The sequence below is a fragment of the Callithrix jacchus genome, chromosome 4, assembly GCF_049354715.1.
Source record: "Callithrix jacchus isolate 240 chromosome 4, calJac240_pri, whole genome shotgun sequence".
Classification (NCBI taxonomy): Eukaryota; Metazoa; Chordata; class Mammalia; order Primates; family Cebidae; genus Callithrix; species Callithrix jacchus.
This window is the reverse complement of record NC_133505.1, coordinates 45415178-45486714: the sequence shown is the minus strand read 5'-3', so window position 1 is coordinate 45486714 and position 71537 is coordinate 45415178. Positions and strand designations below refer to the sequence as shown.

Here is a 71537-nt window from a genome sequence, read left to right as displayed (position 1 = left end):
ACGATCGGCTAATTTTTGTATTTTTAAGTAGAGACGGGGTTTCACCATGTTGGTCAGGCGGGTCTTGAACCCCTGACCTCGTGATCCACCCGCCTCAGCCTCCCAAAGTGCTGGGATTACAGGCATGAGCCACCACACCCGGCTAATATATATAAATATTTATTTAGCCAGACATGGTTATATGCAACCTGTACTCCCCGCTACTCAGGAGGCTGAGGTGGGAGGATTGCTTGAGCCGAGGAGTTCAAGGCTGTAGTGAGTCATGATTGCACCACCTCACTCCAGCCTGGGCTAGAGTTAAGACCCTGACTCAAAAAACAACAACAACAAAGGGAAAAAAAAGAAAATACAGGGAGGAGAAGACAGCCATCTGCAGTCAAATGCTCTACCACTGAGCTATACCCCCGAGAAGACAACCGTCTACAAACCCAGGAGAGGGGCTTCAAAAGAAACTGACCCTACAGACATCAGGACCTTGGACTTCTAATCTCCACAATTGTATGAAAAGTTAATTTCTGTTGCTTAAGGCACCCAGATTCTGTAGTCCTTTGTTATGACAGCTGTAGCAAACTAATACACTTTATGAAAAATTTTAAGGCTGGGCACGGTGGCTCACGCCTATAATCCCAGCACTTTGGGAGGCCGAGGCGGGTGGATCATGAGGTCAAGAGATCGAGACCATCCTGGTCAACAAGGTGAAACCCCGTCTCTACTAAAAATACAAAATTAGCTGGGCATGGTGGTGTGCACCTGTAGTCCCAGCTACTCGGGAGGCTGAGGCAAGAGAATTGCTTGAACCCAGAAGGCGGAAGTTGCGGTGAGCCGGGATCGTGCCATTGCACTCCAGTCTGGGTGACAACAGTGAAACTCCATCTCAAAAAAAAGAAAGAAAGAAAGAAAAATTTTACACCAGGCCCAGTGGCTCACACCTGTAATCCCAGCACTTTGGGAGGCCAAGACAGGTGGATGACTTGAGCCCAGGAGTTCAAGACTCAAATAGGCCAGGCACAGTGGCTCACAGGCCGAGGCTGGAGGATCACGAGGTCAGGAGTTTGAGACCAGCCTGGGCAACATGGTGAAACCCCATCTCTACTAAAAATACAAAAATTAGCCAGGTGTGGTGACAGGTGCCTGTAACCTCAGCTACTCAGGAGGCAGAGGCAGGAGAACTGCTTGAACTTGGGAGGCAGAAGTTGCAGTGAGCTGAGATCATGCCATTGCACTCCAGCTTGGGCAACAAGAGCAAAAGCACGTCTCAAAAAGAAAGAAAGAGAGAGAAAGGAAGGGAAGAAAGAAAGAAAAAAAAGAGAGAGATCTTGGAGCAGAATGCTGGAAAAATGAAAAAAACAGAAAAAGAAAAAGAGAGAGAGTAAGAAAGGAAGGGGAAAAAAAGAAGGAAGAAAGAAAGGGAAAATAGAAGATTTTGGCTGGGCCTGGTGGCTCACGCCTGTAATCCTAGCGCTTTGGGAGGCTGAGGTGGGTGGATCACCTGAGGTCAGGAGTTTGAGACCAGCCTGACCAATATGGTGAAACCCCATCTTTAAAAAAAAAAGAAAGATTTTACAAAAATACTGAGTTTGACATCCAAGAACTCCCATCCAAGCCCAACCTACGACAAGACAATCTTATTTTGGGGTGAGTCTTAATAGTCTTTAGATATTAGCCATTGAGGTATTCAAGAAATTACCTTTTTTTTTTTTTTTTTTTGAGACAGAGTTTCATTCTTGTTGCCAGGCTGGAGTGCAATGGCATGATCTCAGTTCATTACAACCTCCACCTCCCAAGTTTAGGCGATTCTCCTGCCTCAGCCTCCCAAGGAGCTGGGATTACAGGCACCAGCCACCATGCCCAGCTAATTTTGTGTATTTTTGGTAGAGATGGGGGTTTCACTATGGTTGGCCAGGCTGGTCTCGAACTCCTGACTTTAGGCAATCCACCCACTTCAGCCTCCCAAAATTCTGGGATTATGGGCATGAACCATTGTGTGCGGCCAGAAATTACTCTTTCATGCTCAACATGAGTACAGATTTTGGAGTCAGACAGAGGTGGGTTTCAATCCTGACTTGGGAGTTGTGCAATTTTAAATTCTAGACTCAGTTTCCTCATTTGTAATTTGAGGCTAACAATAGCTCTCTCTTAGATATAGCTCAATAATTGGCAACTATATCATAGGCACTCAGTACAGGGTTTCTTGAAAATGATAATTAACTAAATTATTCATATTGGTCCTCTCTGGGAGATGGGATTACTGCAAAATTTTACTGTAATGTTTGAATCAATTCCACACACATATAGTACTATGATGACTTTTTTAAAAAACTATACACAATGGCAATGATGTTTTTCAGGGGAAAAAAATTGAAGATTCAAGGAGAATATAAATCAGAATAAGATTGTCAGGGGCGGGCCGGGTACAGTGGCTCACGCCTGTAATCCCTGTACTTTAGGAGGCCTAGGTGGGTGGATCACCTGAGATCAGGAGTTTGAGACCAACCTGTCCAACATGATGAAACCCCATCTCTACTAAAATATAAAAAATCAGCTGGGCATGGTGGCATGCGCCTGTAATCCCAGCTACTCCAGAGGCTGAGGCAAGAGAATTGCTCAAACCTGGGAGGCGGAGGTTGCAGTGAGCCGAGATTGCACCATTCTACTCCAGTCTGGGAAACAAGAGCAAAACTTGTCTCAAAAAAAAGAAAAAGAAAAAGAAAAAGAGAATGTCAGGGGCCAAGCACAGTGGCTCACGCCTGTAATCCCACCACTTTGGGAGGTCAAGACAGGTAGATCACCTGAGGCCGGGAGTTCGAGACCAGCTTGGCCAACATAGCGAAATCCTGTTGCTACAAAAAAATACAAAAAATTAGCCTGACATGGTGGCACATACCTATAGTCCCAGCTACTTGTGAGGCTGAGGTGGGAGGACTGCTTGAGCTTTGAAGGTTGAGGCTGCAGTGAGCCAAGACTGTACCACCGCACTCCAGCCTGGGTGACAGAGCAAGACCCTATCTCAAAACAAAAAAAGAATGTTGGAAATGTAATAGAAAGATAAAACACTGCCAGGCGCAGTGGCTCACATCTGTAATCCCAGCATTTGGGAAGCCGAAGTGAGCGGATCACCTAAGGTCAGGAGTTTGAGACCAGCCTGACCAGCATGGAGAAACCCAGTCTCTATTTTAAAAAATACAAAATTAGAGGGTGTGGTGGCACATGCCTGTGATTCCAGCCACTTGGGAGGCTGAAGCAGGAGACTTGCTTGAACCCAGAAGGCAGAGGTAGTGGTGAGCTGAGATCACATCATTACACTCCAGGATGAGCAACAAGAGTGAAACTCCATCTCAAAAAAAAAAGATACAACACTGGCTGGAAACTGAGGCTCACTCTTCAGTCCTAGGTGGACGGATCACTTGAGGTCAGGAGTTCGAGACCAGCCTGACTAAAATGGCGAAAGCCTGTCTACTAGAACAAAACAAAACAAAAAAACAAACAAAAAACAAAAATAAGCTGGGTGTGGTGGCATGTGCCTATAATTCCAGCTTCTTGGGAGACTGAGGCGGAGGGAATCTTTTGAACCCGGGAGGTGGAGATTGCAGTGAGCTGAGGTGTCAGAGTGAGACTCTTTCTGAAAGAAAGAGAGAGAGAGAGAGGGAGGCAGGGAGGGAAGGAAGGAAGGAAGGAAGGAAGGAAGGAAGGAAGGAAGGAAGGAAGGAGGGAGGGAGGGAGGGAGGGAGGGAGGGAGGGAGGGAGGGAGGGAGGGAGGGAGGGAAGGACACCCAAGAAAATTGAATGATCTCAAACTGAAGAGTAATTAAACTAGAAGTAGGAATTACTCGCTGGTAGCCACGGCTCAGGCTTGTGATCCCAGCACTTTCAGAGGCGGAGGCATGTGAATTGCTTGAGCCCAGGTGAAACCCCATCTCTACAAAAAATATAAAAATTAGCTGGCTGGGCGCGGTGGCTCACGCCTATAATCCCAGCACTTTGGGAGGCCGAGGCTGGTGGATCACGAGGTCAAGAGATCGAGACCATCCTGGTCAACAAGGTGAAACCCCGTCTCTACTAAAAATACAAAAAATTAGCTGGGCATGGGAGTGCGCGCCTGTAGTCCCAGCTACTCGGGAGGCTCAGGCAGGAGAATTGCTTGAACCCAGAAGGCAGAGGTTGTGATGAGCTGAGATCGTGCCATTGCACTCCAGTCTGGGTAACAACAGCGAAACTCCGTCTCAAAAAAAAAAAAAAATTAGCTGGGCATGGTGGTGCACAGCTGTGGTCCCATCTACTTAGGAGGTTGAGGCAGGAGAACGACCTGAGCTGGGGAAGCTGAGGCTGCAGCGAGCTGTGATTGTGCCGCTGCACTTCAGCCTGGGTGACAGAGGAGACTCTATCTCAAAAAAACAAACACAGCTGGGCACGGTGGCTCACACCTGTAATCCCAGCACTTTGGGAGGCCGAGGTGGGTGGATCACGAGGTTAAGAGATCGAGACCATCCTGGTCAACAAGGTGAAACCCCATCTCTACTAAAAATACAAAAATTAGCTGGGCATGGTGGTGCGCGCCTGTAGTCCCAGCTACTCGGGAGGCTGAGGCAAGAGAATTGCTTGAACCCAGGAGGCAGAGGTTGCAGTGAGTCGAGATTGTGCCGTTGCACTCCAGCCTGGGTAACAAGAGCGAAACTCCATCTCAAAAAAAATAATTAAAAATAAAAAAATAAAAATACAAAAATAAAAAATACAAAAAATTAGCAGGGCGTGGTGGCACGCACTTGTAGTCGCCGAAGCATGAGAATAGCTTGAACTCTGGAGGTGGAGGTTGGAGTGAGCTGAGATCACACCACTGCACTCCAGCCTGGCACCTGGCAACAGAGCATAAACTGTCTCAAAAAAAAAAAAACCCACAAAAAAGTAGGAATTACTGATTTTGTCTTTGTATCCCCAGATCCTAATATGGCATCTGGCATTTACTGTAAGTTCAACAGCTTTTGGTTGAAAGAATGAATGGCTGGCAGAGCGCAGTGGCTCACGCCTATAATCCCAGCACTTTGGGAGGTCGAGGTGGGTGAATCATGAGGTCAAGAGATCGAGACCATCCTGGTCAACATGGTGAAACCCCGTCTCTACTAAAAAATACAAAAAATTAGCTGGGCATGGTGGCGCATACCTGTAATCCCAGCTACTCAGGAGGCTGAGGCAGGAGAATTGCCTGAACCCAAGAGGCAGAGGTTGTGGTGAGCCAAGATCGCGCCATTGCACTACAGCCTGAGTAACAAGAGCGAAACTCTGTCTCAAAAAAAGAAAAAAAAAAAAAAAAGAATGAATGGCCTTCTACAAAGATGATTATCCTAATCAAACAAAGACATTTCAACCCAACTATACTTACCCACAATCAGTGGCTCTGTAGCATTTTGACATTGTGCAACCAAACCTTTAGCTTTAACCTGGAAATTCCACTTTGGGGAAATAACCTAAGAACCCCAAAGGGGCCGGGTGCAGTAGCTCAGGCCTGTAATCCCAGCACTTTGGGAGAATGAGGCGGGCGGATCACGAGGTCACGAGATCAAGACTATGGCCAACATGGTAAAACCCCATCTCTACTAAAAATACAAAAAATTAGCTGGGCATGGTGGTGTGCACCTGAAGTCACAGCTACTTGGGAGGCTGAGGCAGGAGGATCACTTGAGAAGGAGGTCGCAGTGAGCCGAGATTGTGCCACTGCACTGCAGCCTGGTGACAGAAAGAGACTCTGTCTCAAAAAACAAACAAACAAAAAAAGAAAAGAACCCCAAATGAAAAAGAATGTTGTCTTTTTGTTTGTTTGCTCATTTGTTTTTAAAGAGTATTTATTGTGGTAATATTCAAAATAGAGAAATTCTGGGATTGTCTTGAGAGCCTCCTCAGCCCTCATTCTACATCTCATCTCTCGAGTTTTGAGCACGCCTTCCCAGCTGGCCTCAAACTCTTCTGACCATCCTCGACACCCTTCACCTGAGTGGCCCCGTACCCCGTACTTCTGACCCTCTGGGATCAGAGTTCTTATTAAAACTTATTTGTCTTGTGCCTGCATGTCTTTGGGACTCTACTCAGTCAACTAATCTGATAAATTAATTTAACCTGAGGTGCTAATGAGTGATAATGGCTGAAAGTGAGTCTACTCATGGATAACAATTGCATTTCAGCAGCACCTTACTCTGAGGCATAAGTCATACATTTCAGGCATGTGTCAGGGCCATTGGGAAAGATATTTTAAGAAGGGGGATTTCCTCAAACCCCTCAAATTACACCATGTAGACAGCTGTCTATCCTGCATGATCTGGCCAACTTCTTGGCATCCAGTTATCAGCTCTCAGGGGACACCAGAGGAAACAGTTCTGTTCCTCTTCTTAATAGGGCTTGGAAGCAGTGGCTCCACTATTTATATCACTTAAAGGAAAAAGGCATTTACTCTGGAATCTTCCCAGAGAGCCCACATTACTTGGGCTTAGAGAAGACCCTTCTCTACCTAGAATTGTAAGAACAGGGAACAACTCAAATCAGAAACAACTGGCCGGGCACGGTGGCTCAAGCCTATAATCCCAGCACTTTGGGAGGCCAAGGTGGGTGGATCATGAGGTCAAGAGATTGAGACCATCCTGGTCAACAAGGTGAAACCCCATCTCTACTAAAAATACAAAAATTAGCTGGGCATGGTGGTGTGCGCCTGTAGTCCCAGCTACTCGGGTGGCTGAGGCAGGAGAATCGCTTGAACCCAGGAGGCAGAGGTTGCAGTGAGCCGAGATTGTGCCATTGCACTCCAGTTTGGGTAACAACAGCGAAACTCCGTCTCAAAAAAAAAATCAGAAACAATTAATGCCCCTACGCTTTGCTGCGAAATAAACTCTGAAAACAATACTAAAGTTTTCAGAGACTTAGGACCTTCCCTGGGAACGGCTGAGTGACTAGAACCTAGATCAATCAAAATGAGTGAGCTGGGACTGGCAAACACTAAGGAGAGACTGGTTAAAATAAGCTTCACGGCTGGGTGCGGTGGCTCACTCCTGTAAACCCCGTACTTTGGGAGGCCAAGGCAGGTGGATCACTCCTGTAAACCCCGTACTTTGGGAGACCAAGGCAGGTGGATCATGAGGTCAAGAGTTCAAGACCAGCTTGGCCAACATAGTGAAACCCTGACTCTACTAAAAATACAAAAATTAGCTGGGCCTGGTGGCAGACGCCTGTAATCCCAGCACTTTGGGAGGCTGAGGCAGGAGAATCGCTTGAACCTGGGAGGCAGAGGTTGCAGTGAGCCGAGATCCCACCACTGCACTCTGGCCTGGGAAACAGAGCGAGACTCCATCTCAAAAATATATGTATATCAATAAACCTATGTCTTTTTATATTAGAGACGGAGTCTCACTCTGTCTCCTAGGCTGGAGTGCAGTGGCGGGATCTCAGCTCACTGAAACCTCTGCCTCCCAGGTTCAAGCGATTCACCTGCCTCAGCCTCCCAAAGTGCTGGAATTACAGGAGTGAGCCACCACATCCAGCTAACAGACCCCGTCTCAAAAATAAAATAAAATAAATAAAATAAAATAACGGCTGGGAACGGTGGCTCACACCTGTAATCCCAGCACATTGGGAGGCCGAGGTGGGCGGATCACAAGGTCAAAAGATCGAGACCATTCTGGCCAACATGGTGAAACCCCGTCTCTATAAAAAAAATAATAATAAAAATTTAAAAAAAAGAAATAAAATAAAAGCTCCCTTTTACCAGGTGTTAACTATATTAACTTAGTAATTGTGCTAAGCATTTTGCATATATTAAAAGATCTGGTCTTCTGATACTGAGGAAACTAGGCGCTATTATCTTCATTTCAAATTAGGAAACTGAGGCAAAGATAGGGTAAGCAGCTAGCTCACAGTCCAATGGCAAATCTGAGATCTGAAGCCAAGTCTTTGAACTCCCAAGTTCATGGTTGTAACAGGTGGTCAACAGCCTTTCACATTTTAAAAATCAAGAATCTTGGCTGGTCCGAGGGCAATGGTGTTTACAACTAATTGATCACAACGAGTTACAGATTTCTTTGTTCCTTTTCCACTCCCTTGCTTCACTTGACTAGCCTTAAAAAAATAAACAAATAAAGCTAAGGCTCCTAGAACTTCCTTTTGGTTATGTAGCCCTTGATTACCACTACTAAAAAGTTTACTACCTCACAAAGCAGCCTGTTCCACAGGGCTCTGCTTGGTGGGAACCTTTTTAGTGTTAATTTAAAACGTGTTTCCTTGTAACATTCTTTCATATGATCTTAATTGTGCCCTCCGGAGAATGTAAAACCAGTCCGCAGGCTCCTTACGGTGGCTCACACCTGTAATCCCAGCACTTTGGGAGGCCAAGGCAGGTGGATCACCTGAGGTCGGGAGTTCGAGATCAAGCCTGGCCAACATGGTGAAACCCTGTTTCTACTAAAAAAAAAAAAAAAATTAGCCAGGCTTGGTGGCAGGTGCCTGTAATCCCAGCTATTTGGGAGGCTGATGCAGGAGAATCACTTGAACCTGGGAGGTGGAGGTTGCAGTGAGCCAAGATCGCACCACTGCACTCCAGCCTGGGCAACAAGAGCAAAACTCAGTCTCAAAAAAAAAAAAAAAAAAAGAAGGCCAGGTGCGGTGGCTCACACCTGTAATCCCAGCACTTTGGAGACCAAGGTGGGTGGATCACGAGGTCAAGAGATTGAGACCATCCTGGTCAACATGGTGAAATTCCATCTCTACTAAAAATACAAAAAATTAGCTGGACATGGTGGCGCGCGCCTGTAGTCCCAACTACTCGGGAGGCTGAGGCAGGAGAATTGCTTGAACCTGGGAGGTGGAGGTTGCAGTGAGCCAAGATCACGCTATTGCACTCCAGCCTGGGTAGGTAACAAGCAAAACTCTGTCTCAAAAAAAAAAAAAAAAGTCTGCTTCTCTCCATAACCCCCATTTTAAAAGTTTTATTTTATTTTATTTTTGAGACAGAGTCTCGCTCTGTCTCCCAGGTTGGAGTGCAGTGGTGCCATCTCAGCTCATTGCAACCTCCACCTCCCAGGTTCAAGCGATTTTCCTGCCTCAGCCTCTTGAGTAGCTGGTAGTACAGACATGTAATTTTTGTATTTTTAGTAGAAATGGAATTTCACCATTTGGTCAAGCTGGTCTTGAACTCCTGACCTTGTGATCTGCCCGCCTCGGCCTCACAGAGTGCTCGGATTACAGGAGTGAACCACCATGCCCAGCCCATGTGCCCCTTTATGTATAGCAACAGAGACCATGCATCCTATCCTCCATCATTATGGTGGTCTCAGTCCCAGGAGGTCAGTACTGCTTCTGTTTAACTGTTAGATTCATCAGTAACAGAAAAGCCCCAAAGTACCACTTATGTCTTTCAGAGATCTTGGGTCTATGTTTGGGTAATAGGTTTGATCTCAATTACTTATTAAGGTACCCCTGAAACATCACCTTAATAAACAGAATGACGCTCCCATAAAAGCATGGAATTCATCTAACATAACAAATAATGGTTAACTTTTATTGAGCCCTTCTGTGTGCCAAGAACAGTGCTAAATGCTTTATAACACCCCCATGAGGCCAAGCAGTGGCTCATACCTGTAATCCCAGCTTTGGGAGGATCACTTAAGCTCCAGAGTTTGAGACCAGCCTTGGCAACATTATATTGATACCCCCTCTCTACAAAATTTTTTTTAAAAAATTAGCTGGGCGTAGTGGGGCGTACATGCAGTCTTAGCTACTCAGGGGACTGAGGTTGGAGGATTGCTTGAGCCCAGGAGATAGAGGCTGGAGTGAGCCATGATAGTGTGGCTGCACTCCAGCCTGGGTGACAGAATGAGACCTCGTTTCAAACAGACACACAAAACGCACCCACCACTGCTGTCACTCTGTGAGGCAGGTAGTGTCATTATCCCAGTTTCTCAGATGAGGGAACTAAGGCACAGCTATTCTGAAATCTTCTCATAATTGCATGTCTTTCTTTCCCTATGAGTGTAAAGACAGGGTGAGGGCAGGATAGAACTTGCTGTCCCCACAGGGAGACTTGCATTTCTTTATCTCTCTTTGCTTATACACTGCCTCTCCGGTTGGCACTTTCTTCGCAAACACTTTATAAGCACCTCTTACACAGTCAAACTCTTCCTCTATAGTGATTACAGTTCGAATAAAACATGCAAGGAAAGCAATGAAAGCCTTTAAATCTGATCTCCAGAATCAGGGAAGTCTTCAGAGAGGAGGCTGTCCCAGACGTGGGTCTTGAAACAGGAAAAGAAATAGAAGGATCAACCAGTGGAAGGACAGGATGGGAAAACTCAAATTTCAGCAGTAAGCAAAAGCATGTGCAAGGTTGGGCACGGTGGATCATACCTGTGATCCCAGCACTTTAGCAGGCCAAGGCAGGTGGATCACAAGGTCAGGAGTTTGAGACCAGCCTGGCCAAAATGGTGAAACCCCGTCTCCATTAAAAATACAAAAATTAAGGCCGGGCGAGGTGGCTCAAGCCTGTAATCCCAGCACTTTGGGAGGCCGAGGCGGGTGGATCATGAGGTCAACAGATTGAGACCATCCTGGTCAACATGGTGAAACTCCGTCTCTACTAAAAATACAAAAAATTAGCCAGGCATGGTGGCACGTGCCTGTAGTCCCGGCTACTCGGGAGGCTGAGGCAGGAGAATTGCCTGAACCCAGGAGGTGGAGGTTGCAGTGAGCTGAGATCGCGCCATTGCACTCCAGCCTGGGTAACAGGAGCGAAACTCCGTCTCAAAAAAAATATAAAAATTAGCTAGGCATGGTGGTGGGCACCGGTAGTCCCAGCTACTTGGGAGGTTGAGGCAGGAGAATTGCTTGAACCCAGGAGGTGGAGGTTTCAGTGAGTGGAGATGGTGCCATTGCACTCCAGCCTGGGTGACAGAGCAAGAATCTGTCAAAAAGGAAAGAAAGAAAGAAGAAAGAAAGAAAGAAAGAAAGAAAGAAAGAAAGAAAGAAAGAAAGAAAGAAAGAAAGAAAGAAAGAAAGAAAGAAAGCAAGCCAGGCGTGGTGGCTCACGCCGGTAATCCAAGCACTTTGGAGGCCAAGGCGGGTGGATCACCTGAGGTTAGGAGTTCAAAACCAGCCTGACCAACATGGTGAAATCCCGTCTTTGAAAAGAAAAGAAAAAGCATGTGCAAACATCCAGAGGCATGAATTTGCATGAACAGAAAAAAAAAAGTAATGCTGTAGTAAGCAGGGTCCAAAAGTTTTATTTTTATTTTATTTATTTATTTTTTTGAGACGGAGTTTCGCTCTTGTTACCCAGGCTTGAGTGCAATGGCCGATCTCAGCTCATCGAAACCTCCGCCTCCTGGGTTCAGGCAATTCTCCTGCCTCAGCCTCCTGAGTAGCTGGGATTACAGGCACATGCCACCATGCCCAGGTAATTTTTTGTATTTTTAGTAGAGACGGGTTTTCACCATGTTGACCAGGATGGTCTCGATCTCTTGACCTCGTGATCCACTCGCCTCGGCTTCCCAAGTGCTGGGATTACAGGCGTGAGCCACTGCGCCCATTCCAAAAATTTTATAAGCACAAAATAGAGGAAATAGTTGCATTGTCATTGTGAAGTTAAAGAAAAACGTTTATTTTTCAGTAGGGTCTATGCTATCAGAAAAAGCACACAAGGTAGAGATAGTGAAATTCATTGTGTACACAACCAAGGCTCACTGAAGTGAGAAAGTCCAAATGATCATGAGGCAATCACTTCCCAGCTGCCCCACCTCCAACACTTTAGTCTACCCCCATTTAAGAAGGGGAGTGGGGCCTTGGTAGAGAACTAATTGTCAGTTGTAGTTATATCTAAAATTGACATTATCACAGACCTTTACCTTGCTGCTGAGTATGGGCCCTGGAGTGAAAAGGGAGTTGAGAGATATTTAAGTGAACAGGTAGCCATGGGTGATCCTGAAGAACTGTGTGTGCCTTTCTTTCTTTTTTTTGTTTTTTGAGATGGAATCTCACTCTGTCGCCCAGGCTGGAGTATGGAATGTAGTGGCACAATCTCGGCTCACCGCAACCTCTGCCTCCTAGGTTCAAGTGATTCTCCTGCCTCCGCCTCTCAAGTAGCTGGGACTACAGGTGTGCGCCACCACACCCAGCTAGGTTTTGTATTTTTAGTAGAGATCGGGTTTTGCCATGTTAGCCAGGCTGATCTCAAACTCCTGACCTCAGGTGGTCCGCCTGCCTCAGCTTCCCAAAGTGCTGGGATTATCACCATGCCCAGCCTGTGTGTGCCTTTCTGAGGAGTATGAATTTTATGTGCAAGTGGTAGAAGGCTGTGAAAGGATTTTAAGCAGGCCCACCTGCTGTAAGAGCTTTCTTTCCTGAGCCACCACCATGTGTATAGTTATTTGCACTCATATCCCCTTAGATTCAATACCCTGACTTAAATTTTTAATTATTATCCATATATACAATATTCACTCCTACACTGGGCACAGTGACTCATGTCTGTAATCCCAGCACTTTGGGAGGCTGAGGCAGGAGGATCACTTGAGGCCAGGAGTTTGAGAGCCGCTTGGGCAACATAGAAAAACCTTTTCTTTCTTTTTTCTCTTTTTTACAGCTCACTATAACTTCTGCCTCCTGGTTCAAGCAATTCTCCTGCCTCAGCCTCCTGAGTAGCTGGGATTACAGTTGTGCACTATCATGCCCGGCTAATTTTTTATATATATATTTTTAGTAGAGAGGATTTCACCATGCTAGCCAGGCTGGTCTTGAACTGCTGATCTCATGATCTGCTCGCCTCAGCCTCCCAAAGTGCTGGGATTACAGGCGTGAACCTCTGTGCCCAGCCTTAGAGACCTTTTCTCCACTAAAAAAATCAAAAAAAATTAACTGACCATGGTGGTAACCCATCGTCCCAGTTACTCGGGAGGCTAAAGTAGAAGGATGATCACTTGAGCCCAGGAGGTCCAGGCTGCAGTGAGCTACAATGGTGCCACCGAACTATGTTCGCTATGTGGTGCCACAGATGCAACCCTGTCTCTAAAACAAACAAACAAACAAATATGCACTCCAAATATATTTGTTGTTTGAAGGAAAGAAACAAAGGGAAAGGAATAATTTGAATTCCTCTTATTTCACAATTCAGAGTTGAGTTCACCAGGTGGATGAACTGATGAAGTTTTGTAGAAGCAAAACAAAATTCTTTCTTTTTTTGAGATGGAATTTCGCTCTGTCGCCAGGCTGGAGTGTAGTGGCGCAATCTCAGCTCACTGCAACCTCCAACTCCCAGGTTCAAGCCATTTCTCCTGCCTCAGCCTCCTGAGTAGCTAGGATTACAACCAGGTGCCACCACGCCCGGCTAATTTTTGTATTTTTAGTAGAGATGGGGTTTCACCATGTTGGCCAGGGTGGCCTTCTGATCCGCCTACCTCGGCCTCCCAAAGTGTTGGGATTACAGGCGTGAGCCACCGTGCCCAGCAGCAAAATACAATTCTTAATGTGTTTATAAATGTGAATCTTGACTTATACAATCATATTTATTCAAATGAAACCTTTACTTTCCTATCTGCTTAATACTATTGAACTCAAAAGTGCCTAGGACTGTGGGGGACACAAAGCAAGTGGGAATGCTAAAAGTTTATAAATATAATGTTAATCATCTGGGCGTGGTGGCTCATGCCTGTAATCCTAGCACTTTGGGAGGCCTAGGCGGGCAGATCACTTGAGGTCAGGAGTTCGAAACCAGTTGGGCAACGTGGTGAAACCCTGTCTCAACTAAAAATAAAAAATAAAATAAAGCTGTGTTTGGTGGCAGGTGCCTGTAATCTCAGCTACTCCGGAGGCTGAGGCAGGAGAATTGCTTGAACCCGGAAGGCAGAGGTTACAGTGAGTCAAGATCATAACACTGCAATGCAATCCAGCCTGGGCGATAGAGCAAGACTCAGTCTCAACGACAAAAAAAAAAAAAAAGTTAATCATGGATGGATTGAGTTATCAAGTTAAAGTGTTTCACAAAATAGGGGAAAGTGATAAGATTCATTACTAGGGCTAATTCCTCTGTCAATATCCCAGTCAAAGCCTTTAAACCTCCAAATCTCCATCCATTCTCTGAGGGAAGATGCCCAGATTCTACAGAAATTAGACCAGATTGTGAAAAGACCCCATTCTCTAGACCAGTGCCTCTCAAAATATGACCCTTGCAGCAGCCAAGATGGAAATGCAAATTCGCAGGCCCTACCCCAGCAGGCCAATAGAATCAGCAACTCTGGAGTTGGAGCCCGGCATCCTGAGTGTTAATAAGCCCTCTGATGCTGGATGCTCAAGTTCAAGAACCACTGTTCCCAGTGCCGGTACAGTGGCTCTGCCTATAATCCCAGCACTTTGGAAGGCTGAGGTGGGTTCGAGACCAGCTTGAACAACATGGCGAAACCCCATCTCTATTAAAAATACAAAAATTAGCCAGGCGAGGTGGCCTGTGCCTGTAGTCCCAGCCACTCGGGAGGCTGAGGCAGGAGAATCACTTGAACCCATGAGGCGGAAATTGCAGTGAGCAGAGATGGTGCCACTGCACTCCAGCCTGGTGGGAGACAGAGTGAGACTGTGTTGCAAAAAAAAAGGAAGGTGGGGTGGCACCTGGCTGCAGTGGCTAACTCCTGTAATCCCAGCACTTTAGGAAGCCAAGGCAGGCAGATCACTTGAGGTCAGGAGTTCGAGGCCAGCCTGTCAAACATGGTGAAACCCAGTCTCTACTAAAAATAGAAAAACTAGCCAGGCGTGGTGGCAGGTGCCTGTAATTCCAGCTACTCAGGAGGCTGAGGCAGGAGAATCGCTTGAACCCGGGAAGCAGAGGTTGCAGTAAACCAAGATCATACCAGGGCACTCTAGCCTGGGCAACAGAGCAAGACACTGTCACACACACAGACACACACGAAAAAAAGAACCACTGTCCCAGGTTACTCTTATCTCTTATAGCCTTCTACAAGGAAGAGTAGTGTGGAGATGGGGACTACAGAACCCACTTCCGACTCTTCAGTGATCTATATTGTCTATTGCTTTCCTTTGCCATTACCTTAATATGGATGGAACGTAAGGCCCGTTAGACAAAACATACACCAGACCTGTTCCACGGAACTGTGAAGTCAGTTTTCTTTGGCTTTGTTTTTGGTCATTTAAAAAAAATTATTGCTTCATCAGACACACTGGTCTCTGAACTTTTCCCTTTTCTAGTAAAAGTACAAATTCCAGCTGGAGTTCTTGACCAACAACATCTTTCTACAGAAGTTGCTGTCTTCAATGCTTTGCTGAGTTCCAGAGATAAGATAAATAATTTACCAAATGTAGGTTTCTGATTACTCACTCTATTAGCATTTAGAGCAGAGAGCTCCAGCCCCTGGGGAGTTTGATTCGTTCAGATGCAGCCCATCTGCTTTTGTTTTTTTGTGGGGAGTTTTTTGGGGGTGGGGTTGACTGGAAAAGCCAGGGAGCTCCCAGCATCCCACACATACTTTGGGGATGAACTGCCTAAATCTTATGGGTTTTACTGGAAATTCTGGGGAATGCTATTTTCTTATTATTTAAAAAATACACAGCTGCTAAGGCTCATTTTCCTTTCCTCTCCTTTCTCTTTTTTTCTTTTTCTTTTTTTTTTTTTTTTGAGATGGAGTTTCGCTCTTGTTACCCAGGCTGGAGTGCAATGGCGTGATCTCAGCTCACCGCAACCTCTGCCTCCTGGGTTCGAGCAATTCTCCTGCCTCAGCCTCCTGAGTAGCTGGGATTACAGGCACATGCTACCATGCCCAGCTAATTTTTTGTATTTTTAGTAGAGATGGGGTTTCACCATGTTGACCAGGATGGTCTTGATCTCTTGACCTTGTTATCCACCCGCCTCGGCCTCCCTAAGTGCTGGGATTACAGGCGTGAGCCATCGCGCCCGGCCTCTTTTTTTCTTTTTAAAAGATGAGCGCGGTGGCTCACGCCTGTAATCCCAACACTTTGGGAAGCCGAGGCGGGTGGATCACCTGAGGTCAGTTTAAGACCAGCCTGGCCATCATGTTGAAACCCCATCTTTAAAAAAAATAAAAAATAAAAAGATGAGTAAGTCTGGGCATACAGTGGCACATGTCTGTAATCCCAGCACTTTGGGAGGCCGACACGGGCAGATCACCTGAGGTCAGGGATTCGAGACCAGCCTGGTCAACATGGTGAAACCCCATCTCTACTAAAAAAACAAATTAACTGGATGTGGTGGCATGTGCCTGTAGTCCCAGCTACTCGGGAGGCTGAGGCAGGAGAATTGCTTGAACCTGGGAGGCGGAGTTTGCGGTAAACCGAGATTGCACCATTGTACTCCAGCCTGGGCAACAACAGCGAAACTCTATCTCAAAAAAACAAAAAACAAAAAAAGATGAGTAGGCCGGGCGCGGTGGCTCACGCCTGTAATCCCAGCACTTTGGGAGGCCGAGGCGGGTGGATCATGAGGTCAAGAGATCGAGACCATCTTGGTCAACATGGTGAGACCCCGTCTCTACTAAAGATACAAAAAATTAGCTGGGCATGGTGGCGCGTGCCTGTAATCCCAGCTATTCGGGAGGCTGAGGCAGGAGAATTGCCTGAACCCAGGAGGCGGAGGTTGCGGTGAGCCGAGATCGCGCCGTTGCATCCAGCCTGGGTCACAAGAGCGAAACTCCGTCTCAAAAAAAAAAAAAAAAAAAAAAAAAAAATGAGTAAAAACAAAACCCCACAATTTAATTTTCTAAGAATGTACCAAATAAGATATCTGAAGGGTATTTTCAATCTTGTGCAATTTATTTATTCTAAATTCATCCTGCAGGTTATAAGAGGAGTTCCAGGGAATTTTACAGAAGAGATTAAGTAGGGTTTCTCCCAAATCAAGTGACACTGTTCTGAGGGGAAAGGAACAGTCTATTACATAAATGCGTCACTCTTCACTCCACAATTTCTGAAGTATAGTTGTAATATCAATAGTGATAGTTAGGTGTAACAAAAAGGTTTGTATCTGTTGTTATTCCACAGGCTCTTTATGGCAATATACCTCATTATCATTTTACACCAGTGGTTTTTTTTTTTTTTTTTTTTTTTTTTTTGAGACGGAGTTTTGCTCTTGTTACCCAGGCTGGAATGCAATGGCGCGATCTCGGCTCACCGCAACCTCCGCCTCCTGGGTTCAGGCAATTCTCCTGCCTCAGCTTCCTGAGTAGCTGGGATCACAGGCACATGCCACCATGCCCAGCTAATTTTTTTTTTTTTTTGTATTTTTAGTAGAGACGGGGTTTCACCATGTTGACCAGGATGGTCTCAATCTCTTGACCTCGTGATCCACCTGCCTCGGCCTCCCAAAGTGCTGGGATTACAGGCGTGAGCCACCACACCCGGCCTACACCAGTCTTAAAAGTAAAAGGGGTAACAGAAGAAATCACTGCAAAGAACACCAGATTCTGTGGATGGTCCATTCATCACAAATTCAGAGAGGAAAAAGTTGTAATAAACCCAAGAAGCCATGGCTGTACATGTATTAAACGCTTCTCTAATTCCTTCAGGATAATCTGATCAACAGCTTACTTTATTCCTTTTGAAAAGAAATATTAAACTATGTGCCTGAATGATAGAACATAGTGGTGAGTGGGTCTTATTTTGGTGATCCTTAAGGAATTGCATGTAGCCTCCCATGTGGGATTTTTGTATTTTTGTTTGTTTTTTTTTTGAGATGGAGTTTTGTTGTTGTTACCCAGACTGGAGTGCAATGGCACGATCTCAGCTCACCGCAAACTCCGCCTTCTGGGTTCAAGCAATTCTCCTGCCTCAGACTCCTGAGTAGCTGGGATTACAGGCACGTGCCACCATGCCCAGCTAATTTTTTGTATTTTTAGTAGAGACAGGGTTTCACCATGTTGACCAGGATGGTCTCGATCTCTTGACCTCGTGATCCACCCGCCTCGGCCTCCCAAAGTGCTAGGATTATAGGCATGAGCCACCGCGCCCTGCCTTTTGTATTTTCATGAACTTTCTTAATGCTAAGCCAGGATTGTTCATGCTACTTCCTATGGTGAGCACCCTGTGAACAAGCAAAATAACAACATCTTCCCACAAACCTGACTATTGTTTTTCTGCCAGTGATTTAGCAGAAAGTTGATTGTCTCCCAATACCAAGTCACATGAAAAGTCTCTTGCATGGAAGGTGAAAGTTGTGGGTTGGTTTGGGGCATGTCCCTAGCTGAGTAGTTAGTTCCCATACAAAACAGTTCTGTTAGAACAGAGAATACCACGAAAAGGGCGAGAAAGGTAAAGTAAGGACACAAAAGGAATTCCTTGTGCTTCGCAGCTCTGGGTCTAAAGCAATTAAAGAGTGAAAGGTGTAAAAATTCGACTTGCTACCTATTTTGTGTTTCTCTGGGAGATTAACCTATTTTCTTGGCTCATTTTCTTCTTCCTACATCAGTTGGTATAAAAGCTGTGGTAGCTGGCAGCCTCAGATGACTCCATCAGCATCTGTTACCTTAGTTCTGGGCCTCTCAGGGACACACAGAGTAATTTCCCTCTTATTTCTTTTGCTTCCTCCCCACAGCAGGTAAAAAGTCTGCCCCGAGCTTAGACACATTCTCCCTTGTCACAAGAATCTGCTCAACCAAGGATAGTGAGTTAATAGCCAGTGCGCGCTCTTTAATTCTCTCGTCTTCTGACAGATCCAAGAGGCTGGAGTAGTAAATCTGAGAAAAGCAGCATCTAAGTACACACACACGCACGCGCGCACACACACACGCACACGAGAGCTCAGAACCAGCCACTTGCTCTCTACTTCTGCTTGCCGTATGCTGCATTTTAGAAGGTTTCATATTGCTCTGGCAACATTTTTTTTTTTTTTGGTTAGTTGGATGGCTGAATGAAACACAACCTTCCCTGCAGACATCAAAGCATGTCTCCAGCATAGCAAACTCTCCATCCAGCCTTTCGTCTCTCCGGCTACATTCCAATTTAACCGGGGCTGCCTTGCATGATAATCAGGCCTAATTACCACTTTATCCCTTGATTGTTGTGCTGAGTTTTGGAACTGCAGAGTTCTTTTCTCAGCTTCGGTTCTGCCTTCTCTTAGCCTCCCTCCTATTATTGAGCGTACCCGGGACTGAGATTTAGCCATTCTAATTAGCAAATAGGTGAAAAGGGCTGTACTGTGCCTTTGGAACATCAGGGCTCTGTCCACTTAGTAAACTTGAATTCCTTTCACAACTGTGGGACGACCTTGCCATAGACAGGATATTCTGAATACCATAGGAGCTTTAAGAGATTTATTACTAGGTTAAAGAGTAAAACAAAGGCCCTGAGACAATATCAGTCCCCAGAGGCATTTTCCTACCTTCTCTCTTACCACACACACAGGCACAAGATATTTTACAAAATGCTGAGACTAGGAAGGAAGCGGGTGTAAACTGGGGCTTTTGGAATCTTTTTTCTAATTCTTTCACTTGGTACAATGTGTTTGAATGCCTTCGTTTATCTAACCATAAAAGGAATCCCAGGCAAAGAATTGAAAAATCAGAACACAACTAATCCTATCTACCTGCAGTTTAAACTATACAGGCAGATGGTAATTTCTGTTTTACTTTAAAGTTGTTTTTCTTTTCTTTTTTTTTTTTTGAGATGCAGTTTCGCTGTTGTTACCCAGACTGGAGTGCAATGGCACAGTCTCGGCTCACTGCAACCTCTGCCTCCTGGGTTCAAGCAATTCTCCTGCCTCAGCCTCCCGAGTAGCTGGGACTACAGGCGCACGCCACCATGCCCAGCTAATTTTTGTATTTTTAGTAGAGACGGGGTTTCACCTTGTTGACCAGGATGGTCTCAATCTCTTAACCTCGTGATCCACCCACCTCAGCAAAGTGCTGGGATTATAGGCGTGAGCCACTGTGCCCGGCTAGATATGAGTTTTTCAAAAGTATGATCTGAGGGAAACAAAATTGGCCTTGAGTTGATTGATACTTGCTGAAGCTGGGGATTGAAACATGATTGCTCAATATTACTGTTTGGTCTATTTTTTCTGTGTTTGAAATCTTACCCAACAAAAAAATTAAGGGAAAAAAAAGAAAAACATGTAATCTGGGGCCGTAATCTGTGGAACCATGTGGAAGAGACTGACTGAAACACAGATTCTCTGGCCCCACGACGGTCCTAGTCAGTTTCTTGATGGCATTCAAGAATCTGCATTGTAAATAAGGTCTTCATGTGAGTCCTATGCCTACTAAAATTTGAGTTCTTTGGCAGAGGAGACTAAGTTCCAAGACTGGAGGCAGAAGAAAGAAGGAAAACCATTTATCAGAAACTTCCTTGGAAAGCACTTAATGAGATCAGACAATTTCAGAACTACGTAGAGGACCTTTGGAGAACCTGAGTCTGGGCTAAGGCATCTTAAATTGTCATGTGTGCAGGAATCACCTGGGGAGCTTGTGAAAATGCAGCAGGTTAGGGTGGGGACCCAGAGCCTACATTTCTAGTTATCTCCCAAGCTAGCCACTGATGCATTGCTGCTGGTCTGGGGATTGCACTTTGATTCGCCAGGGTTGGGGTGGCCTTAGTACTTTATAGATAAGAAAACTGAGGTCTAGAGAGATAAATACTTGCTCTGTTGTTGCAGGCATTGATTGTATCATTCTATGCTGCTGTCACCTAAGGATGCTGAGCCTTGGTAGGAGTCTATTACCAGCTGGATGTCTTGAGCAGGCAGCACTTAACATAAAGATTGCAAATGTGGGGCAGTCTTGCAGCTGAGCTGCAGTACAGATTTCTTCTCAGCATGTTGGGAATGGTCCAAGGAGTTGCAATGCGCCTGTTCTGCCACAGTCTGTTATTTCTTATCACTGTTACTGCATCTTCCAGATCTGGCCTCTTGAATTCTATGAGAGTTCTGGGCAATATCAGACCTGTTGAATGCATGACCCTATGCGCTCACATGTGCCCAGCTTTATCATAAATATATTGAGAGTTTTTGTTGTTAAATGCCATTGCATTGAGCAAGTTTTGCGATTCTCCTGCCTCAGCCTCCTGAGTAGCAATCTATTAAATGTACTTTTTTTTGAAACGGAATCTCCCCCTGTTGCCCAGGCTGGAGTGCAATGGCGCGATCTCGGCTCACTGCGACCTCCGCCTCCCAGGTTCAAGTGTTTCTCCTGCCTCAGCCTTTCGAGTAGCTGGGACTACAGGCGTCTGCCACCATGCCTGTCTAGTTTTTTGTCTCTTTAGTACACAGAAGGGGTTTCCCCATATTGGCCAGGATAATCTCAAACTCCTGACCTCGTGATCCTCCCACCTCAGCCTCCCAAAGTGCTGGGATTACAGGTGTGAACCACTGCACCCAACCTAAATGTACTTTCTAATATTAGGACAGGATCGAATTCTTTGATACAGGATAACCCCATTTCTGTCTTTTTTTTTTTTTTTTTTTTTTTTTTGAGTTGGAGTTTTGCTCTTGTTGCCCAGGCTGGAGTGTAATGGTGGGATCTTGGCTTACTGCAACCTCCACCTCCTAGGTTTAAGCGATTCTCCTGCCTCAGCCTCCTGAGTAACTGGAATTACAGGCACCTGTCATGATGCCCAGCTAATTTTTGTAGTTTTAATAGAGATGGGGTTTCTCCATGTTGGCCAGGCTGGTCTTGAACTCCTGACCTCAGGTGATCCACCCACCTCGGCCTCCCAAAGTGCTGGGATTGCATATGTGAGCCACCCATCCTGGCTGGAAACCCCATTTTACACAAAGCTAGTAAGCTCAGGGAACTGATTTCCCAGAGGGGGTACAGATTCAAAACAGCTTTCTCACCCTCCTTGACAGAGAGATAAGACCATTAGTCATCCTTAATGAATAGGGATGCATGGGGTGGGGGGACACTTCCTAACCTTTGAGGAAGAAGTTGAGGTTGAGTCAAAAAAGCTGTCCCTGTCCTGTTTCCCTGTCAGTGACAGAACTCAAGACAGGAGGACCAAAGAGCTGACCTGGGGGCGTGTTTCGTGATCACTGATTTCCAGGTAGTGAAGACTCAAGACATTTATTTATTTATTCAGAGTCTCGCTCTGTTGCCCAGGCTGGATGGAGTGCAGTGGTGTGATCTCAGCTGACTGCAATCTTCGCCTCCTGGATTCAAGCGATTGTCCTACCTCAGCCTCCCAAGTAGGGATTACAGGCGTCTGCCACCACACCTGGCTCATTTTTAAATATATTTTTAGTAGAGACGGGGTTTCACCAAGTTGGTCAGGCTGGTCTCAAACTCTTGACCTCAGGTGATCCACACCCATCAGCCTCCCAAAGTGCTGGGATTACAGGCGTGAGCCCCCCTCCCCCCCCCACCGGCCCAAGACATTTCTTAACAAAAAACATTACCAGAACCCCCCCCCGCCCCGCCACACACACACACACACACACAAACACACACACACACGCATTCCCCCACACATTCTCTGCCTATCTTAAAGCATCTCTTACTCTGGTCTTGAAACAATTTCTGTTTAAATGTGTCTGAGTTAGAACACTCTGTGATCGCTTCTAAAGACCTGAGCATGTCTCCTTGAAACATCACGTTACATTGATATCTTTTCCCCTTGATCCAATGACTCATTTTCCCTGAGCCCTTTTATCTGAAAATGCTAAAGAGGGGACGCGTGATTGGTAAGCGGAATCTCCTGGCCACTGCAGTCCCAATCGGAGTGAGGTTTGAAAGCTTTTCTTAGGCTCAGAGTCCAGGGAAAAGTTAATTTTTGGTTCTCGGCATGTGGACTTAGGTTTTTGTGCTGGTGAGGAGTAAGGATGTGGAATGAGTAAAATCCCTGGGAGGTGGGGGGTGGGGAGAGGATGGGGCCTCCCTGGAGCCTCGGGCCATTAGTAATCTGCTTTGTGAATGGAGTTAAAGGAGGAGGGGGCTGCACATACTTGGAATTCCTTTATCTGGGTGGGCTCCTTCTCTCCAAACTTTCAGGATGTGGGAAATAGAAGATGAAAGAAGCTGCATTTCCAGCCTATCAGGTTACAGCGTGGAAATGGAGAGGGAAAGAAGTAGGGGGTGAAGAGGGGGGGCGGGAGAAGGCCGCCCCGAAAGGGGCCCGGGAAGCCCAGTTTGGGAACTGGCTGGGGAGAGTGAAAAAGAAAGAGTGCTGGGGCGGTCAGATCACGTTTCACATCACATCAGAGCTGTGGAATTTCCTCTCTTCTGGGGGGAGCCCTGTGAAGATGAAGTTGGTTTAAGGTTAGTCGGTGATGAATAATAGCCCAAAGGCGACTGATGGGAGGGTGTTTCTAAGTGACTAGTGTTTACAAGCAATGCTTTCGTGGTGGGGTTAGGAGGTGGGAGTGGGAGCCATCTTCAGCCTGAGTTGTTCACCACATTCTGTGACCCGAGAATGGAGTCCATGTATGGATTTTATTTGTGTCTGACCTCTGTGGTATGCAGAGCCCTGAACACTAGGGCTGAGAAGGGGAGCAAAAGAAATGGGAAGGTAATTAGAAAAGGCGGGAGAACCTCCAGCGTGGGTAAGGGATCCAGGGCCCTCCGGGCACAATCAGAGTTTCTGCTTTGTGTCTGGCGTCCCTGGGGCAGTCCTGGCAGGATCTGTTTCTGTTCTACTTAATCCACGTGCTCCACAGCACTCAATTGTCACTGCCTGGCTCTCCGAGGACCTCACCTCCCCAGAGATGCCTTTATTTTTTAAGTGTACCCAGGCGGCCGTCCCTCCTTATTTTCTGTTATGAGTAAGAAAGCAAGCTCCACCCTGGGTGTGAAACAAAAGTGTGAAACTTCTGCAAGGCAGGATAAGTGCTTCCTAAGGCCAGGTACACCCTCCTTAAGGAAGAATTAAAAACAGTGGAAGACCATCGGGGTCAAGTTTGGACCTAAAATGAAATAAAGGACAGGGGGAGGGAACATGGAACTAAGCAAATGGCGTGTTTACAGAAAAAGAATGTTTATTAAACCACAATCGGGCCATGTATTGTTCTAATATTACAACGAATAGAAAGTTATTAGATGGCATATACATCATCACATACTACATGACAAAAATATTGCTTGTTTTGAAAAAATTAGAATACAATAAAATATGCTTGTCACAAACCATACCAAGCTTCATTTCATCCTTTTTCTCCTGCTTCAGAAAGTCGTTTAGGATTTTGCGGCATATCAGGGTCATCATTTTCAAACATCTATTAGTGCCGTATTGTAGTTGCGTGAGAGGTTCAGTTAATAAAGATTTCTGGTTGATAGATGGCTAGAGCAAACAGACTTTTGCACTATCTTCTTGAACTGCTCCTGAGTTATTACAATAACTGAGTCCGTATTTTATCACTTTACAGACCACACACTCACATTTTCCCCTCCCCCCTCTCCCTCCCTCCCTTTCCAAACACTACCACCTCCAATAGTTTTGAGAAAAATAAATAGAGTATTTCCTCCTCTTTGCATTATCTCCTGACAGCTCCCTTTCCAGCACAAGCTGTATCCTTGAACCTTGCTGGACTCAACTTGATTGCCTAATCTTTGCTGGTTTTGACATCCACCAGCATTTTCCGAGGCTGACTTTTTTTCGTGAGGCCTATTAAAATTTGGGATAGGTACTATATTTGAACTGGTCCTTCTGGATTTCTGAGTGGTTTCCTAAGAACAGGGAAGGGTAGTTACTTGAGTGATATTTCCTGTGTGCCCAAGTGAAATAAGCCAACAGCATGTTTTTCTAAGTTGGAATGAAAATTAATTTTTTTTTTGTTTTGAGCCAGGGTCTTGCTCTGTTGCTCAGGCTAGAGCACAGTGGTGAGGTTACTGCTCATTTGGACCTTCCCAGGCTCAAGGGATCCTCCCACCTCAGCCTTCTGAGTGGCTGGTACTATAGGTGCGCGCCACCACACCTGGTTATTATTATTATTTGGTATTTTTTGTAGAGATGGGGTTTTGCCATGTTGCCCAAGCTGGCCTCAAACTCCCGGATTCAAGCAATCCACCCGCCTTGGCCTCCCAAAGTGCTGGGATTACAGGTGTGAGCCATTGCACCCGGTGGAAAATTATTATTATTATTTTTTTTGAGACTAAGTATCTCTCTGTTGCCAGGCTGGAAGTGCAGTGGTGCGATCTTGGCTCACTGCAACCTCCAACTCCCAGGTTCAAGCGATTCTCCTGCCTCAGCCTCCCAAGTAGCTGGGATTACAGGTATGTGTCACCATGCCCAGCTAATTTTTGTGTTTTTAGTAGAGATGGGGTTTCACCATGTTGGCCAGGATGGTCTCAATCTCCTGACATAGTGATCTGCCTGCCTCGGCCTCCTAACATGCTGGGATTACAGGCGTGAGCCATCGCACCTGGCCCGGAAAATTAATTTTTGAAAGTCCTGTAGTCAACCTTGTCCACTGTAGCCTGCTGTTGACCTTAGCAGTGGAAGAGCTAAGGATTCAAACGTTAAAATTAGAACTGACTTTCAGTACTGGCCCTACCTACCAGCTAGGCACCTTATTTTTATTTAGTGAACACTGATACGGTATAGACTAGGTACCAAGCACTGTTCTAAGCATTTTACAAATATTTGCTGGGCTAATCCTCATAGTGGTGTTATTATAACGCTACTGTGAAGTATGTTATTATTATCCTCACTATACAGATGAAAAATCTGAGATGTAAAGTAATTTGGCAACCTATGAACCTGAGTATCAGCTCACTTTGCTAGCACATCCCCTGTTAGCTGAGGAAATATAGCCCTGTTTCCACATCTACCAGCATGCAACTTTGGGCAAATAACTTGGCATTGCTAAGAGGCATGCGAGGGGTAGGAAACTGTAGTAGGCAGCAGGGGAGACAGGACATTTACACACACATGAAAGAGCAAAGAGCGTGTATTTGGTACACATTTAGGGAGTGAGAGGAAAGGGAGATTTCTCGGGCTGTTCCTCCCACCCCCAATCCTGTGTCGAGCAGTATGTTGGGTACCTTCAGTACTTCAGTACCTTCTTATAATTCCATTCACAGCCTCAGTCTTGTACCATTTCCGTTTCCTTGAACTGCACCTAGACATGATTCTGGTCCCCACCAGCTTCTGACCTCATTACTCATTCTGTTTACAGCTTGGCCTCACCCTTCAGACTGCCCTGATTTCCCAGATAGGAATTTGGCTGCCCTCATTGACTGTGATTCAGATTTTCGCCCCAGCCACATTGCACCAGGCACTCTTGTGTCCACACCCTTCTGTTCAGGCCGGCACCCTGGGACCCTCGCCTCCTTCCTTCACAGAAACCCCTGTCAAGGATGGGGGAGGGCTCTATAAAATGCATCCCACCCCGGAGAGTTTGGGAAGGATTATGGAGGATCTTGAAGGAAACTTGGGAGAGTCTTGAAGGGTTTGGGGTTGGTAGATAATGTGATGAAGGATAGATTAGAGGAAGGTAAGGCTGGAGGCAGGAGCCTCTGTGAATGAGCTATTGCAGTGACACAAGTGACCCCAGGAAGGGCTGAGGGGGGTGCCCTGTGGAAACGGCAGCAGAGATTAGTGAATGGGAGACTGGATGAATCTCACAACGCTTGGTCACTTCCTGGATTTGAGAGGAATGGGGTGAGGAGAGTCACACACCGTATGAAGCATCTGGGAAGCTGATGCCTCAGGGACACAACCAGGTACTTGTGAGGCAGTGGAAGAGCCTGGCAATCGGGAATAGGCTCAACAAATGTTTACAGAAGGTGGTAATTTATATTAAACCTCTACATCTTGTCATTAAAATATTAATGCTTGTCTGGGCACCATGGCTCACGCCTGTAATCCCAGCACTTTGTGAGGCCAACACAGGACTACTGCTTGAGCCTGGGTTGAGGCTGAAGTGAGCTGGAATCCTTCCACTGCACTCCACCCTGGGTGACAGAGTGAGGCCCTGTCTCAAAAAAATAAAAATAAACCAAAAACGTGGGTTTTGGTTTTTTTGGAGATAGGATATGGCTCTGTTATCCAGGCTGGAGTACAGTGGCACAATCTCAGCCTCAACCTCCCAGGGTCAAGCCACGTTCTCTGCTCAGCTTCAGTAGCTGGGACTACAGGTGTGTCACACAATGCCCAGCTAATCTTTCCATTTTTGTAGAAATGGAGTTTCGCCATATTGGCCAGGCTGGTCTCAAACTCCTGAACTCTAGTGATCTGCCTGCCTTCGTTTCCCAAAGTGCTGGGATTACCGGCGTGAACCACTACGCCTGGCCTCCATATACCTTTTTCTTTTCACCTCTCTTATCTTCCTAGCAATTTAGGCCAGAATAGGAAAGAGTCCCCCAAAGAGAGAAAAACTCTAAAAGTAATTGAAAAAAATGTTTTTGCCAGGTGCGGTGGCTCATGCCTGTAATCATAGCACTTTGGGAGGCGGAGGTGGGTGGATCACCTGAGGTCAGGAGTTCAAAAGCAGCCTGGCCATCATGGTGAAACCCCATCTTAAAAAAGAATGTTTTCATGTTCATGTTTGACCATGCTTTTTTTTTGTTATTTGATACAGAGTCTTGCTCTGTTGCCCAGGCCAGAGTACAATGGTGCGATCTTGGCTCACTGCAACCTCTACCTGCTGGGTTCAAGTGATTCTTCTGCCTCAGCTTCCCAAGTAGCTGAGATTACAGGTATATTGTAATTTTTTTTTTTTTTTTTTTAGACAGAGTCTTGCTCTGTCACTCAGGCTAGAGTGCAGTGGGATAATCTTGGCTCGCTGCAACTTCCACCTCCTGGGTTTAAGCAGTTCGCTGCCTTAGCCTCCAGAGTAGCTGGGATTACAGGCACCCGCCACCATGCTTGGCTAATTTTTGCATTTTTAGTAGAGATGGGTTTCACCATGTTGGCCAGGCTGGTCTCGAACTCCTGACCTCGTGATCTGCCCTGCTCGGCCTCCCAAAGTTCTGGGATTACAGGCATGAGCCACCTCGCAGAGCCATTTCTTTTTTTCCTTGAGATGGAGTTTCACTGGTTGCCCAGGCTGAAGTGCAAAGGCCTGATCTCAGCTCACTGCAACCTCCCCCTCTTGGATTCAAGTGATTCTCCTGCCTCAGCCTCCCTAGTAGCTGGGATTACAGGCACCTGCCATCATGCCCGGCTAATTTTTTTTTGTATTTTTGTAGAGACGGGGTTTCACTATGTTGGCCAGGCTGTTCTCTAACTCCTGACCTCAGGTGATCCACCTGCCTCTGCCTCCCAAAGTGCTGGGATTACAGGCGTAAGCCACCTTGGCTGGCTGCTTGATGGTGATTTATACTCTGCGTGTTGGGCCTTTCCTACACATCAAGTTTTGAACGATGGAGGTAATAGTCCCAGCAGTCACCATGTATTTTTCCACTGCTAGGTGCTGTATTAATGGCTTTGTGTTCCTTCTCATTGAATCTTCTCAGTGACTGTCTGTTACATATGCCTATCCCCGTTGGACAGATGAAGAAATCAAGACCCAGGGATTAAGTGACTTGCCCAGCAGTAGCTGTGTTGATTCCAAGCTAACATTTATTGAGCACTTACTACTTACCAGGCTCTGTACCAGTGCTTCACAGTGGGTCTCCAGGACCACACTATGTGAAATAAATATTCTTATTATCCTCATTTTTCAGGTCAGGAAGCAGGCTCAGAGAGGCTAAGTAACTTACAAATATCACACTACTAGGAAGTGGCAGGACCAGGCTGTGACCCCAGACAGTGGGATTCCCAGCTTTTGACCACTGCATTTAGCCATTAAAAACCCAAGACAACCACCGTAGGATTTAGTGTTACTCCTGAAGTGATCCCAGGGAAGGACCCTCAGGACACGTTCTGTCGAGACTCCAGGGTTTGCCCTGACTGTCTACAGAAGGGAGAGCTGGGCGGGATAGGACTGGGAGGTTGAATCGGTTAATATCTGCATAGAGAAAGGCAGAAGCAGCCAAGTGGTGTTTGGACTGCTCGGTGTGTGCCCTGGAAAAGCAAGCAGCCCTCAGCTTCTGTGGCTGGCCTGGACGGCTGGCAGCAAGCCTGCGGGAGGGAAGCCCCATCTCAGGGAGGGGCAGCCGGACCCTCAGGCAGTGGCTTCCCCCTTGCTGACCTTTAGCTGGAGCTGATGAATTGGCAGCAACTGTGTGACATCAGGGAGACATTTTCTTCTGTGTGAGCTCAGAGCTTCCATTTAAAAATTCCTCAGTCACAAGACAGAGGCTGCAGAGACCCGGGCACACTTGTGGCAGCAGGTGATGTGCACTTGCTCCAAGTCCTCCAGAAGTCTGCGTAATCCCTGGGATTCCGGGCGCCCGCTGGGATGGCCATGTAAGGTGCGGTCATTGGCCTTATTTATCCCTGTGGCGCTGCCAGCTCTTAGAAGCCCTGCAGGCATGGGATCATGGGAGGGCTGGTCCCATCAGCTGGCGCCTGGGAGTCACCAGCTTCCTCCAGCAGTTTCCTTGGCCTGGCCCCTCTCCCCCTTCTTGTCTTTACCCCTGCTGAAAATCAGCACTCAGTTTAAAATTAAGTGAGCTCAAAAGTTATCCAAACATGTTGTCTTGACTTTTGTATGTGGGGCAGGCGGAGGGAAGAGAGGAAATATTCTCTCTAAGGTGGTGGCGGCAATGAGCCGAGATCATGCCACTGCACTCCAGCCCAGTGACAGAGCAAGACTCCATCATACACACGCTTGCACACACACACACACACACACACACACTATTCTCCCTAAACTTGACAGTGGCAGAAGGAAGTATTATTTTATTACAGCAAAGGACAGAGTTGAAAGGGAACTTAGATCTCTAAATACTCCAAGCCCCTCATTTTACAGAGGAGGAAACTTCCTGCTCAGGGAGAAGTGACTTGCCCAAGGTCTCACCACAAGTTAGTGACAGAGGCAGGACTAGAACTGATTCGCTTGGGCAGGTTAGCTTTTCTCTCTCAGCTTTGTTCCTTCATTGGTAAAGTGATATGGCGGGATTTGATGATGCCTAAGATTTCTCTCCAGATCTCAAAATATAGAACCATAATTGAGCTGGGCACAGTGGCTCATGCCTGTAATCCCAGCACTTTGAGAAGCTGAGGTGGACCGATCATCTGAGGTCAGGAGTTCAAGACCAGCCTGGCCAACATGGTGAAATCCCATCTCTACTAAAAATACAAAAAATTAGCTGAGTGTGGGGGTGGGCACCTGTAATCCCAGCTACTCAGGAGGCTGAGGTAGGATAATTGCTTGAACCCTGGAGGCAGAGGTTTCAGTGAGCTGAGATCACATAATTGCACTCCAACCTGGACAACAAGACCAAAACTACAAAACTTATATCTATATATAATTGAGTGACTCTCTCAGCAGACTCCCTGGGGTATCCTAGAGGATCCACGGGAGCAGAGCCCTGAAGAAGGCAGCATATGTGGTAAAGAAGGTGGGGACTGTTTGATGAACAAGTAATTCCAGGATCTTTCTTTCTTTCTTTCCTCCCTCCCGCCCTCCCTTCTTCCTTTCTTTCCTCCTCTCCTTTCCTTTCCTTTCCTTTCCTTTCCTTTCCTTTCCTTTCCTTTCCTTTCCTTTCCTTTCCTTTCCTTTCCTTTCCTGTCCTTTCCCTCCCTCCCTCCTTTCTTTCTTTCTTTCTTTCTTCCTTCTTTCCTTCCTTCCTTCCTTCCTTCCTTTTCTTTTCTTTCCTTTCCTTTCCTTTCCTTTTCTTTTCTTTTCTTTTCTTTTCTTTTCTTTTCTTTTCTTTTCTTTTCTTTTCTTTTCTTTTCTTTTCTTTTCTTTTCTTTCTTCTTTCGTTTCTCCATGTTGGTCAGGCTGGTCTTGAGCTCCCAACCTCAGGTGATTCACTTACGTCAGCCTCCCGAAGTGCTGGGATTACAGACGTGATCCATCCGTCTTTTTTTTACAGACATCTGGCCTTTTTTTTTAGGACAGAGTTTCGCTCTTGTCTCCCAGGCTGGAGTGCAGTGGCACGATCTCAGCTCACCACAACCTCTGCCTTCCGGGTTCAAGCGATTCTCCTGCCTCAGCATCCTGAGTACCTTGGATTACAGGAATGTGCTGCTGTGACCAGCTAATTTTGTATTTTTAGTAGAGACAGGGTTTCTCTATATTAGTCAGGCTGGTCTTGAACTCCTGACCTCATGTGATCAGCTCACCTCAGCCTCCCAAAGTGCTGGGATTACAGGCATGAGCCACTGCCCCCTGGACTATTTTTTGTATTTTTAGTAGAGATGGGGTTTCACCATGTTGGCCAGGATGGTCTTGATCTCTTGACTTCATGATCTGTCAACCTCAGCCTCGGAAAGTGCTGGGATTGCAGGCATGAGCCACCGTGCCTGGCCTAAGTAACCCAAATTTGGCTGGAGACTAAGAACTATTTTATTTATTTATTTATCATTATTTTAAGATGAGGGTCTTGCTATTTTGCTCGGGCTGGAATCGAACTCCTGAACTCAAGCGATCTTCCTTCCTCAGCCTCCTCATGATATCATCACGCCTGGTGCTGAGTGCTAGTTCTGAGCATTAGTTCTTTCTTTTTTTTTTTTTTTTTTTGACACAGAGTCTTATTCTGTTGGAGTGCAAGATCTCAGCTCACTGCAGGCTGGAGTGCAAGGGAGTGCAAGATCTCAGCTCACTGCAGTCTCAACCTTCTGGACTCAAGCAATCCTCCTGCCTCAGCCTCCAGAGTAGCTGAGACTACAGAAACAGGGTTTCACCATGTTGGCCAGGCTGATCTTGAATTTCTGACCTCAGGTGATCTATCCACCTTGGCCTCCCAAAGTGCTGGGATTACAGGGATAAGCCACCACACCTGGCCTAGCTCTAGTTCTTAACCACCACCCTGCATGACCTCTCTGGCAGCCCTGAAGCTCTGGCAGTGGTCTGTTAGTTGAGTTGGATGTAGTAGGTGCTAATGAGACTGTGTGACGGGGTTTCACCATGTTGGCCCGGATGATCTCCATCTCCTGACCTCTTGATTCACCTGCCTCAGCCTCCCAAAGTGCTGGGATTACAGGTGTGAGCCACTGTGCCCAGCCAGGCCCAATATATTTGTCCTTATTTGAGGCCAGAGACTGTACCCTTGAATTTGACCCCTTATGAATACTCAGGATTGGGGTTCGCATAGGGAGAAAAGGGGGATCCTTTGTGTTTTTCATGACTACCTGGTTGCAAATTTAAAGTGATCAGGTATCATTTTGTTCTGCTGAGTTTCTGAGTAGCTAAAGACGACACAAGCCCAGCACGTTGTTAACATTGACACACTGCACTAAGCAGATCGGTTTGCAGACACTTCCTAGAGCAGCAGTGTGAACACTATCCTGCAACTGTATTCTATATCCTGTAGTTTTGGCACTAGGGTATCTTTCAGCTACCCTGAGTCAGGCTCTTGTAGCACCTCCAGGTGGTCAGAAAGTCACACAAAGTGGTGTGGAGACAGTAGCTGAAAATGCGATCATACCCTGTCTTTATAGATTCCAGGGATCTGCTAGGAAAGGCAGTTCTCAAAGAGGTGCCATCAGAGGTCTGAGGGTGGAGAGGCCATGCAGGTACCCCCCGGGACAAGCCATTCCTGTGTTCATTCTTTGTTCATTCCTTCCGCATACTCCTACTGGGCACTTCCCATATAGGCAGGTTATACCCGAGACTGTGTTGGAGAAACTATGTTAATATGCTATCTCGGGAGACCAACATATAAGCAAACTATTATTATACAACGTGAGACATGCTATCTTAGAGCTATGAGCCCGTGGTGGAAGGAGGAATTAGTTTTGCTAGGTCAGGGGTGAGGGGCTGGTCTGGGAAGGCCTCCCTGGGAAGGTATCCTTTAAGCTGAGTATGGAGATAAGAGAAGGAGGAGATAGTACATTCCAAACCCAGACAGGAGCTAGAGCAAAGGTACAAAGGACTGCGTGACCACAGCCTGATCAGGGAACTTGGAGTCCAGCATGTTCTACAGAGAGCCGGCTTGTCTTTTTATGCAAAGAACGTTTGCAGGTATCAGTCTATATCATCATTATCATCAAGGCTTACGTTTATAGAACTGATTCTGTGCCGGACACTCTGCAAAGTGCTTTACTCACATCTCCTTTTATTTTTTATAATTTTTTTGTAGAGATAGGGTCTTAGTATATTGCCCAGGCTGGTCTCAAACTCCTGGGCTCAAACCACTCCTCATCTAGGCCTCCCAAAGTGCTAAGATTACAGATATGGACCACTGTGCCTGGCCTTATTTTTACTTTTATTTTTGTAGAGATAGAGTCTCACTATGTTGCCCAGGCAGGTTTTGAAGTCCTGGGCTCAAACCAGGAGCAACCGTGGCATCTCAAGCTGCTGGGATTACAGGCGTGAGCCACCACATCCAGCCCTCACATCTCCTTTTTAAAATACAACAATCCTAAAATATAAGAATTATTATTGTTACTATTATTTTTTGAGACGGAGTTTCACTCTTGTTGCCCAGGCTGGAGTGCAATGGCGGGATCTCAGCTCACTGCAACCACCACCTCCTGAGTTCAAGCGATTCTCCTGCCTCAGCCTCCTGAGTAGCTGGGATTACAGGTGCCCTCCAACATGCCTGGGTAATTTTGTATTTTTAGTAGAGACAGGGTTTCTACGTGTTGCTCAGGCTGGTCTTGAACTTGCCCACCTCGACCTCCCAAAGTACTGGGATTACAGGAGTGAGTCACTGCGCTCGGCCAAATATAGGAATTAGAAACACTGTTCTACAGTTGAGGAAATTGCATCTTAGAGAGAAGGTAAGATACTAGATCAGGGCCAGGCATGGTGGCTCACGCCTGTAATTCCAGCACTTTGGGAGGCTGACGTGGGCGGATCACCTGAGGTCAGGAGTTCAAAACCAGCCTGACCAACATGAGTAACCCATCTCTACTAAAAATACAAAATTAGCTGGGCATGGTGGTGCATGCCTGTAATTCCAGCTACTCGGGAGGCTGAGACAGGAGAATCACTTGAACCCAGGAGGTGGAGGTTGCGGCGAGCTGAGATTACACCATTGCACTCCAGTCTGGGCAACAAGAGCAAAACTCCACCTCAAAAAAAAAAAAAAAAAAAAATACTAGCTACTTGGGAGGCTGAGGCAGGAAAATTGCTTGAACCCAGGGGGCGGAGGTTGCAGTGAGCCGAGATCGTGCCATTGTACTTCAGCCTGGGCAAGAAGAGCAAAACTCTGTCCAAAAAAAAAAAAAAAAAAAAGAAGAAGAAAAAGAAAAGAAAAAAGGAGGGGAAAAGAATGTCTTTTCTGCCTAGACACTGAACTAGCATACACCTTATCACATTCAGCCTTGGTGAGCAATGAAGCTTTTGAACACAGCACAGATACATTTGAAGATGGTGAACTGTATAGGATGCAGGATGTTTTGAAGTGAAAGGTTTACAAGTGGGGTTCCAGTTTGTAAGTTATGTTAAAATTCTCTGGTGAAGAGTGGAGAGTTAGAGCCTAAATGACAGTAATGGCAATGGAGTAAAAAGGGGATACTTAATTTGATCTATTTTGTTTTGTTTGTTTTGTCTTTTAGAGACAAGGTTTCAGTATGTTGCCCAGGCTGGTCTCAAACTCCTGGCCTCAGGCAATCCAACCCCCTCAGCCTCCCAAAGCACTGGGATCATAGGCATGAGCCACTGTGGCCAGCCCTGGCCCTGGGACATTTTATATACATATGCTAATATGTGAGAAATAACTTTTTAAAGTGAAATTATTCTTAAGTTTTTTTTTCTTTTTTGAGACGGAGTCTTGCTCTGTCGTCCAGGCTGGAGTGCAGTGGCGCCATCTCGGCTCACTGCAGCCTCTGCCTCCCAGGTTCAAAAGATTGCCCTGCCTCAGCCTCCCGAGTGTCTGAGACTACAGGCGCGTGCCACCACGCCCATCTAATTTTTTGTATTTTAGTAGAGGTGGGGTTTCACCACATTTGCTAGGATGGTCTCGATCTCATGATCCGCCCGCCTTGGTCTCCCAAAGTGCTGGGATTACAGGCATGAGCCATCGAGTCTGGCTTATTCTTAAGTCTTTTAGAGAGAAAATATATAAGGACTTTAACTATTAAGCTATGTTTGATTTTAATAAAATTGACGTAGTTATACTGAATTGAACCCACAAATATCTTTTTGTATATAGATTCTGGTTCATCAGTTTTCCAAATTTAATTTGTGGATATTAGTTTGTTTGTTTGACTATAGATCTCACTTGTACAGTTATAAAACATTCTCTTGCAAATATTTTGAGCCCAGAATACCACTTGTTGCCTGTACCTGAATGAAACTCAGCTATCTGGAAGCTTGAATTGGAGCCTAAACTTAGCCCCCTACTGACTTGGAGAGGAATCTAAACTTGGCAAAATGCCTCCATCTCTCTTCAGGCAACGGTCTAAAAAGTAGCTCTCTAGCCCCCACCCCCAACTAGTGAACTATATCTAATAGCCTCTCTTTAGAGAGTCCTTTGAGAAAGAGATGGCGTTTGTTTTTGACCTCATTATCCATTTCAGCCTGTCCTTGATGAAAATAATCGCCCCTTAGGCAGGTACATTCCTTACATTCCTCTCCCTGTTAGCTGCTAAGACGTCGTTAACCCCGGTGACCGTGGGAAAACACCGCTGTCTGCTTCAGAGAGTCGAAGGGGAGTGAGCCCAAGATAACAAGAGGTGAAGGGGTCAGAGTGGGAGCCCCTTTCATCTTTTCAGGCTGTTTCCAACCCAGACAAAAGATTCTGTCCAGGGGTGCAAAGCCCACGCGGCTTTATTTTATGGTCTGGCCCTGAAGGGGGGCTGGGAGGGCCGTGTCTTATCTGGATATTGTTTTGGAGGCGAATGCCTGGCTCCCGGGAAGTCCTGGACTCCTGGGGGAATGCTAAGTGGAAAGAAGGGCCGGCAGCCCCCACTTGGGCGGAAGAGACCACCCAGCTACTCAGAGGAGGGTGTGAAGGGCTTGAATGGAATGGGCTGCCTGGCAGGATTTATCATTCAGACAGTGAGATTAAGGGTGTGAGACTATTTAGCTGCTTCAGATCAGGGGAACTCTTGGATTTGCCGCCAAAGAGAGAAAGGGAAGGGGTCTAGTGGCGGGGGAAGGGAGGCTGGGGTGGTGTGGAGATGGACGGGAAGGCCAGGACAGTTTGGAAATCTGTGGGGGAGGGGGAGATCCGGATTTCCTCCCAGCTTGCTGCTAACCTGCTTTACACTTTGAACAAGTCCTTTCTCCCTTTTGTAAAATGAAGGGGTTGGAAGGACACCGGAAGGTGCCTCAAGGGGCTGCCTTGGAGTAAGGGGAGGAGAAGCCTTATGCTGCTTCACCTCCTCCCCCATTCATTCACTTTCCCCCAACTTGCCTCACTGTTTTATTACAAAAGCAGCACAACCATATTACCAATCATTGAAAGTCAAGAGCTTGCCATCTCACCAAAATCCTTAGCCCACTCCCCAGTACCTTCTTCCAATAGTGGTAGCCTTAGGATGGGCGGATTCCTTTCCATCTATTTCTTAAATGTCTCTATTTTAACATCTCTGTTGCACACATGCAATTTTGTTCCATGCTTTTGTTTTTTCCAGTAAATCTACGGTGCTAGATCCCTCTTCTCACCCATCCTAAGGGTCAGAGCCCCACTCTTACAACAAAAGACAGGTTAACAAGTAAAAAGCATAACACATTTCTTTCTTTCTTTCTTTCTTTATAGAGACAGGGGTCTTGCTATGTTGCCCAGGCTAGGGTACAATGGCTATTCACAGGCTCAGTGACAGTTCTGTACAGTCTCAAGCTCTTTGGATCAAGTGATCTTCCTGCCCCAGCCTCCTGGGGAGCTGGGCCTGGCAACAAACTTATTATTTATTTATATATTTTTTTCTAGAGTCTTGCCCTGTCCCAGGGTAGAGTACAGTGGCACCATCACAGCTCACTGCTGCCTCGATTTTCTGGGCTGAAGGGATCTTCCTGCCTCAGCCTGCCTAGTAGCTGGGACTACAGGCACGCATGTGACACCATGGCTGACTAATTTTTGAATTTTTTATGGAGACAGGGTTTCTCCATTTTGCCCCGGCCAGTTTCGAATGCCTGGGCTCAAGGGATCCTCCCGCCTTGGCCTCCCAAAGTCCTGGAATTACAGGCGTGAGCCACTGCACTCGGCCCAACAAATTAATTTAATCCACGTTTTGCTTGATGTAGGAGCCTTCGGAAATGAAGGCCCAAAGACCCGGTGAAAATGGTCTGATTTTATGCTTAGGTTGGGTGGAGAAGGGACAGCTGTGTAGAAATCAGATTGGACAAAAGGGCATGGTTTAGAGGTGACAGACTGAGAGGGAGGCCCAGCAAGGCCTCTGTTCAGATTCACCTTGGTCTCCCTGCGCAGCATACCTTCCTCCAGGGTCTGGGGCAGGACCTTATGGAATGAGGGTCTTCAAGGGAGAGTGGAGGCTGGGAGCAGTGGCTCACACCTGTAATCCCAGCACTTCGGGAGGCCAGGGCGGGCTGATCACTTGTGGTCAGGAGTTTGAGACTAGTCTGGCCAACATGGTTAAACCCCATCTCTACTAAAAATATATAAAATTAGTCGGTTGTGATGGTACATGCCTGTAATCCCAGCTACTCAAGAGATTGACGCAGGAGAATTGCTTGACCCAGGAGGCAGGGGTTGCAGTGAGCCGAGTTGGCACCATTGCACTCCAGCCTGGGCAACGGAGAGAGCCTGTATCAAGAAAAAACAAAGCAGGGGAGAGAAGAAAGAGAGTGACCATTTTAGGTTTTAAGGCTTGCTTCGGGGGAGAGGGATTCTTCTCTCCCCTCCCCTCCCCTCCCCTCCCCTCCCCTCCCCTCCCCTCCCCTCCCCTCTTCTCTTCTCTTTCTTAAAGTCTCACTCTGTTGCTTAGACTGGAGTGCACTGGCTCGCTCTGCTCACTACGAGCTCTGTCTCCTGGGTTCAAGTGATTTTCCGGCCTCAGGCTCCCAAGTAGCTGGGATTTTAGGTGCCCCCCACCACACCTGACTAATTTTTGTATTTTTAGTAGAGATGGGGTTTTACTATGTTGGCCAGGCTGGTCTCGAACTCCTGACCTCAATCAATCCTCCCCGCTTGGCCTCCCAAAGTGCTGGGATTGTCATGAGCCACCGGGCCTGGCCTTGGGATTCTAGTTTCTATAACCCACCTTGGGGAAGAGGACTTTTTTTTTCTAGGACTTTAGGGGGAAGAAAGAGGAGCAAGAAACAGGAGGGTAGGAGGTCAGACAGAACTCACTTCTGAGGCTGCTTTGGAGGCTTTCCAGCCTCCTTTAGATCATGCCAAAGTCCCTCTCTCTCCCCCTCCCCTTCCCCTTCCTCCACCTTGGTGCTCCAGGAGGCTGCTGTGTGCTGCTCCCCTGCTGGCTTCTGGTTGGGTTTGAGGAATATTCCTTCCCCTTTTTCCTCCTTTCCAGATCACCGAAGACTAACAGTGTCCCTCCATCAAAGCCTGCAGTTCCTGTCTGGACCATCTCCAGGTAGTTCTCCCCTTATGTTCCAGCAGGCCCCGCTTCTCCCTCGACACCTGGCCTAGCCACGGAAACAGTGCCCATCTGCTCTATCGCTTTTCCAGAGCCACCCACACCTTTGTAAATAGCCCCTTTATTAGACCCTTCTCAATTTCCCCAATTTTGAGTGTGCCATCTGTTTCCTGCAGGGACTCTGACTGTCACGGGATATATATCATTGGTATTTTCCACATTACCACGTGTAATCTGTGTGGACCATAGCTGCATAGCATTGTGTTGAGTGTATGTACCATAATTCAGTTAACCATTCCCTTATGGGTCCACATTCAACTGGCCTCTTATTTTTTTCTGTATCAAAACCTCAGTGAAATACTCCTTGCCTGAATGTTCTCTCCTGTCCAGGTTTAAGTTCACAGCAGGCCTTTGGTCCTTTCCACAGGTCAGCAGTGGTCCTTTGCTGCCCTCAGGAAACTTACCAGTTGGCAGGACAAGATTGACAAACATTGTTAAGAGAAACAATGGAATATAGCCTGGTGCGGTGGCTCACGCCTGTAATCCCAGAACTTTGGGAGGCTGAGGCGGGTGGATCACAAGGTCAAGAGATCGAGACCTTGTCAACATGGTAAAACCCTGTCTCTACTAAAAATACAAAAAATTAGCTGGGCATGGTGGCATGTGCCTGTAATCCCAGCTACTCAGGAGGCTGAGGCAGGAGAATTGCCTGAACCCAGGAGGCAGAGGTTGCGGTGAGTTGAGATCGCACCATTGCACTCCAGCCTGGGTAACAAGAGCAAAACTCTGTCTCAAAAAAAAAAAGAAACAATGGAATACAATTACCTGAGATGATTAAAAATTCAAAGATAGGCCAGGCACGGTGGCTCAGGCCTGTAATCCCAGCACTTTGGGAGGCTAAGGCGGGCGGATCACTTGAGGTCAGGAGTTAGAGACCAGCCTGGCCAACATGGTGAAACCCTTCCCTACTAAAAATACCAAAAATTAGCCGGGCATGGTGGCAGTTGCCTGTAATCCCAGCTACTTGGGAAGCTGAAGCAGGAGAATCGCTTGAACCTGGGAGGCAGAGGTTGCAGTGAGCCGAGATCACAGCATTGCACTTGAGCCTGGGTGACAGAGCAAGACTCCATCTTTCTTTTTTTCTCTGCCAGATCTAACAGGGGGAAAAGACTCCGTCTTAAGGAAAAAAAAAAAAAAAAAAAAAGAAAGAAAGAAAGAAAGAAATTCAAAGATAAATGAGAAATGGTTGGAAAAAGCCTTGCTGGCTGTCTGCACTGTCTCAGGACAGGGCTGTCAAAAGTGGCATTTATCACATTGGCTAATTTATTTATTTATTTTTGTCAGAGAAATTAACCCATTTACTATAGGCCGGTGATATCTCAAAGAGACATCTACTATTGGTCTTTCAATTCCTTCAGTCTTCTGATGGTGCATGTTACCACGACAGCAGAAGTGGTATTGTACGTCCAGGCACTGCCAGCCACTGTCTTCATACGGGAACCACAGTGCCAGATCCCCACAGCTCGTCTCTTCATCTTGGTTCTGCCACAGAAAGAGCAAGTGGACTTCGGGTGCTGGCTGATTTCAGTTTTCTTCACTGTTTTCCAGAGGGAGGCCCCAGAGCGGGTCCCGTATTTACCGACGATCACGACTTTCTTGGTAAGTTTGGCCATGTCACCGTGAACTAGGTCCTAGCCCAGAGAGGAAGCACATTGGCTAACTTATTTATCGGAGTCCAAGAATTGGGCCCTCGCCTGATTTTGTCTGATTTTTGTCTGGTTTTCTTTGATTAGTACATAAAATAAGAATGCCAATTGTTAGGCTGGGCGTGGTGGCTCATGCCTGTAATCCAAGCACTTTGGAGGCCAAGGCAGGCGAATCACCTGAGGTTGGGCGTTCAAGACCAGCCTGACCAACAATGGTGAAACTCCGTCTAATAAAAAAAAAAAAGAATGCCAATTGTTTAGATTATGAGTAGAAAAAAAAATGTCAACCTGAAATCTTTGTTTCCTCTTTCTACAAAGGAAGAAAAATGTATTCTAACATTCTATGGGCCTGAATCTTGGTGCTAAGTGATAACAGGAACATTGTTTGGGGAAGCTCAGGTTCCTTGTAAGGAATGGTCAGATGACTTGGAAGCTTTAAGGCGATCAAGCTTTACAGCCAGACTCAGCCATCTTCACAGCAGGGATGGGCTTTGGCCTTGCACATCTTTTTTTTTTTTTTTGAAACAGAGTCTCGCTCTGTCACCCAGGCTGGAGTGTAATGGCATGATCTCGGCTCACTGCAACCTCTGCCTCCCAGGTTCGAGTGATTCTCCTGCCTCAGCCTCCCAAGTAGCTGGGATTACAGGTGCTCACCGCTATGCCCAGCTAATTTTTTGTATTTTTAGTAGAGATGGGGTTTTACCATGTTAGTCAAGCTGGTCTCGAACTCCTGATCTCAGGTGATCCACCTACCTCATCCTCCCAAAGTGCTGGGATTACTGGCATGAGCCGCTGCGCCAGGCTGGCCTTGCCCATCTTATGGGGTGATAATGTTCCAAGCCTGTTGGTCAAAATTCTCTCTCTCCTTTTTTTTTTTCCCTGCAGGCAGAGTCTCGCTCTGCCACCCAGGCTGGAGTGCAATGGCGAGATCTCTGCTCACTGCAACTTTTGCATCCTGAGTTCAAGCCATTCTCCTGCCTCAGCCTCCCAAATAGCTGCAACTACAGGTGTACGCTGCCATGCCTGGTTAATTTTTTTTTCTTTTTTTTTGTGTGTGGGGGGACACAGCCAAACCCAGTTAATTTTTTGTATTTTTTAGTAGAGATGGTGTTTCACCATGTTGCCCAGGGTGGTTTCAAACTCCTGAGTTCAGGCAATCTGCCTGCCTCAGCCTCCCAAAGTGCTAGGATTACAGGCGTGAGCTACCACATCCGCTCTGGATAGTGTTTTGTTTTTTTGAGGCGGAGTTTCACTTTTTTTTTTTTTTTGAGTTGGAGTTTCGCTCTTGCTACCCAGGCTGGAGTGCAATGGCGCCATCTCGGCTCACTGCAACCTTCGCCTCCTGGGTTCAGGCAATTCTCCCTCAGCCTCCTGAGTAGCTGGGACTACAGGCAGGCGCCACCATGCCCAGCTAATTTTTTTGTATTTTTATTAGAGACGGGGTTTCACCATATTGACCAGGATGGTCTCGATCTCTTGACCTCGTGATCCACCCGCCTCGGCCTCCCAAAGTGCTGGGATTACAGGCGTGAGCCACTGCGTCCAGCATTTTGTATTTTCAGTAGAGATGGGATTTCTCCAAGTTGGTCAGGCTGGTCTCAAACTCCTGACCTTAGGTGATCTGCCCACCTCACTCCCGAAGTGCTGGGGTTACAGGGGTGAGCCACTGCGCCCGGCAAGTTGCCTTACATTTTAAAAACACTTGATAGTTTGCAGAGCATCTGAACATTTACAATCTTTCTGATCTTTTCTTTTTTTTTTTTTGAGACGGAGTTTTGCTCTTGTTACCCAGGCTGGAGTGCAATGGCGTGATCTCAGCTCATCGCAACCTCTGCCTCCTGGGTTCAGGCAATTCTCCTGCCTCAGCCTCCTGAGTAGCTGGGACTACAGGCACGCGCCACCATGCCCAGCTAATATTTTGTATTTTGAGTAGAGATGGGGTTTCACCATGTTGACCAGGATGGTCTCGATCTTTTGACCTCGTGATCCACCCGCCTCGGCCTCCCAAAGTGCTGGGATTACAGGCGTGAGCCACCGCGCCCGGCCCTTGCTGATCTTTTCAACCCTGGAAGGCAGAGCAGGCATTATTATCCCCTTATGATCCCCATTTACTATAAAAGGCTCGGAGCTTCAGAGAGGGCAAATGACATATCTAGGCTGAACTAGCTACTGGGCAGTAAAGCTTGGTTCAAAACTTTTATTTTTTATCTTTTTTTCAGACAAGAGTCTCTCTCTGTCACCCAGGTTGGAATGCAGTGGCTTGATCTTGGCTTACTGCAGCCTCTGCCTCCCAGGTTCAAGCGATTCTCCTGCCTCAGCCTCCCAAGTAGCTGGGACTACAGTTGCGCACCACAACACCTGGCTAATTCTTGTAGTTTTAGTGGAGAAGGGGTTTCACCATATTGACTGGGCTGGTCTTGAAATTCTGACCTCAGGTGATCCACCTGCCCTGGGCTCCCAAAATGCTGGGATCACGGGCATGAGCCACCACACCTGACCTGGCTCAAAGTGTGTATTATTATTATTATTTTTTTTTTTCAAGATGGAGTTTTGCTCTGTTACCCAGGCTGGAGTGCAATGGTGCGATCTCCGCTCACTCCCAGGTTCAAGCAATTCTGCCTCAGCCTCCCGAGTAGCTGGATTACAGATGTCTGCAGCCACACCTGGCTAATTTTTGTATTTTTAGTAGAGACGAGGTTTCACTATGTTGGCTAGGCTGATCTCAAGCTCCTGACCTTAAATGATCCACCTGCCTCAGCCTCCCAAAGTGTTGGGATTACAGATGTGAGCCACTGCACCCAGCCAAGGGGCGCATATCTTCTTGACTTTCCATGTAAAAATTCTCATTGCAACAGTTTTGTGCCTCTTCCTGCAGATGTTCTACATTTTCGCTGCCGTCATCCTCACCCAGGTTTTCATCCTCACATCTGAATTATTGCATGACAGTCTCTCAGGTTATTGAGTTGCTCAGCTATATTAAGACTTCAGCAAACATTCATGGAGCATTACTACGTGCCAAGCCTGTGCCAAGCTTGAGGATCAGGCTGACTACATCCTGTCCCTGCCCTCAAGGGCTTTCCAGGGAAATGGCTGTAGAGATGTCTGAAACAGGTAGCTACAACAGGACACGGAAAGGGCATTGATGGGGAGATGTGCAGGGACCTGGGGAGGGCCAGGTGACAGCAGGCTGTTCCTTCCCGCTGGTCTTCAGGCCTTCGGGTTTGCTCCTGTCACAGGCATTCAGTGTTCTATGTGTCCACTGGTCCAGATCCTTTAGTCACATTCCAGCGCCGAGATTTCAGCTTGGGATTCAGTGTTCTCTGCTATCTGGCTCCTGCATCTCACTGTTCCACAGGATGACCTTCTCTGGCATTTGCAGCTGTCTCCCAGGTGGTGCAGGTATTTCTCACACAGCTTCCTGTGATATAGTCAAAGAATCATAGTAGTAACCACTGTACTACTCATTGTCTGTCTCTGGCCCTCTGCTAAGCACTTTATTGTGTTATTTTATGTCATCTTCATAACTCATCACGGTAGGTATCATCTTCCTTATTTTTTAAGATGAAGACACCAAGGTGTAGAAAGGTCAAATAACTTGCCTAAATCATACAGCTAGAATAAGGCTGAGTAGAACTCGGCCCCTGGTCAAGCCCAGAGTCATCCTACTCCTCCCTTGCCGTTCTACTGAGATGATAGGAAGAAAAGAGCAGAGGTTAGCTGTTAGTGATTTTTTTTTTTGAGACAGAGTTTCACTCTTGTTGCCCAGGCTAGAGTGCAAAGGCGCCATCTTGGCTCACTGCAAACTCTGCCTCCTGGATTCAAGTGATTCTCCTGCCTCAGCCTCCCAAGTAGCTGGGATTACAGGCATGCACCACCACGCCAGACTAATTTTGTATTTTTAGTAGAGATGGGTTTCACCATGTTGGTCAGGCTGGTCTCGAACTCCTGACCTCAGGTGATCCACCTGCCTCAGCCTCCCAAAGTGCTGGGATTATAGGCGTGAGCCACTGCACCCAGCTTAGGGGTTAGTGATTTTGTCCCTTCCTTCATGCTGCTCCCGTACCTGAAATACTTACTTTCTCCTCCAACAGTGAATGAAAACTGAGAGACAAATGCCTTCCCCTTTCCATCCCTTGAGAGACAGTTCGGAATCTCCTTAGATGGTCCTTCGGGTCAGGCATCTGTCTCCCATAGTGGTGGTCAACCCAAGAATGCTCTCTTGAACTGTGTTCCTTTTTTTTAAAGATGAAGTTTCGCTTTTGTTGCCCAGCTGGAGTGCAATGGCACCATCTCGGCTTACCACAATCTCCGCCTCCTGGGTTCAAGTGATCCTCCTGCCTCAGCCTCCCAAGTAGCTGGGATTACAGGCATGTGCCATCATGCCCGGCTAATTTTTTATTTTTAGTAGAGACGGGGTTTCTCCATGTTTGTCAGGCTGGTCTCGACCTCAGGTGATCCGCCCGCCTTGGCCTCCCAAAGTGCTGGGATTACAGGTATGAGCCACCACGCCCAGCCATGTTCCTTCTTTTTTCTGTTTGACTTCTCCTGTCCCTCATTTCTGCTCTCTGGAATTTCATTCCCACATAAGCTACCTATATGCAAACTGTTATATTAAGGGTCTGCTCCTAGGGGAATGTGGGCTATGCCAGGTGACATTCAATGCTATGAGACTAAATGAGATCTGCAACAGCGTGAGATAAGGAACAGATCCAAGGACTGAACCCTGCGACCCCCCAACATTTGTTTTGTTTTTGGAGACAGGGTCTTGCGCTGTTGCCCAGGCTGGAGTGCAAAGGCGTGATTACAGGTCACTGCAGCCTTGACCTCCTGGGCTCCTCCCTGTCTCAGCCTTCTGAATGGCTGGGACTGTGGGCAAGTGCCACTATGTCTGGTTCTCTGTAACATTTAGAGATGAAGGAGATGTGGAGAACCTAGCAAAGGGGACCTTGATGGAATAGTCAAGAGAGTATAGCTTTCCGCCTCGGACCCGACAGAATGGCTCCCGCAAAGAAGGGTGGCGAGAAGAAAAAGGGCCGTTCTGCCATCAAAGAGGTGGTGACCCGAGAATACACCATCAGTATTCACAAGCACATCCATGGAGTGGGCTTCAAGAAGCATGCCCCTCGGGCAGTCAAAGAGATTCGGAAGTTTGTTATGAAGGAGATGGGAACTCCAGATGGGCACATTGATACCAGGCTCAACAAAACTGTCTGGGCCAAAGGAATAAGGAATGTCCCATACCGAATCCATGTGCGGTTGTCCAGAAAACGTAATGAGGATGAAGATTCACCAAATAAGCTCTATGCTTTGGTTGCCTATGTACCTGTTACCACTTTCAAAAATCTACAGACAGTCAATGTGGATGAGAACTAATTGCTGATCGTCAAATACATCAATTAACTTTAAAAATTGCAAAAAAAAAAAAAAAAAGGGAGTATAGTGTCTTGGAAGCCAAGGGGCAAAAAAATTTCTCAAGGAAGAAGAAATACTCAGCTGAACAGTCAAGGAAGATAAAGATTAAGTGATGACCCTTACATTTAACCACACTGGAGGGGACTGACAATCTTAACAAAGAGCAGCTTGGGTGGAGTCATGGAGTGACTCAAATGGGTTCAAGGGAGAACAGAAAGGGGCCAGGCACAGTGTTCACACCTGTAATCCCAATACTTTGGGAGGCCGAGGCGGGCGAATCATGACGTCAGGAGTTCCAGATCAGCCTGGCCAACATGGGGAAACCCCATCTTTACTAAAAATACAAAAGTTAGCCAGGCATGGTGGTACATGTCTGTAATCCCAGCTACTCCGGAGGCTGAGGCAGGAGAATTGCTTGAACCTGGGAGGCGGAGGTTGTGGTGAGCCAAGATTGTGCTATTGCACTCCAGCCTGAGTGACAAGAGCAAGACTCCATCTCGAAAAAAAAAAGAGAGAGAGATATAGAGAACAGAATGGGGAGAAAGTACAATTGTCCCCTGAAGATTCCAGAATCCATTTTTTTTAAGAGATGGGGGTCTTGCCATGTTGCCCAGGCTGTTCTTGAACTCCTGAGCTCAAGCAATCCTCCCACCTCAAAGATCCTCCCACCTCTCAAATCACTGTGATTACAGGAGCAAGCCAAGGTTCCCAGCCCAGTGGCTCACACTAACACTTTGGGATGTCAAGGCAGATGGATCATTTGAGTTCAGGAGTTCCAGACCAGCCTGACCAACATGCTGAAACCCTGTCTCTACTAAAGAAATACAAAAATTAGCCGGATGTAGTGGTGGGCACATGTAGTCCCAGCTACTTGGGAGGCTGAGGCAGGAGAATCTCTTGAACCCAGGAGGCAGAGGTTGTAGTAAGCGGAGATTGTGCCACCGCACTCCAGCCTGGGCGACAAGAGTGAGATTCCATCTCAAGAAAAATAAATAAAATAAAATGGTGTAATATTTGCATATAATCTACACATCCTCCCATATACTTCAAATCTTCTCTCTGTTAATTTAATACCTAACACAATATAAGTACTCTGCAAATAATTGTTATATTATATGTTTTTATTTGTATTATTATTATTTTTTGAGACAGGGTCTTGCTTTGTCACCAAGGTCGGAGTGCAGTGGCAAAATCACGGCTCATGGCAGCCTTGACCTCCCTGGGCTCAAGTGATCCTCATTACTTCAGCTTCCTGAGTAGCTGGGACCACAGGCACATGCCACCATGCCTGGCTAATTCTTGTTTTTTTATAGAGATGGGGTCCTACCATGTTTCCTGGGCTAGTTTTAAGTTCCTGGATGCAAGCTCTCTGCCTACCTTGGCCTCTGGAAGTGCTGGGATTACAGATTTGAGCCACCATGCCCAGCCTATTTGTATTATTATTGTTACTTTCTTTTTACTTTATTTATTTACTCATTTATAAGACAGGATTTCACAATATTGATCAGGCTGGTCTTGAACTCCTGACCTTGTGATCTGCCCGCCTCAGCCTCCCAAAGTCACCTTGGCCTTCCAGAGTGCTGAAGTACAGGCATGAGCCACTGTGTCCAGCCCTATTTGTACTTTTTTCTTTTTTTATTGTTGGCATCTTCTTATTTTTTTTTTTTTTAACTTTTTTTTTGAGACAGAGTCTTGCTCTGTCACCCAGGCTGGAGTGCGGTGGCTCAATCTTGGCTCACCACAGCCTCCACTCCCAGGTTCCAGCAATTCTCCTGCCTTAGTCTCCTGGGCAACTGGGATTACAGGCACGCACCACCACACCCAGCTAATTTTCTTGCATTTTTAGTAGAGACAAGGTTTCACTGTGTTGGCCAGGCTGGTCTCGAACTCCTGACCTCAGGTGATACATCCACCTCGGCCTCCCAAAGTGCTGGGATTATAGGCATGAGCCACCATGCCCAGCCGCAGCAGTATTTTGAGGTGGAACCTTTAAGAGGTGATTAGGCCATGAGGGCTCTGTCCTCACAGTGGGATTAATGCCGTTGTTATGGGAGTGGTTTTCTCATTAAATGATGAGCTTGGTTCCCTTTCTTCTCCTGCCTCACTCCCCTCTCTATTGCCCCTGTGATGCCTTATGCCATGTTATGAGGTGACAAAAAGTCCTTCACCAGATGCCAGCCCCTTGACCTTGGACTTCCCAGCAACTGGAACTGTGAACCAAATGAATGTTTTTCCTTTATCAATTACCCAGTCTCTGGTATTCTGTCATAGCAGCACAAAGCAGACTGAGACACAGGGTCAAGAGCGACTTTTTAAAAAAATGATGAGTGAAATTACAGCATATTTGTGTGCTGATGAAAATGATTCAGTAAAGAATTAAAAACGTGACTCAGGAGAGAAGAGGGAGAATGGCTGGAGTGAGGGGATGGATCTCATGCAGCTCAGTGAAGGTGTTTGCCTTAGATAGGAACAGAGACCATTTATCTTCAGACTGCAGAAGGGAAAGCCGAGTTTGTGGGCAAATTCTCCCATTCCAGGACTTACTGAATGCTTCACTTACAAGAGATCATTAAGGCTTTGAGCCTGTGCCGTCTATCCTTCCTCTCCATTTTGCAGATGAGACACACAGAGAACTGACTTACCAAAGGGGACACCGATGATCATTATGTGTGTACCAGTGATTATTTGTTTTGTTTTGTTTTTGAGATCGAGTTTCGCTCTTGTCCAGGCTGGAGTGCAATGGCATGACCTGGGCTCACTGCAACCTCTGCCTCCCGAGTTCAAGTGATTCTCCTGCCTCAGCCTCCCAAGTAATTGGGATTACAGGCACCTGCCACTATGCCCAGCTAATTTTCTTGTATTTTTAGTAGAGATGGGGGTTTCACCATGTTAACCAGGCTGGTCTCAAACTCCTGACATCAGGTGATCCACCCACTTCAGCCTCTCAAAGTGCTGGGATTACAGGCATGAGCCACCGCGCCCCACCTGCACCAATGATTATTAGAGGCAGAGTTGGAATGAGAATCCAAGACCCTTCTTGCACCCCAGCACAGTAGGGTTCTGCCTGTGGGCAGGCATTCCACCTGCCCCACCTGTGCTCCTGGTAGTAGACGCATAGCGTAGAGGCCTCCAGGAAGACATTAGAAGAAGAAAGTGGAGAACTGAGCAAACTTCAGAATAGAATCAATTAAGCCGTGGGGTTAGGTGATTTGAAAGTCAACTGAGGAGTCTAAGGGATCTCCCTAGATATATTTAGGAGTAACCAAATCATTGTGAGGAAAGCTATAAAGTGGCAAACTGGACTGAGAAAAATCTGTCCAAATGCAGAAAGAGGAGAATATAAATCCAAATATAAATAAAAGGGCATGGATCTTTCTGGAATATAGATTCCTCTTTTCAAATGTTCCATGAAGCTTTGTTTCCTGATGTGGGTTTGGAAACATGGTCCCTTTGAGCTTTGATGGAGTCGAAAGCTGCATGAGGACTGGACGATGAGTTTCCAGAAGTGAGAGGCCGCAACGAAAGAGGCACAAACAAGCCGGCCCCATGAAGGAGCCAAACAGCAGAGTTCACCTTGACCTCCAGGAAACTTGTGAAACCACTGCATTCTCTTTTCCCTAATTCCACTCATTTTGCAACATTCTCTGAGCTGTTGTGTGAGGCACTGTGCTTACTGCTATAGATATGGCAGGTAAGGGAGAGGTGGGATGTGGTATACAGAACAGGTAAACGGAAAGAGTTTCCACCCTCCAATTTGTACAGCCTTATAGTAAAAATGAGCGATTCACACACTGAACTGTGATTTCATGCCCACTGCTTAGTCTGCTGATTACTCATTCTGCTTCTCAGCTCCGTGCTGGACAGAGTGGGGGGGCATGTAATATGGGAGGAGTCTGTGTCTCTAGTAACTGCAGAGATAACTCCCTGACTGTGGATTCCGAGATATAAATTATAAACTGCTATTGTGTACAAATTATTCCCATGTGAGCTTGTTGAGTGTGATCCACTTATCTCTAGGACTGATCGCTAGTTAAATCCTGCTCAAGTAGCTGAAAGACTTTGTTTTACGACAAACAGGAGACAGGGGCCCTTGCTGAAATTCGGGTGTGGGATTGAACCTTAAGCCAATGCTGTAACGTGTTTGTTTGGAGAATTCCTGAGCGGGTACAGTCTGTGACAGCTGTCTTCTGCCTCTGCACTAAAACGGTGCTGGAAGTGAACCACAAGGTCGTGGTTCCGACTTCCAACACTCAGGCTGTTGAGGACAGGTGGAGGAGATGAGCTGGAACGTCACCAAGAGATCATCCAGGAAACGCTTCTCTGAAGAAATTAGCGCGATCTCTATTTCTGCAGGCCTTTGCAGTTGTTTTCAAAGCACTTGCAGTATCACTGATTTCATGGAATCCTCACATCGCCCCATGAAGTGGGTGGAGCAAGTTTTATTATCACTGTTTTGCAGCTGAAGAGACTGAGGTCCTAAGAGGTGGCATGACTTGGTCCAGGTCACATGGCTAATAAGCAGTTGAGCTGGCGCTCGAGTCCATGTCTTCTGACTGTGAATCGAATGCCCAGGTGCCAGCCAGCCATTCCTTGGCGGCTCAGCTGCCTCCTCAGCCCCCTTGGCCCTCAGATGAGAGCCCTTGGGTGAGAGCATGTGCTTCACTCCCAGGATGACCTGGGTTTGAGTCCCACCTCTGCCCTAACTAGCCGTGTGACCTTGGGCAAGTTGCCAAACCATCTCCGTGCCTCTGTTTCCTTGTCTGCAAAAGGAGCAAAATAACAGTACCTCCCCACAAGGTGATTTGGAGGAGTAAATGAGTTATTAGAGAGAGAACAAAACACAATGTTTGCCATAGTGCAAGGCATCAGTAAATGCTAGATTACCCCTCCCTGAAGACTATTTTCCTCTAAGATGCGACCCAAAAGAGAGTACTCAAGAATCTTGCAGGCCAGGCACAGTGGCTCATCCTGTAATCCCAGCACTAGCACGTTGGGAGACCAAGGCAGAAGGATTTCCTGAGTTCAGGAGTTCGAGACCAACCTGGGCAACAAGGTGAAACCTCAGCTCTACAAAAAATACAAAACAAGCCAGTTGTGGTGGCTCATGACTGTAATCCTAGCACTTTGGGAGGCCAAGGTGGGCAGATCACCTGAGGTCTGGAGTTCGAGACCAGCCTGACCAACATGGAGAAACCCTATCTCTACTAAGAATACAAAATTAGCCAGGTGTGATGGTGCATGCCTGTAATCCCAGCTCCTTGGGAGGCTGAGGCAGGAGAATCGCTTGAACCCATGAGGCAGAGGTGGTGAGCCAAGATTGGGCCGTTGCACTCCAGCCTGGGCAACAAGAGCGAAACTCCATCTCAAAAACAAAAAACAGAAAAAACAAAACTTAGCCAGGTGTGATGGCATGTTCCTTGACCCCAGAGGTTGAGGCTACAGTGAGTTGAGATTGTGGCCACTGCACTCTAGCCTGGATGCCACAGTGAGACCCTGCCTTAAACAAACAAACAAAAAATAATGCAGAAGGCTCCCTGATTTCCTTCCTTGTCATTTCTTGCCCTTCCCCACTCTCACTTTGTGATAATGCTACCTCAGATTTGTAAGGGCCAGGCGCAGTGGCTGACGGGGCACAGTGGCTCATGCCTATAATCCCAACATTTTAGGAGGCTGAGGCGGATGGATCACTTGAAGTCAGAAGTTCAAGACTTGCCTGGCCACCATGACAAAACCCTGCCTTTACTAAAAATACAAAGATTAGCTGGGCATAGTGGTGCATGCCTGTAATCCCAGCTACTCGGGAGGCTGAGGTATGAGAATTGCTTGAACCCGAGAGGCAGAGGTTGCAGTGGGCTGAGATCACACCACTGCACAAAAGCCTGGGTGACAGAGCGAGACTTTATCTCAAAAATAAAAGACAATAGTAATAATGATAACAATAATTTGCCTCTGTCTTTTTTTACTTTTCTTTCTTTTTTGAGACAGAGTCTTGCTCTGTCGCCAGGCACTAGGCTGGAGTGCAGTGGTGCAATCTCGGCTCACCGCAACCTCTGCCTCTCAGGTTCAAGCAATTCTCCTGCCTCAGCCTCCCGAGTAGCTGGGACTACAGGCGTGCACCACCATGCCAAGCTAATTTTTGTATTTTTAGTAGAGACGGGGTTTCACCATGTTGGCCAGGGTGGTCTCGATCTATTGACCTTGTGATCCGCTGGACTTGGCCTCCCAAAGTGCTGGGATTACAGGTGTGAGCCACCACGGCCGACTTACTTTTCTTTCTTTCTTTCTTTTTTTTTTTTGAGATGGAGTTTCGTTCTTGTTGCCCAGCCTGGAGTGCAATGATGCAATCTCTGCTCACTGTAACCCAAGCCTCCCAGGTTCAAGTGATTCTCCTGTCTCAGCCTCCTGAGTAGCTGGGATTACAGGTGTGTGCCACCACACCCAGCTAATTTTTGTATTTTTTAGTAGAGATGGGGTTTCATCACGTTGGCCAGGTTGTTCTGGAACTCCCGACCTCAGGTGATCGCCTGCCTCAGCCTCCCAAAGTGCTGGGATTATAAGCATGAGCCACTGCACCCAGCCTCTTTTTACTTTTCAAAGTACTTCATTCAGCACCTCTCGGGATCTTCCTGTCAACCCTATAACAGAAATAGAACCAGAAATCTTCACTCCCTTCTTATAAGTGAGAAAAACAAGGTAAGAGGTGAATTGACTGCACTAAGGCAACATCTATGTTAGCCGAGGAGCTAGGACTCTTCTTTCAGTTTCAATTCCTTGTTACTGGAAATCTTTGTTGAATTGTGTGAGTTTCCTGTCCCACCTTTGGAATTGGGAGCTAGGGGCCCTCATGGACTTTCTGAACTCAGGATTGTCTTTGCACACCTAAACCATAAAGAGAAAAGTGGTTTCCCTCAATGAGACCCTCTGATTCCGCTCAATTTCCCTGCACATCAAGACCTGGGAATTGGAAAGATAACCCAAGCTTAGGGGTAAATTCCATCTGCAGCCAAAGACCAGCTCTGAGCTGGCTTCCTATGAGCAGGGGAGGGTGGAAAGGTCAAGGGGTGGTGGTGCTCCTCCTGAGAGTCCAGCGTCAGCGCTACCATTTGATATCTGAGAACACCTTGAACAAGTCGAGGTGCACCTCAATTTCCTCATCTCTCACAGAACACTGGATTAGATAGTGCCTCAGCTGACTTCCTGATAGCCTGAAAGAGATTTGCTTGAGGACAACACACACATTACGGACAATTTTTATTTTTATTATTTATTTATTTTTGAAATGGAGTTTCACTCTTCTTGCCCAGGCTGGTGTGCAATGGCGCAATCTGGGCTCACTGCAACCTCTGCCTCCTGGGTTCAAGCAATTCTCCTGTCTCAGCCTCCCAAGTAGCTGGGATTATACGCATGTGCCACTGCGTATGACTAATTTTTTGTATTTTTAGTAGAAATGGGGTTTCACCATGTTAGCCAGGCTGGTCTTGAACTCCTGACCTCAGATGATCCACCTGCTTCGGCCTCCCAAAGTGCTGGGATTACAGGTCTGAGCCACTGAACCCAGCCAACAATTTTTAGAAAGTTTTATTATGGAAAATTTCAAACAAATTCAAAGTCAACAGAACAGTATAATGAATCCCCATGTATTGATCCCCCAAATTCATCAACATTCTTGTTTCATCTCTACCTCCACCACCTCGCCCACTTGATGGTTATTTCTTATCTTCTATATGCAGTGGGAAGGGCTTGCTTTATTGCCCAGGCTGGTGTTGAACTCCTGGCCTCCCAAATGTTGGAATTACAGGCACCTGCCACCGCATTCAGCCTGGTTATTTTATTATTATTGTATTTATTTATTTATTTTTGAGACAGAGTCTTGCTATGTCGCCCAGGCTGGAGTACAATGGCGCAATGTCCACTCAATGCAACCTCCGCCTCCCATGTTCAAGCGATTCTCCTGCCTCAGCTTCCCGAGAAGCTGGGATTACAGGCACCCACCACTGCGCCCAGCTAATTTTGTATTTTTAGTAGAGACTAAACCAGCCATGTTGCCCAGGCTGGTTTCAAACTCCTGACCTCAGGTGACATACCTGCCTCTGCCTTCCAAAGTGCTGGGATTACAGGTGTGAGCCACTGTGCTTGGCCTTTTATTTTTATTTTTTTGAAACAGAGTCTCACTCTGTCACCCAGGCTGTCATGCAGTGGCACAATTTCAGCTCACTGTACCCTCCGCCTCCCAGGCTCCAGTGATTCTTGTGCCTACGCCTCCAGGGTAGCTGGAACTGCAGGCATGTGCCACCACACCCGGCTAATTTTTGTATTTTCAATAGAGACAGGGTTTCACCATGTTGGCCAGGCTGGTCTTAAACTCCTGGCCTCAAACGATTCATCTACCTTGGCCTCCCAAAGTGCTGGAATCACAGGCGTGAGCCACCGCGCCTGGCCAGCCTGGTTATTTCTTATAGTTCTTTTTTTTTTTCAAACTGTGTAATGTTGACAAATAGATCCACCCATGTAACCAACGTCCATCATTGGTGAATGTATTAATATAACTGAATTTATTAACAAATTAAATATTTAAATATGACTTTAACTCACTGGGGGCTAGCAAATGCTCTCTTTTTGGGGCTGGCTAGGTTAGCATCAGATCTGCAGTTTTTTTTTTTTTTTTTTTTTTTTTTTTGGTTTTCATTTTGTTTTGTAGATCTACAGTCTTAAGTTATTATTTTCCGTCCTGCCTCTAACCATGCTGTCATCCTCATGTGTCCCTGGAGCTTATGACTTTCTCTTGCATGCAACTCTATTATGAGGCTTTTACTGTCTTGGCTACAAATTCTTATAAGCTTGCTTTTTTCTTTTCTTTTTTTTTTTGAGACAGAGTCTTGCTCTGTAGCCCAGGCTGGAGTGCAGTGGTGGGATCTTGGCTTACTTCAGCCTCCACCTCCCGGATCCTGTGGTTCAAGCAGTTCTCCTGCCTCTGCCCCCGAGTAGCTGGGATTACAGGCACACGCCACTGTGCCCAGCTTTTGTGTGTGTGTGTGTGTGTGTGTGTGTGTGTGTGTGTGTGACGGAGTCTTACTCTGTCGCCCAAGCTGGACTGCAGCGGCTTGATCTCAGTTCACTGCAACCTCCACCTCCCGGGTTCAGTGATTCTCCTCCCTCAACCTCCTGAGTAGCTGGGACTACAGACACTGCCACCATGCCCTGCTAATTTTTGTGGGTTTTTTTTTTAGTAGAGATGGGGTTTCACCATATTGGCCAGGCTGGTCTTGAACTCCTGACCTCATGATCCACCAGCCTCGGCCTCCCAAAGTGCTGGGATTACAGGCTCGATCCACCATGCCCAGCTAATTTTTGTATTTTTAGTAGAGACGGGTTTCACCTATAACTCTATCAAGACAGTTGAAGGTGAAAAAAAAAAAAGTAGAAGAGACAGGGTTTCACCATATTGGCCAGACTGGTCTTGAACTCCTGACATTGTGATCTGCCCGCTTGGCCTCCCAAAGTGCTGGGACTACAGGCGTGAGCCAACATGCCTGGCCTCTTTTTTCTTTCCTATACATTTATTCTTTAGGTTTTTTCTTTTTTGTTTCTTTCTACTCTAACTGTTTTCTCATACTTGTTGCTGTTTTCTCCTTTAGAGTTTTTACTTTTCTGTGTTCACTCCACCTTCTCTGATCTCACTGTCCTTTATCTTTTTGGTCTGTTTATATGCTGGACATTAGACACTGAGCCACAACCCCAGGGTCCAGCCCAGGGCCAGGCACTTAGTCAAGAGTCAGCGAGGGAATGAATAAAAGCAAAGGACCACGTACTCTGAAATCACCTGCAATCTGGTTACAGTAATGGGATCAACTAAAGAACCCTAACCTGTCACCGTTGCCATTTCTGGACCACATCTTTCTCTTTGCATTGACCCAGAAGCTATTTTATCTGCCCCCTTGGAAGCTCCAGCATTTGAAAGGAAGGAGGCTGATTTTCTGGCAAAATGTGACCCAAAGGACCATCCTCCTCCCACTCCTCATCGTTAAAAAAAAAAAAAGAAGAGCAAGCAGGGGCTATCAGGGATACTTCCTGTTTTCCTCTCTTGAAAGCATCCTGGATAGATGAAACTGAAGGATCAAAGGGACTGCCTCCTCTGGTGCCTGGGGACTGGCAGAATGGCTTTTAACCCTCTACTGTCTCCCACATGTGAGTGGCATGGGCAGTCTACATCTTCTATTCACCTAGTAGATTTTCACTTCTTTCCAGCAGGGGCCTTGGCATTCATTCATTTACCAAACCTTACTGTATTCTACCAAATGCCAGGCTTTGAGGAACTGGGGATACAGAGAGGAATATGACAGACCCTGGCCTCATTCATCTAACAGTAATGATCCCATGTGCTAACATGATCAACCATTTTCTCTCTGTGAGGCTCTTACTACATGCTTTTCATGCATTTGGTCCTCACAACAAGCGTATGGGGTATTCTTGTCCCATAAGCAAAGCTTATGAAGGTAAAATAACCTGACGCAGGCATATGAGTGGTAGGTATCAGGGCTGGGGTTAGAGCTGAGTGGTCTGAGCAGAAACCATATTTATGGCAGATACACTAGCCTGCCCCTGGAGACCTGCCTCTGCGTTTGAAATCTGGTAGTAACTCATTGCTAGTAATTTTTACAAGTGCGTTTTATCTCTGGACTTGGTCAGGTGACTTCTGGTGAACACGTTTGTTTACATCCAGCTTACTGTATGATATTGTATTAGAGTAGAGGTGAGTCAGCTTGCAGCCCCCTGAAGAGTGACAAAAAGGTTGGAAAAGACAAGAGGCAACCTGTGGCCCTGTCTGAGGAACCATGTGTCAGGCTCTTGCTTCCCCGCTCTCATTTCTGGGATAGATCAGATTCCGCAGATTTGTTTTGTTTTTTTGTTTTGGATTGCATTTTTTCAAATCCTGGGAAGAAAGCTGAGGGAGGGCAGGTGCGGTGGCTCACATCTGAGTCCAGCACTCTGGGAGGCCAAGGTGGGTGAATCACTTGAGGTCAGGAGTTTGAGACCAGCCTGGCCAACATGGTAAAACTGCGTCTCTACTTAAAAATACAAATATTAGATGGGTGTGGTGGCAGGCACCTATAATCCCAGCTACTCAGGAGAATTGCTTGAACCCACGAGGTGAGGGTTTGCACTGAGCCCAGATTGCAGCCTGGGGAACAGAGTGAGACTACATCTCAAAAAAAGAAAAGAAAAGAAGGAGAGCCAAGGGATGTTGATGGGTACTGATAGCAGCCAAATGGACATCTACTGAGGAGTTACCCTGAGGCTTTGCCTGTTTCAGCTCTTGTGTTCCCACAGAAATAGACATTTTCGGCCAGGCGTGGTGGCTCATGCCTGTAATCACAGCACTTTGGGAGGCTGAGGTGGGTGGATCACCTGAGGTCAGGAGTTTGAGACCAGCCCGGCCAACATAGTGAAACACTGTCTTGACTAAAAATACAAAAAATTAGCCAGGTGTGGTGGCAGTTGCCGTAATCCCAGCTACTCAGGAGGCTGATGCAGAAGGATTGCTTGAACTTAGGAGGCAGAGGTTGCAGTGAACTGATATCAAGCCACTGCACTCCAGCCTGGGCAACAGAGTGACACTCTGTCTCAAAAAAAACAAAACAAAACAAAAAATAGATATTTTCTCCGTTTTTCTGAAGAGGAATTGAAGTTCAGAGTAGTTAGTTAATATACCCCAAATCACACAGCTAGACAGAGCCAGGATTTGATCCTAGGTTTGACTAACTCCAAACCCTCCACTTTAATTATTCTACTTCCCAGATACTAAACTTGGCAGAGAGAGGAAGAAACTCCCTTCCTGTTTAGGTTCTTGACAAACAGTAGTGGCAGGTGAGGGTAGCAAGTAACCTTGAGATCTGCTGGTTAGGGACGCCTGGCACAAAGGATCTTAAGGTGCCTCTGATTCTGCAATTCTATCTCTTTAAGACCCAGAGCTCCCATGCCAAGCCTGCTCTATGATCCTCAGAGATTTCAGGGGTGGGGAAACTGGATTGAATGCGCTGACATACAAGCAAAAAAAGACCTCAGCATTTTTTGCCTCGCCTTGGTGGCTCCAGCCTTTAAAAATTTTTTTTCTCTCTCATTTATTTATTACTATGCTATTCCCTGGCCCTGCTGCTATGTCAATACTGATAAAAGCAAATCACCCCACAAACAGGTGCAGCTGGGAGCTGCCCCTTGGACAGCTGCCAGGGAAATGTGATCGCTCAGCTGGGGTGACCTGCCCCTGCCCAACCCCCTCTCGGGTTCCAGCCCAGGGCATGTGTCCTTGGGCAGTTAATGTCGGTCCACATGTCACAGCCCTGGTATCCCAGTTGGCATCATGGACTCGTGCTGGTATGTGTGGTTTGGGTGGGGTGGGTATATGCAGGAGAGGAGGGAGACTCCCAGGAGTTTATTTTCTCTTTTGGTTTCTTCCAACAAATTCAGAAAATACAATGTCACCGAGTTGCCCTGCAAGTATTTGAAAATATTTCCTAAGAATATCACTGCCTTATTTCCCTAGGTAAAAAATACTTTTTCCCCATTCCCAGATTCACACACACATGCCATGTAATGATCCAAAAGGCATTTTCTGAGTATTTCCTAGGGCTTAGCTGTGGGTTCACCTAAATAAACATTTTGTGAGCCAACCCTGTTATCCGGAATGCATTTGATGCTACCAAGCCATGTGACTTTGACTCTGGCTTGGAAAAGATTTTATTTCATTTCCCCTCCCCCATTTCAGTGTTTTGTCCCCAAGCATCATTTCCCCACTTCCCTAGGGCACCAGCCTTTCCGGAAATGCCCTAGCTATGCGTGCAGCCTCCGCCTCCCGGTGTGGAGAAGGCGGTGACAGCGCCGCGCCGGAGCCGCAGGGCGGGACTGGGCGGAGGGCGAGGGACCGGAGCTGCCAGGCCAGGCTGCCCGCCTGCCGCAGAGCAGCGCGCAGCTCGGGGAGGGGGAGGTTGCCATGCAAATGACGCGGCGTCCTGCGGGCCCCCCTTACCCGGGGGCCCTCTGGTTGCCAAAACAGAGCATTCCCCAGAACAGTCGCCTGGAAACGGGCGCTGTCATAGCAGCCTCTCAGTAGCAGCGAGCCAGCTGTGCCGCCACGAGGAGCTGGGTCAGGATGTTCAGACCTCCTCAGCACCCCCTCCTCACCCAGTCTCCACCTCGGGGAAGGGAGTGGTGGCGGGGGCCACCGTGGAGGGTTGGGAGGGCACTAATTGGATTGGAACACTCCTGAAGTGCATCAGCTGCTCCTCCCTGAGGGAGCAGGAGGAGGAAAGCGGCAGACCGTCTTTGTGATCAGCTCAGCCTCTCCCTCTCTGCAGCCTCGCCCTGACCTGGTCCTCACCGGCCTCTGCCCACCCACCGCTGTTTTGGGCACAATGGCAAGCTCTTTCTAAAATGGAGGAGGCAGAACACTGAATCAGATAGTCACCAAAATGAAATCCAGCCTTGATGTGAAGGGTACCGTGGCGATGCTACCCGGATCTGACCTGGTTTGAAAGGGTTAGGGAAGAATGCAGGTTTGCCACAGCTCCCGTCAGCACTCTAGCTACTGCATCCCATACACCCGCCCCCATCTTTCCAGCACCTTTGCTCATCAGCTCAGCCATGCCACCCTGATCTTCCCTAAACCTGGGACCATTTACTTTGTCCTGCTTCATTAGGCACCAAGAGAGCTGCCTCATCATTTAAGCGTGTGTGTGCTTACCAATTAAACTACAATATAAACTTTAAGAGGCAGGGCCCTGTGTTATTGTCATGGCCAACCTTGACCATGAAGAACAAGACAGAGTTTCACAGACCTGCTTGAATTTAGGTGCCCGTGATTTATGTCAACATATTCATCACCCTGGGAGGCCTTTGGTGTTGCCTTTGCAACAACTGTTTTAGATTGGCCTTTAGAGACTAGTCAAACCTCTTCTGGGACTAGGGAGCGGAGGAGATTCAGTGATAGCCTGAGTGACAGTAAGCCAACAGGTGGGCTACAGAGAAAGTGGATGACTACTCAGGACATACTGAGCATTTCATGTGGTCCGGATGCTGCACACTAGCACTTAGAGGGGTGACTTAAGCATGTGTGTGCAAGGGAGTCCCCTTTCTTTAAATTCCTAAGGGGCCTTGGGCGTCTTATGTATCCACACAGCAAGTCCTCATTCAACCGGGCTAGGTAAGGCAGCATGTAATATGCAATCTCTCCTCCCTCTTCCTTTCCTTTCTAGTGTATTGAGTTTCTGCTGTCTGCCAGGCACTGAGGTAGGCACTGGAGGTTCAGAGAATGATTAAATTAGTATCATTCTGTATTTATGAGAGAAAAATTTGAGCTGGGCACAGTAGCTCACGCCTGTAATCCCAGCACTTTGAGAGGCCAAGGCAGATGGATCATTTGAGGTCAGGGGTTTGAGACTAGCCTGGCCCACTTAGTGAAACCCCATCTGTACTAAAAATGCATAAGTTAGCCTGATGTGATGGTGGGCGCCTGTAATCTCAGCTATTTGGGAGGCTGAGGCAGGAGAATCGCTTGAGCCTGAGAGGCAGAGGTTGTGGTGAGCCAAGACGTGCTACTGCAGTCCAGTCTGGGTGACAGAGTGAGACCCTGTCTCAAAAAAAAAAAAAAAAAAAAAAAAAAATCCTAAACCGTATGTAGGGAACATTTGTCGTGCCTATGTTCACCAGCATTTTTGATCAACTTCCCCATTTTGGGTTTTTCCCACATCATAAATCCTGCTTCCCCAAAGTAAAGGCCAGAAATTTCCCAGATGTTCTTGCAACTAACATGTAAGCAGGTGACCTAAGTTCAACCAATCAGATGCACAAACATGAGACTTTGTTTTCTTTTCTTTTTGAGATGGAGTTTTGCTCTATCACCCAGGCTGGAGTGCAGTGGCACAGTCTCAGCTCAATTCTCCTGCCTCAGCCTCCCAAGTAGCTGGGATAACAGGTGTGCACCACCACGCCCAGCTAATTTTTGTATTTTTAGTAGAGACGGGGTTTCACCATGTTGGCCAGGCTGGTCTCGAACTCCTGACCTCAGGTCATCTGCCTGCCTCGGCCTCCCACAGTGCTGGGATTACAGGCGTGAGCCACCATGCCCAGCTTTTTTTTTTCCTTTTTTAGTCAAGGTCTTGCTTGAACTCCTGTTCTCAAGTGATTCTCCTGCCTGAGCCTCCCGAGTAGCTAGGACTACAGTTCTGCAGTTGTGTACCACCAACCACATGAGTTGTTTTTTGTTTTTTTGTGTTTTGAGATGGGGTCTTACTCTGTCACCCAGGCTGGAGTGAAGTGGCATGATCTTGGCTCACTGCCACCTCCACCTTCCAGGCTCAAGCAATCCACCTCAGCCTCCCGAGTAGCTGGGACAATAAGCGCACACCACCTTGCTCAGCGAATTTTTTTGTATTTTTGTTTTCACCATGTTGCCCGGGCTGGTCTCGAACTCCTGAGCTCAAGTGATCTGCCCAAATTGGCCTCCCAGAGTGCTGGGTTTACCTGTGTGAACCATCATGCTTGGCATGATTCTGATTTGGAGGAAAGCAACTGAGGAAGAAAGCATCCTGGGAAAGGGGGCTAAAGGGAGTCTCTGGCCTTGAGAGCACCAGGAGAAATGTTCTGAAGTCCAATCTCCACAATTGTTAAAGGGTGGTGGGTTGAGGCAAATTGTAGAATTTGTGCTGAGGTACCTGCCGTAGTGGCTTTGCTGGAAAAGTTCCTTTAGGTGGTTGGAGGATTATTTCTGAATACTCAGCTTCTCTGTGCCTGTCTTTCCTTCTGGATTCTGTGAGCCTCTTAGTAATTTTTAAATTTTATTGATTTAATTTTTTGTTTGTTTGTTTTCAGAGAGGGTCTTTGTTGCCCAGGCTTGAGTGCAGCGGCATGATCATAGCTCGCTGCAACTTCAAACTCTTGGGCTCGGCTGGGCGTGGTGGCTCACGCCTGTAATCCAAGCACTTTGGAGGCCAAGGTGGGCGGATCACCTGAGGTCGGGAGTTCAAGACCAGCCTGACCAACATGGTGAAACCCCGTCTTTATAAAAACAAAACAAAACAAAACAAAACTCTTGGGCTTAAGTGATTCTCCTGCCTCAGTCTCCTGAGTAGCTAGAAGTATACACATGAACCACCACATCCGGCTAATTTTTTTTGTTTGTTTTGTAGAGATGGTGTATCCCTGTGTTTCCCAGACTAATCTAGAATCCCTGGGCTCAAGCGGTCCTCCCACCTTGGCCTCCCAAGTGCAGAGATTACAGGTAGGTACCATAAATATTGGTGCCTAGCCAATATTTTAAAAGTACATTTCTGGCTGGGTGTGGTGGCTCACACCTGTAATCCCAGCACTTTGGGAGGCCAAGGCAGGCAGATCACTTGAGGTCAGGAGTTCGAGATCAGCCTGACCAACATGGTGAAACTCCATCTCTACTGAAAATACAAAATAAAAATAGCTGGACATGGTGGCGTGTGCCTGTAGTCCCAACTATTTGGGAGGCTGAAGCAGGAGAATTGCTTTAACCCAGGAGATGGTGGTTGCAGTGAGCCGAGATTATACCACTGTATTCCAGCCTGGGTGACAGAGCAAGACCGTCTCAAAAAAAAAAAGAAAAGAAAATGCGTCTCGGTGGAGGCCAGGCGGGGAGGGGGCGAAAAAAAAAAAAAGAAAATTCGTCTCAAACAAACACATTTCTTTTCTTTCTTTTTTTTTTTTTTAAAGACGGGGTTTCACCATGTTGGTCAGGCTGGTCTTGAACTCCCGACCTCAGGTGATCCACCCATCTTGGCCTCCAAAATGCTTGGATTACAGGTGTGAGCCACCACGCCCAGCCCACATTTCTTTTCTTTTCTTTTCTGTGGATTTCGTTGTCTGCAACTAAGAACTCTGATTCAGAAGGGAAGGATAAGTAGATGGATGATGGGTGGTTGGATTGGTTGGTGAAAGGGTGGGCGGGTGAATAAAGGGTGGGTGAGTAGAAGAGTGGATGAATGGTGGGTCAGTGGAAGGGTGGATGAAGGGTGGGTAGACCGGCAGGCATCAAATATTGAGTTGTTTTGGGGATATAGGAACATAGATTATTTTTCTTCTTTTTTTTTTCTTTTAATAGAGATGACAGGGTTTCACCATGTTGGTCAGGCTGGTCTCTAACTCCTGATCTTACAGTGCTGGGATTACAGGCATGAGCCATGTCACCCGGTCTTTCTTTCTCCCTTCCTTCCTTCCCTCCTTCCTTCCTTTCTCTCTCTCTCTTTCCTTTCTTTCTATCTCCCTCCCTCCCTCCCTCCCTCTTTTTCCCTCCCTCCCTCTCTCTCTCTCTCTCTCCCTTTCTTTCTTTCTTTTTCTTTCTTTCTCTCTCTCTCTTTCTCTCTTTCTCTCTCTCTCTCTCTCTTTCTCTCTTTCTCTCTTTCTTTCTTTCTCTCTTTCTTTCTTTTCTCAGAGCCTTGCTCTGTCGCCCAGGCTGGAGTGTAGGGGCACCAACTCAGCTCACTGCAGCCTCCACCTCCCAGGTTCAAGCAATTCTCCTGCTTCAGCCTCCTGAGTGGCTGGGATGATAGGCATGCGCCACTATGCACAGCTAATTTTTGTATTTTTTGTAAAGATAGGGGTTTCACCATTTTGGTCAGGCTGGTCTTGAAACCCTGACCTCAGGTGATCTACCCACCTCAGCCTCCCAAAGTGTTGGAATTACAGGTGGGAGCCACCATGCTCAGCCAGTTTTTCTTTGGTTCACCTTATTTCCTTTCTTTTTCTTTATTTTCTTTTTAACTTTTATTTTAGGTTCTAAGGTGCATGTGCAGGTTTGTTATATAGGTAAACTTGTGTCACAGGGGTTTGTGATACAGATTTTTCATTACTCATGTACTATACCTAGTACCAGATACATTTTCTTTCTTCATTTCTTTCATTCTTCCTTCCTTCCTCCCTTCCCTTTCTGTCTTTTACTCCCTCCCTCCCTCCTTCCCTCCCTCCCTCCTTCCTTCCTTCCTTTTTAAAATTTTTTTGATTTAAAGACAGGGTTTCACCATGTTGGTCAGGCTGGTCTTGAATTCCCGACCTCAGGTGATCCACCCACCTTGGCCTCCAAAGTGCTTGGATTACAGGCATGAGCCACCACTCCCGGCCCCTCCTTCCCTCCCTCCCTCCCTTCCTTCCTTCCTTCTTCTTTCTTTTTTTCCTATTAACATAATGAAATCATGTCACTTGTGTAATGATAACAGAAATTATCAGAATGCTGGGTGCGATGGCTCAAACCTGTAATCTCAGCTTTTTGGGAGGCTGAGATGGGCGGGTCACTTGAGCTCAGGAATTCAAGACCAGCCTGGACAACATGTTGAAACCTTGTCTCTACAGAAAAATACATGCTGGGGTGCCGTGGTTCATGTCTGTAATCCCAGCACTTTGGGAGGCTGAGGGGGGCAGATCATATCAAGAGATCGAGATCATCCTGGCCAAAATGGTGAAACTCCGTCTCTATTAAAAATACAAAAATTAGTTGGGTCTGGTGGTGCATGCCTGTAGTCCCAGCTACTCAGGAGGCTGAGGCAGGAGAATCACTTGAACCCAGGAGGCAGAGGTTGCAGTGAGCTGAGATCGTGCCACTGTACTCCAGCCTGGGGGACAGAGTGAAACCCTGTCTCAAAAAAACCAAACCAGAAGAAACAAACAAAAAATTAGCTAGGTGTGGTGGTACACACTGTAGTCCCAGCTACTTGGGAGGCTGAGGCAGAAGAAACGCTTGTGCCTGGGAGGTGGAGGTTGCAGTGAGCTGAAATTGCGCCACTACACTCCAGCCCGGGCAACAAATTGAGACCCTGTCTCAAAAACAGAAATGATCAGAAACCCAGACCTGGAAGAGCTCACAGGCCAATGGGAGATCAGCATAGGGAAGGTGGAAGCCGAAGGGAACATGGGATTCTAAGCCAGGATGTGCCCTAGAGGGGCCTGGACTCTGGACTCAGATCCCAGTCTCACCAAGCCTGCCCTGACCACCAGCACAAAGCCTTTCTTCCTTTCTTTCTGTCCTCTGAACCCCACACCCGTGGCTGTGCCCACCACTCAAAGGCATGCACTTGGCTCGTGATGCCTTGTGACGTTGTTCCTATTGTTACCCCACAGTCCTATTTTACCTTGAGCAAGGATGACACACACATCTGTGACTCATTTCATATTGTTCTGCCCTCTCCCATCTCCAGATTCCCAGAGGCACTGACTGTCCCCTGGCTGGCATGTGCTCTGCAGCTATTTTTCACATGGCACAACCCATCACCCAGCATACTGTCAACTCCACGGTGTCTTGGGATTGCAAGTTATGTGACTTTTGCCAACCCCCTTTCCCACAGCTTTACAAGAAGTAGGATTTTATGATATGCCTGTGGAAAATGAGAAACATATTGTTTCTTTTCATGTTGATGACTTTCTCCATAATAAAATTATGAGCATTTGCAGCCATAGCCCATTCACTCATTCAATCATTCATTCAGCATTTAATGAGTGCCTATGATGTGCCAGGCATTGTGTGAGTGCTGGGACAGAACTGAGTACAGCACAGCTCCTCCTTACAAGATGTTAGTTTATTAGCAAAAAACAGATATAGGCTGGGTGTCATGGCTCAGGCCTGTAATCCCAACATTTTGGGAAGCTGAGGCCCGAGGATTGCTTGAGTCCAGGAGTTAGAGAGCAGACTGAACAATACAGGGAGACCTCATCTCTGCAAAAAATTAAAAAATTAGCCGGGTGTCGTGGCGTGCACCTGTAGTCTCAGCTACTCAGTAGGCTAAGGTGAGAGGATCAGTTTAGCTCATGGGGTTGAGACTGCAGTGAGTGTGATCATGCCACTGGGCTCTATTCTGGACGTAGGAGCAAACAAATAAGTGGGGGAAAGGTGGTACAAGAGCCCTAACGGCCAGCGTGCAGGGCAGAGCAGGGACTGTTTGGTTGGGTGCAGAAAAGGCTTTTTCTTCTTTCTTTTTAGGCTTTTTCATAGGAACAACATCAAGTGCTTATTCTAGGACAGCTTGTTTTCTCAGGACTTAATGTATATTCATTCACTTAATTCTCACCACAGCAACAAGGCAGGTGTGTTTTTTTTTGTTGTTGTTGTTTTGTTTTTAAAGACAGATTCTCACTCTGTTGCCCAGGCTGGAGTGCAGTGGTGTGGTCTTGGCTCACTGCAACCTCCACCTCCCGGGTTAAAGCTATTTTCCTCCTCAGCCTTTCGATTAGCTGGGATTATAGGCATCTGCCACTACACCTGGCTAATTTTTGTATTTTTAGTAGACATGAGGTCTCACCATGTTGACCAGGCTGGTCTTGAACTCCTGACCTCATGATCCACCCGTCTCAGCTTCCCAAAATGCTGGGGTTACAGGCGTGAGTTACTGCACCCGGCCAATACTCTATTTTACAGGTAAGGGAACCAAAGCCCTGAGTGGTATAATGTCTTGCAGGTTTGCACAGCTGGTGAGTTGCAGAGCTGGGATGTGCCCTCCATATGACATCCATGTGCTTAACTGCTGCACCACACTGCCTTGAGTAGATTCTGGAAAGTGAAAAATTAGTGATCACCAGGCATCTTTCTAGGCTTAGTGGCTGCCTGTTTTGTTCAGCTGGGACATGGTTCACTGGGAAATGGTATGATGTAGAGGGCGGCCATCCAAAATACTTAAAAGTGATAGGTGAGAACTCACTACCACAAGCTTGGAGTTCAGTTGTTCTCTGTGTTCCTTGATGGATAAGTTCACTTCTTAAGAGTTGTTGAAAAAAAAAAAAAAAGAGTTGTTGAGTTGGGTGAGGTGGCTCACACCTGTAATCTCAGCACAAAAATTAGCCAGGCATGATGACGGTGTCTGTAATCCCAGCTACTCAGGAGGTCGAGGCAGGCGGATCATGAGGTTCAAGAGTTCAAGACCAGCCTGGCCAACATGGTGAAACACCGTCTCTACTAAAGATACAAACATTTTCTGGGTGCAGTGGCTCAGGCCTGTAATCCCCCACTTTGAGAGGCTGAGGAGGGTGGATCATGAAGTCAGGTGTTCCAGACCAGCCTGATCAACATGGTGAAACCCTGTCTCTACTAAAAATACAAAAATTAGCTGGGCATTGTGGCGCATGCCTATAATCCCAGCTACTCAGGAGACTGAGGCAGGAGAATCACTTGAACCCAGAAGGCAGAGGTTGCAGTGAGCGGAGATAAGGCTACTGCAATCCAGCCTGGTGACAGAGTGAGACTCCGTCTAAATAAATAAATAAGAATACAAAAATTAGCCGGGTTTGGTGGTGGGTACCTGTAATCCCAGCTACTCAGGAGACTGAGGCAGGAGAATTGCTTGTACCCAGGAGGTGGAGGTTGCAGTGAGCGGAGATCTATCCACTGCATTCCAGCCTGGGTGACAGAGCAAGACTCTGTCTCAAAAAGAAAAAAAATGGTGGGAGTAGTGGTATGCACCTGTAGTTCTAGCTACTCAGGAGGCTAAGCAGGAGAATTAGTTGAACCCAGAAGGCAGAGGTTGTAGTGAGCTGAGATTGTGCCACTGCACTCTAGCCTGGCAACTGAACAAGACTCCATCTCAAAAAAAAAAAAAAAAAAAAAAGGAGTGGTTAACCTAGACAAAATTGTACAGTTGGCAGGATGGGTTTCTCCCCAGGCAGATAGAACTGGCTTTGGAATTACAGGGACTTGAGATCTGATCCCGCCCTGCCACTGACCAGCTGAGTGACTCTGAGCAAGTCACTCAGCATCTCTTAACCTCGTTCCTTTCCACTAGTAATTGAGGATAATAACCTCATAGTGTTGTCCTAGGATTAAAGGAGATAATGCATGCCAATCAGCTTAGAATGCAAACCAGCCAAAAGTGGCATCTATTTAATTTTTAAGTTCACAGTATCTTATCTACCACTCCAAATGCCTAAAAACTCTGAAAACAAAAGACATTTGGCAACAAAACCTGAGTTTTTGTTTTGTTTTGTTTTGTTTTTGTTTCTGGGTGACAGGGTGAGATGGAGTCTCACCCTGTCACCCAGGCTGGAGTGCAATGGCAGGATCTTGGCTCACTGCAACATCCACCTCCCGGGTTTAAGCGATTCTCCCGCCTCAGCCTCCTGAGTAGCTGGGATTACAGACACCGTCATCATGCCTGGCTAATTTTTGTATTTTTGTAGGGACAGAGTTTCACCATGTTAGTCAGGCTGGTCTTGAACTCCTGACCTCAGGTGATCCGTGCACCTCAGCCTCCCAAAGTGCTGGGATTACAGGCATGAGCCACTGTGCCCAGCCAAAACCTGAGTTTGTTTTAGTCCCAACTAGTGTGAATTTTCCATGTACTTTTTTGCAGGAATATTAAAGTATTTGTTTAAAGCATTTGATTCCATCCCAGATTCTGTTGGGGTATTGCAAAATATGTACTTAAAACCGGGGTGGCACTGTGTTGATTTTCTAAAATCCAAAAGACTCTACATTACAAAACATATCTGACCCAAAGCCATCAGATAAGGGATTTTGTCCAGCATGATCTCATCTCTAGATCACTCTCTCCATTCCTGGTCCCCCTCTTACCCTAACTGTTCAAATGGCCCTTGGGCATCTAGAAACAATCCTTCTCTGCAAAAGAAATACACATATACCCACATATCCTTTGGGACTGCCCATATACCTGCCTCCCTCAGCCGAGCTCCTTCGCTCTCACTATTCCTTCAATCCTCATTTTTTGCCAACTTCATTGAATTTAAATGTCCCCCGTATCCCCTCATGTCCATACCCTGGTCAAGAAGACAGATTTTAGAGATGGCTCCTTCTCTGAACTACTCTGTAGTATAGGCCCAGTCAGTTGTTACCTGCCTGTGGGCTACAGAATTATTTCAAGAAGCTCTATGTCTATTTGAACTCTAAATACTATCTGCCAACTGTGTAAGAAATGTCTGGTTCAGCTGGGCGCGGTGGCTCAAGCCTGTAATCCCAGCACTTTGGGAGGCCGAGGTGGGTGGATCACGAGGTCAAGAGATCAAGACCATCCTGGTCAACCAGGATGGTGAAACCCCATCTCTACTAAAAATACAAAAAATTTAGCTGGGCATGGTGGCGCGTGCCTGTAATCCCAGCTACTCAGGAGGCTGAGGCAGGAGAATTGCCTGAACCCAGGTGGCGGAGGTTGCGGTGAGCCAAGATCGCACCATTGCACTCCAGCCTGGGTAACAAGAGCGAAACTCCGTCTCAAAAGAAAAAAAGAAATGTCTGGTGCATGACGGTGCTGCTCCGTTTCACCTATGCTGAAGCCCTGATTGTTTTTTGTCCCTATGAATTTTCCCAGTTGACCAAAGCCCCAAATAACAGCTTCTTTCATTGGCAGGGCTGCCGTCATTTCCAGAAGGAAGACGGGGTCTTCATGCTGGAGCAGGTTGGGAACCGCTGAGCTGGGCTGTCTCGGTAGTGTGCCATTCCTCTTTGGCGGGGGGGAATCATGAGACCTGAGGTCAAGTTCCAGCTCTTCCCTGGCTGGTTGTTAGATGATCTTGGGGGCAGACCCTTGTGACTTGGAAAGCTTTGGTTTCCTCATCCTGGAGAAGAGATCCTGAAAATTATCTGGCAGGATTGTGAAGAAGATTAAATGAGATAATGAAAGGACTTTGAAAACTGTGAAGTGTTGCACAAATGTAAGGCTTGTTGTCATCTTACACATATTGTCAATTTCTTGTTTCCTGTCTTTTATTTTTTTTGAGACGAAGTTTTGCTCGTTGCCTAGGCTGGAGTGCAATGGTGCCATCTCAGCTCACCACAACCTCTGCCTCCCAGTTTCAAGCGATTCTCCTGCCTCAGTCTTCCGAGTAACTGGGATTACAGGCATGTGCCACCACGTCTGGCTAATTTTGTATTTTTAGTAGAGATGAGGTTTCTCCATGTTGGTCAGACTGGTCTCAAACTCCCAACCTCAGGTGATCCACCCACCTTGACCTCTCAAAGTGCTGTGATTACCGGTGAAAGCCACCTTGCCCTGCCGTCTTTTTTTTTTTTTTTCCAGACAGAGTCTCGATCTGTTACCCAGGCTGAAGTGCAATGGCTCCATCTTGGCTCACTGCAATCTCTGCCTCCCAGGTTCAAATGAATCTCCTGTCTTAGCCTCCCAAATATCTGGGATTACAGACACCACCATGCCTGGCTAATTTTTGTATTTTTAGTAGAGATGGGGTTTCAATATGTTGGCCAGGTTGGTCTCAAACTCCTGATCTCAGGTGATTTGCTCACTTTGGCATCCCAAAGTGCTGGGATTACAGGCGTGAGCCACCGCTCTTGGCCACATATTGTCAACTTCTTAAAGGTGGGAATGGTGTCTTCTGTTTTTTTTCAATTTCTTCAGTGGCACTCCCCACCCCCAATCTACAATCAATACAGGACTGGCAATAGAGATGGCTTCATATAAAACACTGCAAAGTAACTTGCACAGTGGCTTAGCAAATAAGAGGTACTTAATCAATGGTAGTTAATATGCGTGCCTAAAAAAAAAAAGAAAAAAAAAATATGCATGCATGTGCCATCCATTGTGCAGAGAAGCAGTGCAGTGAAGCGGTTTAGAGCATGGCCCTGGTATTAATCCACTCTCTGCCACTTGCTCGGTTAGCACGTGTGACCTTGGGCAAGGTTAGCACTAATAGGCCCTAATATTCTCATCTATCACACATGGCTGATTATAACAGTAGTTAATTCATGAAGTTGTGAGAACTGCAAGGGTTTAGTCTATGTGACAGAGCCAGGCACGAATCAAGCACTCTATACTTACCAATTGTTTTTGTCTTTTTCTGATACAGAATCTCGCTCTGTTGCCCAGGGTAAGTGCATTGTTGCAATTATGGCTCACTGCAGCCTCGACCTCCTGGGCTCAAGTGATCCTCCCACCTCAGCTTTCTGAAGAGCTGGGACTACAGGTGCATGCCATCATGCCCAGCTAAGTTAATTTTTTTTTTTTTTGTAGTAACGAGGTCTTATTATGTTGCTGAGGCTGGTCTTGAACTGCTGGCCTCAAGCAATCCTCCCATCTCAGCCTCCTAAAGTGCTGGGATTACAGGTGAGCCACCACATCCAGCCCAGTTATTTAACTATTATATGCCAAACGATTCTTCAAGAGGTGGTCGGTGGCTGTGTGTAATGGCTCATGCCTATAATCGCAGCACTTTGAGATGCCAACGTGGGTGGATCACCTGATGGCAGGAGTTCAAGACCAACATGGCGAAACCCAGCCTCTACTAAAAACGTTAAAATTAGCTGAGTATGGTGGCACATGCCTGTAATCCCAGCTACTTGGGAGGCCGAGGCATGAGAATCGCTTGAACCTGGGAGGTGGAGGTTGCAGTGAGACAAAATTGCTCCACTGCACTCCAGCCTGGGTGACAGAGCGAGACTCTGTCTCAAAAAAAAAAAAAGGTGGTCAGAGATTGACAGACAGGCAGTCTAGCTTTTGGTCTTTGTTTAGAGTCAGCAAGGTCTTCAGAGATGGTTAGATGCTCAGGCCAGCCTCTCAGGGTCAGCACAAATAATACAGGGGTGATAGGCTTGAGTGTTGTTTCTCCCAGGTGTGGGCAAAGTTCCTAGACTAGATTAGATATTATTAGCCACCATGCCCAGTCAAGTTTTAAAATTTTGTTTGTAGAGATGGGGTCTTGCTATGTTGCCAAGGCTGGTCTTGAACTCCTGGCCTCAAGCAATCCTCCCACCTCAGCCTCCCAAAGTGCTGGGATTACATGTGAGCCACCACACCCAGCCCAGTTGTTATAACTTGGATAAATATCACTATTGTCCAACATGCAGGTGTTTCTGTCCATACCACTTCCCGTCCGAACAAGAACGCCTATTTCCCCATGCCCTAACCAACTCATAGTTTTAAGTTTAAATTTTATTTATTTATTTATTTATTTTGAGACAGAGTCGCACTCTGTCTCCAGGCTGGACTGTAGTGGCACAATCTCAGCTCACTGCAGTCTCAACCTTCCGTGTTCAAGAGATTCTCCTGCCTCAACCTCCCA

General features: G+C 46.8%; 1 long non-coding RNA gene and 2 pseudogenes across 1 annotated transcript; 2 read left to right on the top strand and 1 right to left on the bottom strand.

Annotated features, from left to right (window-relative positions):
• Positions 1-39794: 39794 nt before the first annotated feature.
• Positions 39795-40073, bottom strand: LOC100386272 (ribosomal protein L37a pseudogene; annotated as a pseudogene).
• A 5004-nt stretch (positions 40074-45077) lies between these two features.
• LOC100390962 (large ribosomal subunit protein eL31 pseudogene) lies at positions 45078-49487 on the top strand (annotated as a pseudogene).
• A 9097-nt stretch (positions 49488-58584) lies between these two features.
• On the top strand, positions 58585-64981 carry LOC108591362 (uncharacterized). The gene is made up of 3 exons (XR_004741406.3): positions 58585-59009; positions 61700-61791; positions 64724-64981. It is a non-coding gene; the product is annotated as an uncharacterized LOC108591362 (long non-coding RNA).
• The last annotated feature ends 6556 nt before the right edge of the window (positions 64982-71537 follow it).